Consider the following 60,948-nt stretch of genomic DNA (forward strand, 5'->3'; position numbering starts at 1 on the left):
TCAGAACCAAGGAGTGATACTGCAAGAGGCCAGCACAGACGCAGATGAGGCTGTGCTGGCCGCACAACAGAAGGCCGTCCCTCCCCTACCCTCTCCACACCCCGGCTCCCCATTTTGAAGGGCCCCAGGCCCTGCCCAGACCCAGCCTTTGGGCTCTTCCTCCTCCTCAGGCCACCTCCAGGAGCTTGGGTACCTTCTCGAGGCTACGGCGATGCCCCACACTGATGAACGTCATGCCCAGCTGCTGGCCGACACGGTAGAGCTCACCCTCCACCTCCTCGGTCAGAGCACTGGTGGCTTCATCAAGCACTGAGGGCAGAATCCGGCAGGAAGAGATCAGCCCTTGGCCCACCTCTGCTGCTTCTCCCACCCCGCTCACCTCCGGCTGGGACCCAGGGCGAGGCTGGCTGAAAGCTGCTCTGGCTCCCAGGAGCCCTGGCACGGCAAGAGAGTGGGGCGGAAGAGCAGAGGGCGAGGCCCCATCCCCTTCCCAGGGGACGAAACCCCCCAGCTTCCCAGGGTCCGCGCCGGCATAGCCTAGAACCTCGCAGGCCAGCGCTTCTCAGCTCCCCCAAGGACAAGGACATCAGCCCCTGAAGAAGTTCACACCTGTCGCCCCTCTGCCAGGCACAGCTGGGGGTGCTGCCCACTTATTACGGCAGAGGCTGAGGAGCGTAAGAACGCAAGCCTTCCAGGCCGGCTCCAGCTGCTGCCATGGCAGAATGCTCGAGAACTGGTGGTGTGACCCATCCACAGCTGCACTGGGGACGCCAACCTTGCCGCCACAGGGGCAGAGCCCTGCCACCCTCCCATGCAGGGACAGAGGTGGCTGGCCATGCACAGGGGGCTCTCCAACACGTCTGAATGCCCCGGCAGTGACACACATACACACACACAGAGGCACACAATACTGGGCGTGTGCTTTTCCCGGGCACACCTCACCTGCATACTTGGGCTGTAGGTAGAAGAGCCGGGCAAAGGAGAGCCTCTGCATCTCTCCTGGGGACAGAACGTCGTACCTGAGGAACAGGAAGAAGACCCCAGAGGAAGGAGGCCAGACCTGGCTCTTGCACAGAATGGGTCTAAGTAAGAAGAGGTTCTTGGGCAGAGAGGCTGGCCCCGGGACAGACGGACATCCCCCTCCCCTTTCAACCACAGGCCAGCCGCGCCGCCCGCGGGAGGTGAGGCCAAAACACTGCTCCCGAAGGCGTGAACATGCCCCTAACGGGCCAAGAAATACCCAGAACCCACTGTGCTGGGGGAGCTGGCTCTGGAGCACCCCGACTCCCTTCTTACCAGTTCCAATCGACCTGCTGGTCCAGACCCTCTGTCCTCGTCACCAGACTGGACTGTAACACACCCAGACGGAACGCTGCCCGTGAGAGGGTCCACCCCTGCTCCGTCATCCCACCACACACGCCCCTGAGACAGCGAGGGCCCTGTGGCGCACACGCCGTGGCAGGGGCTGTGGGAGCAAGCAGCCCCCCAGAGAGAGGACGATCCCATCAACTACACTGTCTACATCTGCTGGAGCAGGATGACAAGAGAAAGCAGACTTCATCTTATTAACATTTTAAACCTCAATACAGGGTCGCCTGGGTGGCTCAGTCATTAAGCGTCTGCTTCGGCTTAGGTCATGATCCCAGGGTCCTGGGATCAAGCCCGCATCCGGCTCCTACTCAATGGGAAGCCTGCTTCTCCCTTTCCCACTCCCCTTGCTTGTGTTCGCTCTCCCCCTGTTTCTCTGTCAAATAAAATCTTTTAATAAATAAATAAAAAATTAAACTCAATATAGACAACGCACCCCCCGTTGCCTGTCCCTGGCCGACTGCTCCTATCACCACTTTCTACTCCCACGGTCCAGGCTCAAACTGTCAGTGCTGGGCCCCGGGCACTACGCCGGCTCTGCTGGACCAGCTCTTGTGGTCAGTGCTACCAGGTGGGTCTGGCCTCGAGGTCCCTGCCTGCACTCACCAGGCCTGCCAACTCCAAGAACCTCAGGATCCGCTCATCATCAGTAGAACCTGCCAAACAGAGAAGCTTCTTCAAGAAGTCGGCTCCCTCTGGGTAGCCAGAAGAGACATCACGGAAGGGGGCAGGGGTGGGGACACCAGAATCTGGGCTAAGGCTCCGCAGGGTGAGGGTTACAGCCCCTAATACATAAGGGAAGGGCCAGGCGAAGGAAGAAGTCCCTTCCCTTCCTCCAGTGCGTGTCTCTCCTCAAGGAGGGGAAGACAGAACAAGACGAGGTCAGGGTACAGCTCCCAAACAGTAAACACTTGAAGGAGGAGAAAACAACCTGAAACCAGCAGCCTTGCTGGAGCCTCTGCCAAAAGGCATCGGCGAGGCCCCAGCCACGCAGAGCAGGGACGATTTAGATGGGAGAAGGCGCCCAGGGAGGGCCGGCTCACCCGAGTCTGGGTAGATTTCCTTCAGCGGGTAGATCACCTGATAAAACAAAACCGCACAGGCCTAAGATGGGGGCCCATGAGAGGTGGGTGCTGTACACAGCCTATCCTCCCCCGGCAACAGCCTCAGGAACTGCCAGGGGCCAGGCGCCTCTCCACCTAAGGATGGGGAGCGACACCCACGCCAAGGGCCAGTGGGGGAGTCTGGGGCAGCAGACAGCGGGGCAGGATCACTGCGACCTTCAGATGTGTGTCTGAGGGGAAAGAGTCTGTGAGCCTCCGAAGGCCACGGCCTCCAGAATCCAACATGGGGGTCAATAAATGTATGTGATATTTGGTTTCGGCCCCCACAGACTAACCTGTCCCCAGGAGCTGCTCTAACTACGGAGGCCCAATCCTCAGAGGGGAATAAAGCGTTCTTAGAACCAGGGAGTTCCTGGGCAGGAGCCGTTCACTGCCCCACCTTCTGCCCTATAACTTTCTAGAGCTGAGACCTGTCACACTGCCAGAAGTCTCCATTAGGGTGGAGGTAGGAGTGGCCCCAGGCTGACCTGTTCCCGAAGGGTCCCGTCAGTGAAGAATGGCTTTTGTGGCAGGAACAGCACCCCATGGGGTCCGAAGTCCGTCAGCATCTGCACCGAGCCTGCAGAACCCACAGAAACCTCCACTCTGAGATCTCCCAGAGAAAGTAACTGTCTCTCATTTCCTTTCCCTAACAAAAAGGCCTGGATTTCGGGGTGCCTGGGTGGCTCAGTTGTTAAGCATCTGTCTTCAGCTCAGGTCACGGTCCCAGGGTCCTGGGATCGAGCCCCACATCAGGCTCCCTGCTCAGCGAGAAGCCTGCTTCTCCCTCTCCTACTCCCCCTGCTTGTGTTCCCTCTCTTCCTGTCTCTGTCAAATAAATAAAATCTTTAAAAAAAAAAAAAAAGAAAAAAAAAGGCCTAGAGGTCTATACACACGCAGCGCACACATACACCCGCATCCCACCAGGCCAAGGCTGGCTCTCACCCCTTGTGCTTGCCCAGAGGCCGCCGAGAACCCGGAGCAAGGAGGTCTTGCCCGTGCCCGTGTTGCCCGTGATGAGCAGGCTCTGCCCCTCGGAGATCTTCAGGCTCAGATCCTTGATTAAGGGCTTGTTAGAGGCCGGGGCGCAGATGGAGACCCGCTCAAGGAGGAAAGCTGTGTCCGCTGGCTCTGCGACTGGCCACTCCGGGGCCCTGCGGTCAGAAGACAAGGGGAGAGAAGTAGTCAGTCCTGCAGAGGGCAGGGTCTTCTCCTTGAGGGGGGGGCTTCACCTCTGGACAGAGGAGTTGTTATGGGCTAAACTGTGTTCTCAAAATCACGGGCTGAAGTCTCAACCCCCAATACCCCAGAACATAACTGCAGCTGAAGAGAAGGTATTAAACAAATGATTACGTTAAAGTGAGGCCATCAGGGTAGGGGCCTTCTAAGAAGAGACACACCAGGCATGCTCGTGCAGAGAAAGTGCCAGAAAAGGACACAGCGGGAAGACAGGAGAGAGGCCTCAGGAGAAACCAACCCGACCAGCACCTTGATCTTGGACTTGCAGCATCCAGAACTGTGAGAAAATAAATGTCTTGTGTGAGCCACCCGGCTTGGGGAATCTTGCTACGGCAGCCCGGGCACACGAACACAGAAGAAGGGCTGAGGGCGCCTAGTCTGTGCCAGGCTGCACAAAGCCCCGCCGCGACTGATCTTAATCCGCTTTAACACCCATGGATCACAAACAACATCCCCACTTGGCAGATGAAGAAACCAAGTCAGGCGGCTAAGTAACTCACTCGGGGTCACGGAGCTGAAACTCTAGCTTTAACCCTGGGGGGTTTGCACAGCGCGTGTGACCAGTGGCTACGACAGGACGGGCATGGTGGTCGTAAAGGGACCTGGAGTTTGGCTCTGCACAGACGCCCCTCTCCCCCGGAGAAGAGCACCTCCGGTGTCACTGCGCCACCTCCTCAGCCCCAGGCCCACAGCCGCAGGAAGGCTGAATTCTAAATGGGGGCAAGAGTTCAGACTTTAGTCCCTCAGAAGGCAGTTGCGTGTAGGCCCCGGAACTCAGGCTGTTTCCATTTTTGAAAGCTCACTCGGTGGCCACTGTCCAAGCACTTTCCATGGACTGTGACAGTTATGCCTCACAATCACCTGAGAGGAAGGTTCCATTACTGTTCCCCTCACAGAGATGAAGAAACTGAGACACAGAACAGCTGAGTAATTAGTGAGCAAGAAAGTGAGGACATGAAACAACCTTCAGTGCCCAGGAAGGTCAGAAACCTCACAATGCATCAAAGAGGCACAAGTAAAGGGGCGCCTGGGTGGCTCAGTCAGTTGAGCGTCTGCCTTCGGCTCGGGTCATGATCTCAGGGTCCTGGGATCGAGCCCCGCATCGGGCTCCCTGCTCACCAAGCCTGCTTCTCCCTCTGCCTCTGCCACTCCCCTCCACTCGTGTTCTCTATATATATCAAATAAATAAATAAATACAATCTTTAAAAAAAGAAAAAAAAAAGGAGACACAAGACACATGTGGAGGTGAGCGAGGCCTGGGGAACAGAGAACAGGCAGGCCTGGAGGAAAGGGGCAGGCGGCAGGGCTCAGTGGGAGGGAGACCACTCAGATTTCTGTTTTGTCATCTCGTGCCCAGGCAGGAGCGTGCGCCGGGCTTCCCGCAGCTGGAGGAAGGCATAAATGACCACAACAGATGCCAGAACAGCCCCACTGCCTGCAGACACCGCAGCGTGCCTGTCACCACACAGACACGCCTGGCAAGGGCTCCGCCGCCCGGCCAGGGAAGAGCAAGACTTTAGGCCGAAGCCAAGCTGGGCACACGCACCATGGCACCGCCCTGCCCGCCTGGCGCCCACCTGTCTGTGTCCCACTCGCTCTCGTCCGGGATCTCACCAGCCCGCGACCTCAGGGACATGTCCAGCAGGGTCTCCTGAAGCTCCCCGATCCTGGACAAGTGAAAACCCGAGGTGGGTCTGGGGGCCCAGGGGAATGCGGTCTTCCTTCCCTCACATCCTCTGGCACATGGCCTTTCTGTCCCTTCTCTCATTCAGCTCCTCCTCCCAGGGGCGCCCGCTCTGCTCAGGACGCAGCCTCACCTGTGTGTGTAACCAGCCACATCGGAGAGCGTGCTGGAGAGGTCGATGAGCCCGCTGAAGCAGCTGATGAGGTAAATGCACACGAAGGCGTTCTGCACAGCACAGCGAGCCGTGAGCGCCGGCCTGGACGCCGAGGCCCCGGGCGCTGGGCAGAGGGGACGGCGTGAGGGGTGCCCGGGAGGGAGCCTCACCTTGCTGACCAGAGTGCTGAGCTCTGTGGGGCTCAGGTCTCCGTAGACCCCACTGAAAATAGGGATGGCGATCACAACGTAACTCAGGATGCTGCCCAGATAGTCGAAGGTGTTGACGCCGACTGCAGGCAACAGAAACACCAAGGTTAGAGACCCGGGAACCACTTATGCACTCTGAGGGAAGATGCCACCAGACAGGACCAAGCTAGTCTCTGGGGCCTCGTTCTCCCGAGGACACTCCTGGCAAAGGCAGTGGCTCCCCGTGGTTAATCCCTTCATGCCAGCAAACTGCTTAGTGCAGAGAGAAAGCGGGGGAAGGGAAGGCTATCCCGTTCCTGGGGTTCCTGCCTCCCCGGGCTCCGTCCACCTACTGTACAGCCAGAGCTCCTTGGACATCAGCTCCCGCTGGGTCTGAAGGAGTCTCTGCAGCCTGCGGTCTGTCCTCATGTGCTCCACATGCCCAGCCCTGACGAGGAAGGCTGGGATGTCGATGGGGCCCGCAAAGCCTCATCCAGGCTCGGGGGGACCCTCCGGCCCTCACCACACTCTCCTCTGGGGACCAAGCCCATCCAAGTGGTCTTCATCTCAGACCCTTTCTGCCACGAGCCTCCATTCACTGCTTTACTTCCTCAGCACAGTATTGTCTGGGGAAAGAACATGAACTCTAGACTGGGCAGGCCCGGCTCAAACCCTGGCTCTGGCCAACTGCCAGCTGGGTGACACTGATTAGTGCCTTAAGCCTCGGAGTCTCAGTGTCTTGTTCTGTAAAATGGGGGTGATCATACCTACAAAATAAGTTAGAGAATTTCTTTTTTTAAGATTTTATTTATTTATTTGACAGACAGAGATCACAAGTAGGCAGAGAGGCAGGCAGGGAGAGAGAGAGGAGGAAGCAGGCTCCCTGCTGAGCAGAGAGCCCGATGCGGGGCTCGATCCCAGGACCCTGGGATCATGACCTGAGCTGAAGGCAGAGGCTTTAACCCACTGAACCACCCAGGTGCCCCAGTTAGAGAATTTCTAAGTAGAAAGTTCCAGACAGAAGAGGGGCCCTTAGTAAGTAACAGCTGTTGTTACTCAGCAGCTACACACGGTGCAGCTGCTCGGTGGCAGGCTCTGTGCTGGTTAGCCAGTGAGATAAACAAAGGGATGAAACAGTTCCTGTCCCTGAGCTACCAGGTTGGGGGACAGGCAGAAGCACTGCATTCTGTACCTGGCACCTGGAAAATGCCAGAGGGACAGAGAAGCCACAGAAGAACCCATCTGGACTCCAAGAGTCAACCTGCTTTCCCCAGAGCCCAGAACTTCATGAGAGGCTGCAAAAATCCAAAAGCACTTGGCACAGCCCCAGCCCTACGGCCACACAACCAAAGCCCACCTCAGAGTCCTAGTATGCTTGGCGCCCCCAAGTGGCGGCAGCTGCAAACTGCAGCAAAGACAGACCAGGGCAAAGGTCCCAGGGCTATTAGCTCCAGGTGATCCAACAGCCGCTTCCACTCCTTCAACACACACCTCTGGGGCCTGAGCTCTCTCTCTGGGGCCTAACGATGACTCCAGAGGCCTCACAGAAGGCAGGGCCCTGGGACCTACCCTGACACCCTGAGGGAAGGAATGAGATTTCACAAGGCTGCTGTTAGATCAGATACTTCGTTCTGCTTGGACAGTGTTAGTGGGGAGCGAGTCTCCTGATCTCCTGAGGCCTCCTTTCCCTCCCATCCTGCAGAGACAAAGGAGCAGTCTTTGAGACTCTGACTGGCCATCAGGCACTGGCAGAAAGCCGTTTTACAGAAGGAAAAGTGAGGCAGAGGCAATGCCTTATAGTCATCACCAAGACAGGAAGCATTCACTCGTTTCATTCTTGGAACAAATTTACGCCCCCTCCTGGGCCACTAGAAGGAACAAGCAGCTTCAGAAGCAAATCCCTGGATCTAAGGATGAGGCAGCAAGGACAGGGAGAGACACGGGGTGGGGGTCACAGCCAAGTGCAAGGATGCTCAGCTCCACGGCTCTGGGACGGTGGGAGGGCCGGACAACGGGTCCTTCCTTTCCTGTCATCTCCACTATCAGCTCCGATGCGGCAGAAGGAAACCCGACTCACCTGAAAAAGGCAGCAGGCTCAGCGTTCACCCGGATCTGCATGTGCTTGAACCTGGGCAGGCCAAAGGGAAACGTGTGCTGGTGACGGGCAGTGCTGGCCCCTCTCCTTTCGGAGGCCTGGACCACGACCTCCAGACCTGACTCCACCTCGAAAAGGCCCAGCCCTTCCCCGAGCTGTCGCAGGGCTGGAATCCCAGGGCCTGGGTGGGGTGGCAGGAGCTGTGCAGACAGGGGAACGCCTCACCTCCCCCGAGGACAGGTGCATTCCTGCCCACACCACCTCCTCCCAGGGCCCAACCTGAAGCAGGAGGCCAACAAGCACAGCGCAGGCGCTGGATCTATTGGCTGAGCCATGACAGGGAGATTGAAACAGAAGCACAGGAGAAGGCCAAGGGACGATAATGGCCAACCAGACACAGTTCTTGGTGCTTCTCACCTAGAATCTCAGTAATGCTCCTCACAATCCCCATTTTAAAGACGGGAAAACTAAAGTTAGTGAGGTTCAAGACCTCACCCAAGAGCACATGCCTAGCGACGAGCGCGGGCTGGGATTCGAATGAGGCAATTTTACTCCAGACCCCCATTCCTTAACCATGATGCTCAACCCAGAAACCTCAAGCAAGGGGAACATACCTAAAATCCCCCTCCAGCTTCTCCTGCTGCACCAGCTGTGCCACGATGGGCCCCATCAACATTTTGTTCACCAGGGTTCCCAGGATGAAATACCCGAAGATGCTCACAGGCCCGAGCCAGCCCGTGCTGGAAGGCAGAGAGGGGAGCGTGGGGGTGTCACACACGGTCGCAGGCCTCAGCCCTGATTCCTGTTCACTTTCAAGCAGTCCTCGTCCAATTTCAGGCAGCAGTCCTGTGGGACCTCTGCTCCTGTATGGGGGCAGCTGGCACCTGGTCTAGGTTGTCAGGGTCCCAGAACCCCTGTGACACTGAAATGCCCCATGTCGAAAGGGAGGGGAGCGGCCTGAGCACAGGACAGAGGAAGCCTTCCTGGGCTGCAGGTGGGAGGAAGAGAGACCAGCCTCTTCTGGACCCTGACCTGGGGGAGGGGAGTGGGTGGGTGAGGGACCTGGGGCCGGGTGAGGGGGAGAAACATCTGGCCGGGGTGGTGCAGGGGCGAGGGGAGAGGCTTCACCTTTGGAAGCACTGGTAGGTGTAGTAGATGAGAGTGAAGGGGGAGATGATGAGCTTGCTCGCCATGCTGCTGAGCTGCCGGCAGAAGCGTTCCACGTCCTGGCTGATGCGCTGGTCCCTGCACACAACACAGAGCAACTGGACCGGCAGCGGGGCGGGGGGCGGCGAGAGCGGAGAGGTTACCTCTTACTCTGACCTTGCCTTTCGGTGCTGTTAGCTACGACCCCAGGGGGAGATGGACTCAGACAAGCACTGGTTTTCCTACAGGCACTAAGGCCTTCAGGAGCTTTAAACAACCCTGAAGAGTTGTTTCTTGGGGCGCCTCAGTTTACCCTCAGGAAAAGTAGCAAATGAAAGGGCCAGTACCCAGGGGTCCCAAGCCTGTTCTGAGTAGCACCCGAGAAAGACCGGAGTTAAAGAGCAGAGTTTCTGGATAAGCAGGAAAGCCGTCCCCTCTCTCCAGCTCCTCCCAATCTCTTCTGCGAGCCTGAGTCTGCCCCCGGTTTAGCTATCTGGCTGCAGAAGCTTCATAGGGGTTGAGTCATGGAGGAGCCCAGAAGAGAAAGATAAGAAGCAACAGGAATCCCCAGCATCTTTGCGGCAAAGCTCAGCTTAAGCTGACGAAAGGTCACGCCAGGCAAAAAAGGGCCTAGGGGTGGTGAGTGGAGAGGGAATGTCTGTGAGGAGAGACTCCCTTGTGTCCCACTGCACCACGGCACCACAGGGGCCACACTGACTCCCATTTCCAATGAGAGTCATGACCTTGGACAAGTCATTTGCATTTTCTGGCCCTCGGTTTCCTCGCCTGTAAAACACCCAGCGCTGACTGACACTGGGACACTCGCCACATGCCAGGCGCTGCGCAGGTGCACTGCGTGAATATCCTTTGAGGTATTCTTGAGATAGGAACCATCATCCCCATTTTCCAGAAAGGGAAACTGAGGCTCCATGAACGGAGGCCTATCAACCGGGAGGTGAAAGAATGAAGGTCTGAGTCTTACACTGAGCCCAGGGCAGCAATAATTTTGTACTGCTGCAAATCCAAGGGCTGGTTTGCTAGCAAGGACACTTTCTTTGGAGAGAAACCCGCAGCAGAGGTTGGGAAGCGCAGGATATAAAATGGACAAAAGGGAGCCGTCCTATCTTTTAATTCCCTATTCTCAGCCCTGCAGCTGCTCGGGGGTGCCTCCATCCGGCTGTAGGCCCCTTGAGATCATCCCCTATGGTGCTTATCAACATTTGCGGAGACCTGGGGATGATCTCAAGGGGCCTGTGGCAGGAACTCTCCAGGGCCGAACCAGACCCACAGAACCCTGCGGAGGGCCCGGAGGCCGGAGGGGGGCGCCTACGGGTTATCGACGTCATCCCGCAGCACGTTGAGGGTGTAGTACACGCGGCCTCGGAAGTAGAAGCGGTGAAGGTGCTCGGTGAGGTCCTTCCTCCAGCTCACGTACAGCAGGTTGCAGGTGAACTGGTCAAAGCTCTTCAGCTGCGCAGTGGGGGAAGCGAGAGGAAGTGAGAGAGCAGGAGGGACGGCTTCTGCTCATCTCATCTCGCTAAGAGAGCATCTGCCGGCTGGCCCCGGCCCATCCCGATTAGTCTCTGTCCACTCAGCACTTCTGCCGTGTTAAAGTGTCAAGTCAGGGGATTCTCCCCTCCCCCCTCCGGCCCATGCTCTTTCCTTCACCAAGCACAGGCCTCTGGCCCCTTTCTATTGTACGGTCTCATCCTGAGAGCCAGTGAGCTTCTGGAAATTGGGGATGATATCTTTTGTTTTTTTTTATAAGGATTTTATTTATTTATTTGACAGACAGAGATCACAAGTAGGCAGAGAGGCAGGCGGGGCAGGGGGCAAGCTCTCCCCAAGCAGTGAGCCCGATGCAGGACTCGATCCCAGGACCCTGAGATCATGACCTGAGCCGAAGGCAGAGGCTTAACCCACTGAGCCACCCAGGCGCCCCGGGGATGATATCTTCTATGCCATCTATGTTCTCACTTTTCTTTTCCCCAAAACCTGGGGAGGGAGCTCTGTATACTTAGACAGCCAGACTGTCTAAGTGTGATGAGAAGGGGCTTCCCCGAGAAAACGGGCAGCACAGGCAGACAGAGCATCAGGCTCGAGTCCAAGCGGAGACCTGACTCCTCGTTCAGCACTGATGGAGCACCGACATGCTAAGTCTGAGGCAATGACAATGAGCCCAGCCTAGCAAGGAAACAATTACAGGGTGTGAGGAGTGTTACAGCAGAGGCTAACTCCAAGTATTAGCGAAGCAGAGAAGAGGGCAGGTGGAGGAGCCAGGGAGAAGGTTAGGGAGGACTGGAAGGAGGTGACGACAGCAGAACCTGGACAAGCGAGCAGGCATTAACCGTGTGAATGAGGGTGGGGACGGAGGCCATGTTGCAGGAAAGCAGCGGGTGCCGAGGCTGGGAGGTACGACACAGCGCCAGGCTGAACCACGGCCTCGGCCCCACGGAGAAGCAATAGCCCCCCGGCTGCTGATCCTAGTTTTCAAATGCTCAGAGTTCCCTGAAGCAAGAATAATGGGACTGGAAGGGACAAGGTCATTTCTGCTAAATGCTGACCAGAACGTCATGGCCTAGTCCTGGGAGCTTGAAACATCCCAGGAATTGGGCCCAACAGCAAGATCAATGCCCTGCACAGGGTTTTGACCTTTAGTTCCCAGAAAGGGAGGGAACACACCCCACAGCCTGCTTCCTGCTTCCTGGTGGCTAAGTCCCAGTCGGCATCGTGCTCATGCTAGGCTGGAGAGGAAGACAAACCCAGGGAGAAGACCTTACCATGGAGTTGAGAACGATGAGCACCACAGCCAGGAAGGTCAGGCTCTTAAACCCATCCAAGTCTTTGTTTCCCAGGACCCCATAGTACTGACTGGGGATCAAGCCGACCTGGTAGATCACCAGTTGTTCTGGGGTGGGGAGAGGGGTTCGAAGTCAGTGATGAAGGGGGAGAAAATGAAGAGAGAGGCTTCCCCTTGAGTCCTCGCCTTATCAACTCCCCAGAAAGAAGGGATCCCAAACCAGGGCTGCCCTACCCTGATAGCCTGGGCTCGCTCACTCACTCAGTAGGGTGACGCACAACAGGGTCAGGAACATCAAGGCATTCTGTGATGACCAGGAGGGAAACAAAACCTTCTGTATTTGTAGGAACCGCTGGAGAAACTGTAGATCTAACCTGGGCCTGAAGAAGAGATGCGGGAGAAGCTGCGTGAGCCCTATGAGGGCAGTGAAGCCTTAGAGAGCAGTTAGCAGGTTGACCTACATCATTCTGGGGAGGGATCCAGCCCATGCAGGATGCATGGCCTCCCGATGCTGAAGGCGGTAGGCCTGGAACAGACCCGGGAGAGAAGGGAATTTCTCTAAGCTGGTAAATGCTGTAAACGGTCATTTACCAAAAATTGACAGCAAAGAAGCATAGTTAATGAAGAAACTTTAGCCACATCCTTTTTATGGTCACAAATAGGACGAGAAAGCCCATCAAGGATTTTAAGGTCCTGGCTGAATCAATAAAGCAAGAAAAATAAATGAGGTAAAAGAATTAAAAGGGGAGAGATTAAAATGTCTTTATTTGCAGATAATGTGATCATTTACACAGCGAACAGCAGATCAATAGACAAATGATGGGAATAAAAGGAGTTCAGCCAGATATAAGGTTAACATAACAAATATCAATAGTGTTCTATATCAACAATAACCAACTTGAAAATACAAAGAAAAAAAGATGATTAAAACAATGGTAAAATATCCAGGAATTAACTTTTAAAAATAATTTGCAAGACATTTTTTTAAGTAGGCCCCCACACCCACCATGGAGCCCAATGTGGGGCTTGAGCTCACAATCCTGAGATCAAGGGCCAGAGGCTTAACCCACTGAGCCAACCGGGTGCCCCACATTTTTTTTTTAAGATTTTATTTTTAGGAGCCTTGGATGGCTAAGTCAGCTAAGCCTCCAACTCTTGATTTCAGCTCAGGTCATGATCTCAGGGTCATGAGACCGATCGATCTATATATTTAATATATGTGTATTTTAAAGGTTTTATGTATTTATGAGAGAGAGTGAAAGAACAAGTGAATGGATGGGCAGAGGGAGAGGCAGACTCCTCGTGCCCAGCAGGGGGCCTGACACCAGGCTCTCTCCACCCATGATGCGGTTGGAACTCACAACCCCGAGATCCAGAGTTGCTAGCTCTACTGACTGAGCCAGCCAGTCGGCCCAGGATAAAACATTTTAGAAGAAAAACAAAAGCTCTATTATAAGATGCAAAAGAAGACTTAAAAAGACAGAGCTGGCATGACTTAACATTATAAAGACCTCATTTCTAACAAAAATAGTCTATAACAAAAATGCAGAGCTTCTCTGAGGAACTTTATATGAAAATATAAAGTCCCATGAGTAGCTGAGGGCAACTGTAAAGAATGGGAAAGGAGGAATCAGAAACACAAACCCTCCATTAGTAAGACAAATCAGGGGCGCCTGGTGGCTCAGTCAGTTGGGCATCCAACTCTTGATTTCAGCTCAGGTCGTGACCTCAGGGTCATGAGACTGAATCCATTGTCAGGCTCCGTGCTGAGCATGGAGCCTGCTTAAGATTCTCTCTCTCGGGGCACCTGGGTGGCTCAGTGGGTTAAAGCCTCTGCTTTCAGCTCAGGTCATGATCCCAGGGTTTGGGGATCAAGCCCCACATCAGGCTCTCTGCTTGGCAGGGAGCCTGCTTCCTCCTCTCTCTCTGCCTGCCTCTCTGCCTGCTTGTGGTCTCTATCTGTCAAATAAATGAATAAAATCTTAAAAAAAAAAAAAAGATTCTCTCTCTCCCTTTCCCTCTGCTCCCCACCTCGTGTGTGCGCACATGCCCTTCTCTCTCTCTCCCCCCCAAAAAAAAAAATCATATTGCAGAGCTGTGGTTTAAATACAGAAACAAAAAGACCAAATGGAACAGAGACCAAAAAGAAAAAACAGACCTATGTTTACATGGGCACATGAAAGAGGTTATATCACAAGATAGGTGACAGTAATAAGAATAGTTGTCAATAGTTATTAAGCACATACTATGTGCCCAGTACTGTTCAACATGTGTTTTACATGTTTTAATTCATTTGGCTGTCACAACCCTAAGAGATGGAGACTATATCCTATTTTATGGATAAGGAACTGAAGCAAAAGAGGTTAAGTAACTTGCCCTGTCACCCACCTTGTAAGTGGGAGCCTCAGGGTTTGGACAAAGGCAGCCTAGCTCCAAGGATCTGAGCTCTTAATGATGCTTCACAGGCTCTCCAATTTTTAATTATTAGTTCATTGGTTTTTGGTTGAAAATGGTGAAGGAAAATTACCTCAAATCACTTAGAAAGATAAAATTTTAAAAACCCAAATGGATTAAAAATCTAAATGTGAAATTCTATTTAGTTAATAGAAGGACATGCAGGAGCGCCTGGGTGGCTCAGTGGGTTAAGCCTCTGCCTTTGGCTCAGGTCATGATCTCAGGATCCTGGGATTGAGCCCCGCATCAGGCTCTCTGCTCGGCAGGGAGCCTGCTTCCCTCTCCGTCTCTCTGCCTGCCTCTCTGCCTACTTGTGATCTCACTCTGTCAAATAAATAAATAAAATCTTTAAAATCTAGGGCATATGAAGAATTCCTGCAAATCAGGAAGACAAGAAATCCACGGAGAGTGGTAAAAGAATACAAACAGGTAATTCAGAAAAGGGGAAACCCAAATGCTTAATACATGAAAACACAACGGGATGCCATCTTACAACTCATCAGACTGATAAAACAGCAGAAAACCGAACAATACCAAACATTCCTGGAATGTGGGGAAGCCAGAACCTTTATGCAATGCTGTTGGGAAGTATAAACTCAAGATGACCTTTCCAGAAAACAATTCCGCAGAATTAGGTACGACCTAGCATCCTACCTTGGGGTGGATAATCCAGAAAAATATTACCCATATTCACAAGGAGACAAGCGCCAGCATATTTGTGGTGGTTAAAAACTGGAAGCAACCTCAGTGTCCATCACTAGGGGAATGTATAAGTAAGTGCGATCCAAAGTACATAGGGTAGTACCAAGCAGCCCTCAGAAACAGAAACTAGATTACTACTGAATGCATGCTCTCAAAAACACAACGTTGAGTAATAAGGTTTTTTTTTTTTTTTTAAATCACAGCATACTATCATTTATAGGTATTCAAAACCCACAATCTATCTCTCAAGGTAACAGACACGCAAACTTATGTAAACTGGGCTGTACACTCGTGGGAGTCTGAGAACGGGGGAGCAACGGGTTGAGAATAAGGAACGAAGAGAGGGAGACAATGATGTAGAGCACAAGAGGGGCCCTGCGCTGGATCAAAGCGTGCCAAATGAGGACGATTAACTCAATTCTGTGCACTTGGAGGTTCTCCGGGGGGGGGGGGGGGATGGAAAAGCCAGTTCCAAGGGAGAGGATCCCACAGCCAGAGTGCTGGGGGCGGCCTCGGGTCGCGCGGGAGGCTGGGCGCCCCTTCCCGAGCTCCTCTTTTCGCGGGGGCGGGGGCTCTTCAGCCCCAGGGAAGGCACCCAGGGACCCGGCTCGCCTCCCCAGCCGCCCTGCTCACCTGGCGCCAGCCCCGGTCGCCGTTCCCGGGACCGCCATGGGACAACTTCCACCCTCCTCCGGAGCACCGCTGCCCCGGACTCCGCTGCGGGAAGAGTCCAAAGAGCACTGGATTGGCCGAAGAGGGGCGGGCCCACGACGACCACAGAGACGGGCGGCTAGAGAGGAAGGCGCCGGTCTACGAAGCCACTCCCGGAAGCGACCCACCCCTCGAAAAGAACCAGAGAGTGCTGAGTGTTACATTCTGTCGACCCTGCGCCTACAGCGCCCACTGCTGGATCGAGGAGGTTTCCTTTTTGACAAGAACAGCGGAGAAAAATGGGATTATTTTAGGACAAGTATTTCAGACGCGGAATGTAGATGTTTTATACATTCTCCCACAGAAGCCACCGTGATCTTTTACCAACATAAATCAGGCTTCCGGATTGCAGGTAGAATAAAGTCCAAATGTTTCCATGGCATAAGTGATGGCGCCTTTCCCTTAAATTTTCATGGAGTGGCCATTGTTTCCGTCTCAGGGTCTTTGCAAGTGCAGTAGTCTTGGCCGGGAGCTCTTCCCCGGATGGCTTGTTCTCAAAATTAGTCCCAATGTCACCTGGTCGCCCAACCTAGAATATGCCATCCTGCCCGCATCATTCCCGATTGTATTACACTTTGTTTAAAAATAATCTGCACCCAGCGTGAAGCTCGAACTCAGGAACCCAAGATCAAGAGTTGCATGCTGGGGCACCTGGGTGCCTCGTTCGGTTAAGTGTCTGCCTTCGGCCCAGGTTATTATCCCAGGGCCCTGGGATGGAGTCTAGCATCTGGCTCCCTGCTCATCTGGGAGTTGCTTCTCCCTCTCCCTCTGTCCTCCCCCCTGCTCACGCGCCCTGGTGCTCTCTCTCCCTGTCTCAAATAAATAAATAAAATCTTAAAAAAAAAAAAAAAGAAAAAAAAAGAGTTGCATGCTCTACCAACCGAGCCAGCCAGGTGTCCCACTTTTATTTTCTCCATGATAATTATCACTGTCTGAATACATCTTGTTTCCTTGCGTATTGTTTGTCTTCCCCTCTGAGAATAAAATTTGAGCAGGGACTCTCTGTCTTGCTCATAGCTGTATTCCCAGTACCTAGAACACTGCAGTATTTCGTAAGTGCTTAGTAAATATTTGTTAAATGTTGGAGAATGCAATGCTTATCATCTGATTACTGTGCCCAAAGGGAGATGGGAAATAATTCGGAGAACAAGCAGCTTGCGAGAAATACCATGTGATTTCACTCATATGTGTAATTTAAGAAACAAAACAAAAGAGCAAAGAAAAAAAAAGAGAGAGGCAAACCAAGAAACAGGTTCTTAACAATAGTGAACAAACTGATGGTTACTAGAGGGGAGGTGGGTGGGGGTTTGGATTAAACAGGTGATGGGGATTGATTAAGGTGTGCACTTATCTGTCTGATGAGCAGTAGGTGATGTAGGGAATTGTTGGATCACTGTATTGTACACCTGAAACTAGTATAACATTGTAAACAGGGATGCCTGAGTGACTCAGTTGATTAAGCGTCTGCCTTCTGCTCGGGTCATGATCCCAGAGTTATGGGATGGAGTTCCATATCAGGCTCCCTGCCCATCAGGGAGCCTGCTTCTCTCCCTCTGCCTGCCTTTCCTTGTGCTTGTGCTTGCTTGCTCTCTCTCTCCAACAAACAAATAAAATCTTTTAAAGAAAAATAACATTGTAAATAAATGCACACAAAGAAAGAAATCAAGCAGCATGTTCCCCCCGGGGCCCTAAGTTTGAATCTGGATGTACCTCTTCGCCTTCCTTTGATCCTTTTTTTTTTTTTTTTAAGATTTTATTTATTTAATTGACAGAGATCACAAGTAGGCAGAGAGGCAGGCAGAGAGGAAGGAAAGCAGGCTCCCTGCTGAGCAGAGAGCCCGATGCGGAGCTCAATCCCAGGACCCTGAGATCATGACCTGAGCCGAACCCACTGACCTAACCCACTGAGCCACCCAGGCATCCCTTTTTTTAAAGATTTTAAAAATTTATTTGAGAGAGAGAGCACAAGCAGGGGGCAGGGAGAAGGAGAAGCAGACTCCCCACTGAGCAAGGAGCCTGATGTAGTGCTCAGTCCCACGACCCTGGGATCATGACTTGGGCCAAAGGCAGAGGCTTAACTGACTGAGCCACCCAGGCGCCCCTCTTCCTTCAATTCTTATTAAGTGTCAACTATATGCCAAACACCGAACAAGACAGATGTATCACCTGTCTTCATGGAGCTACCCTCTAGCTGGGAAGGCCAACCTGTTGACAATTACAGTTGTCTTCATGAAGACAAAGGTACCTACATCAAGTTTTCACAACCATGACAGCATTGACTTTTGGGGCCTGATAATTCTTTGTTGGGGACTCGAGTAGGGAGGCTATTGTGTATTGTAGGATACCGAGTGGAATCCCCAGCTTCCATCCACTGGCTTCCAGCAGCACTCTCCCCGATCCAGCTGTGCAACCACTAATGTCTCCGGACATTGCCAAATATCCCTTGGTGGGTGGGTGTGGGGAGGAACAAATTCCCAGCGTTGCCCAGCCCCCACATTTTGAGAACCCCTGCCCCAGAGCCTCAGTGGGTGCCATCCAACTCAGGATGGGGGAGGGGAGTCCAAACTGTGCAGGAGATAACTGAACATTTCTCAGCGATGGCATGAGCTTAACTTACTCCCAAGTGTGACTTCCAGAGTATGTCTTTGTCACTCTGCAAATCAAATAAACATGTCAGGATGCAATCTCTGAAAAATTAATAAGTCAACCAAAATATTAAGGCAAGCAACCTCACCTGGCTAGGGCAATTCCGGTTTCCAGCTCTTGCCACCTTTTACACTCAGAAGTGTCTTGCTTTTTGGGATGCCTGGGTGGCTCAGTTGGTTAAGCAGCTGCCTTCGGCTCAGGTCATGATCCCAGCGTCTTGGGATCGAGTCCCACATCTGGCTCCTTGCTCGGCAGGGAGCCTGCTTCTCCCTCTGACTCTGCCTGCCACTCTGTCTGCCTGTGCTTGCTCTCCCTCTCTCTCTCTGTCAAATAAATAAATAAAATCTTAAAAAAAAAAAAGTGTCTTGCTTTGGAGTATGATGGCATTACTGTCCCAGGGTCCCTCAACACTATGTGTTACTTTAAACTTTTAAAAAGTATTGTTACAATACCTACTGGATTTAAATATGATCTCAACTATGATCTATAGATACAGGTATTTTTATATCTATATGATATAAATATCTGCATAGGAAAAACTATAATGAAACATAACAAAATGCTATGTGAATCATGTCATTCATTAATATATTAGTTTACATTTCTGGGGCACTTGGGTGGCTCAGTGGGTTAAAGCCTCTGCCTTCGGCTCAGGTCATGGTCTCAGGGTCCTGGGATCGAGCCCTGCATCGGGCTCTCTGCTCGGCGGGGAGCCTGCTTCCCTCCTCTCTCTCTTTGCCTGCCTCTTTGCCTCCTTGTGATCTCTGTCTGTCAAATAAATAAATAAAATCTTTAAAAATATATATATTAGTTTACATTTCTAAATTATGTACCAGATAATTTCCAACTCTTTAAGCCGGCAGTGGGGATAGTGGAAAACCTGCCAGAATACAAAAAAACAGGGTCCAGGGCCGCATGGCTGGCACAGTCTGTTGAGTCTCCGACTCTTGGTTTCCGCTCAGGTCGCGATCTCAGGGTCATGGGCATGGCACCGCGTGGGGCTCTGTGCTCAGCCCGGAGTCTGCTTGGGATTCTTTCCCTCTGCCTCTCCCCCTCTTCTGCCCCTCCACCCTTAATGTGAGCACACGCACCCTCTCTCTATCTCAAATAAATAAATAAATAAATAAATAAATAAATAAAATCTTTAAAAAAAAAAATCAGGATCCAAATGAAGTCCACACCTGGCATCTTGGGAGACTCTTTTAGTCCACAGGCTCCTCTCCGCCACCTTAGGCAAGCCTCCTAGCCCCTTTCCCTACTTAAATTCTTGTTCCTGCTCTGATCCAGTCCCTACATGGAGATGAGAATCTGCAAAAATGTCAACGAGATCAACACCTCACTGAACCCTTCAGTACTTCAAAAGGCTCTAGGGCCCCCACCCCCCCCACACCCCCAAAAAGGCTCTCGGGCCTTGGCCCCACCTGCCACTCCAACTTCTTTAGGGGCCGGGAAACAGCCTTGCTCCCTTCAACTCTTCTGTTAATTTCGACTCTTCCTTCCGTCCCCAGTGCAATGTCTCTTCCCCAGAAGGACCTCCCCTGACCACCCTCTCGAAAGAAAGCCTCCATTATTCCCTCCCGCAGCACTCCATTTTCTCCCCCATAGCATTTCTTGCACATTGTTGTTATATTTTCACCCTGTGTTTACTTCATTACCATCTCTCTCCATAGACTGTCTGTCCCATGAAAGCATAGACCATGTCGGTGTGTGCCATGACTCTGTCTCCATTGTCCCAAAGCACTCAGGAAGGGCACAATAACTATTCGTTGAACAAAGATGAGCTAGTTGACCTCACAGAGCACACAGGTCAGTGTCTCTGCTCATTCTCTCTTCATCTAGGACCGAGCTTCCCCTTTTCTAGCTACTGGACTTCCGGGCTACTTCCTCATTCTCATACACAGACAAGGGGAGAACACATTAGTGAAATAAAACAATGGGATGTAATTTGGCAATAACTACCAAATTTTAGACAATGCAGTGGTTTCATTTCCCAGCGTCTTGGGACTTCTCTTATAAATGTATTTACCCAAGAGCACAAAAGGTTAATCACAAGGGTGTTTCTGCAGCCTGGTAGGTAATAGTCGAGTCCGAGAAGCAACCAGAATGCATATCAAAGGAGGAGTGGTTAGATAAAGACTATGACTTGGTTGAAGACTTAACCTGGAGGAGAGCAGTGTCCTCACAGATGGTTAAGAGCAGGGACTTCAGACCCAGGTCCCATGGATTTAAATGCATGTTCCAGGGGCACCTGGGTGGCTCAGTGGGTTAAAGCCTCTGCCTTTGGCTCAGGTCATGATCCCAGGATCCTGGGATCAAGCCCCACATCGGGCTCTCTGCTCAGCAGGGAGCCTGCTTCCTCCTCTCTCTCTGCCTGCCTCTCTGCCTACTTGTGATCTCTGTCTGCCAAATAAATAAATAAAATCTTTTAAATAAATAAATAAATAAATAAATAAATAAATGCATGTTCCACCACCTAATATCTATGTGACCTTGGGAAAGTTGCCTCAGTTTCCTTATCTGTGAAATGGAATGATTGAGGGTTGTTGTGGGGCATAGTAAGTTAGTACATGTGAACTATCTAAACAATACGTGGCAATCAGAGTTATACACAGGAAAACTGTGTATGCACAGGAGAAATGCCCATGCTATGTTGTGTAGTTTATTTTTAATTAACTAGGTTTTTTTCTTTAAGTTTGTTTTTGTTAGTCATCTCTACACTCAGTGTGGGGCCCAAACTCACAACACTGAGATCAGGAGTCATATTCTCTACTGACTGAGCCAGCCAGGTGCCCCAATTAACTATATTTATATATATATTTTTTATTTTTTTGACAGAAAGAGAGATCATAGGCAGGCAGAGAGAGAGAGGGAAGCAGGCTCCCTGCCGAGCAGAGAGCCCGATTCGGGGCTTGATCCCAGGACCCCAGGATCATGACCTGAGCCGAAGGCAGAGGCTTAACCCACTGAGCCACCCAGGTGCCCCACTGATTAACTATATATATATTTTTAAAGATTTTATTTATTTATTTGACAGAGAAAGATATGAGAGAGATCACAAATAGGCAGAGAGACAGACAGAGAGAGAGATGAGGAGAAGCAGGCTCCCCGCTGAGCAGAGAGCCCAATGCGGGACTCGATCCCAGGCCCCTGGGATCATGACCTGAGCCGAAGGCAGAGGCTCAACCCACTGAGCCACCCAGGCGCCCCTGATTAATATATTTTTAACTGAAAAATTTAAACTGAACACCTCTATGTGCCACGCACTAGTTAATAGGGGCACCTGGCTGGCTCATTCAGAAAAGCATGTGACTCCTGATCTCAGTGTTGTGAGTTCAAGCTCCACACTGAGTGCAGAGATTATTAAAAGGAAAAAAAAAAAAAAAAAGAAAAAAATTTTTAAACACCAGCAAAAAAAAAAAAAAAATTCACACAGGATGACACGGTAACTAATGAAAAGTAAGTCTGTCTCCCATCCCAGAGACAGCCACTGTTCATGGTTTCTTAGGAATTTTTCCAGAAATGTTTTATATATATATATATAAACTTATATGTGTGATTATTATTCTCTCTCTCACACACACATATACATATACCCATCTTTTCCTTTTAAAAACTCTGTCTTACAGCTTGCTTTTTACACTTTTAAAAAAGATTTTGTTTATTTATTGAGAGAGAGAGAGCACACACATGAACAGGTGGAGGGGGAAAAGGAGAAAGAGAATCCCAGGGGCGCCTGGATGGCTCAGTGTGTTCAGCCTCTGCCTTCGGCTCAGGTCATGATCTCAGGGTCCTGAGATCAAGCTCCTCATCGGGCTCTCTGCTCATTGGGGAGTCTGCTTCCCCCCACCCCCCACCTGCTGCTCTGCCTACTTCTGATCTCTGTCAAATAAATAAGATCTTAAAAAAAAGAGAGAGAGAGAGAGAGAAATAGTATTCATTATTTTTTCACCACACCCAGTGCTCCATGCAGTCTGTGCCCTCTATAATACCCACCACCTGGTACCCCAACCTCCCACCACCCCCCCCCCGCCACTTCAAACCCCTCAGATTGTTTTTCAGAGTCCATAGTCTCTCGTGATTCACCTCCCCTTCCAATTTACCCCAACTCCCTTCTCCTCTCTAACACCCCTTGTCCTCCATGATATTTGTTAGGCTCCACAAATAAGTGAAACCATATGATAATTGATTCTCTCTGCTTGACTTATTTCATTCAGCATAATCTCTTCCAGTCCCATCCATGTTGCTACAAAAGTTGGGTACTCATACTTTCTGATGGAGGCATAATACTCCATAGTGTATATGGACCACATCTTCCTTACCCATTCGTCCGTTGAAGGGCATCTTGGTTCTTTCCATGGTTTGGAAAAAACTATGTTTCCATAGTTTGCTGCTATAAACATTGGGGTACAGATGGCCCTTCTTTTCATGACATCTGTATCCTTAGGGTAAATACCCAGGAGTGCAATTGCAGGGTCATAGGGAAGCTCTATTTTTAATTTCTTGAGGAATCTCCACACTGTTCTCCAAAGAGGCTGCACTAACTTGCATTCCCACCAACAGTGTAAGAGGGTTCCCCTTTCTCCACATCCTCTCCAACACATGTTGTTTCCTATTTTGTTAATTTTGGCCATTCTAACTGGTGTGAGGTGATATCTCAATGTGGTTTTAATTTGAATCTCCCTGAGGGCTAATGATGATGAACATTTTTTCATGTGTCTGATAGCCATTTGTATGTCTTGATTGGAGAAGTGTCTGTTCATATCTTCTGCCCATTTTTTTATATGTTTGCCTGTTTCGTGTGGGTTGAGTTTGAGGAGTTCATTATAGATCCTGGATATCAACCTTTTGTCTGTACTGTCATTTGCAAATATCTTCTCCCATTCCGTGGGTTGCTGCTAGAGATGCTGTGGCAGAGGGTGGGCCACACAGACCACAGTCCCAGGGCTCTGTTGTGCTGCCTGGCTGTGCAGGGGTCCTTAATCTCTCGGAGCGCAAGCATGGAATGGGACTTGCTTTGCTTAAAGGCTTTGGTAAGGAGAGCTCCGGGTATGGAGCCCTCATCCAGTGCTTTAGTGTGCTTCTTGAAGTCTTCTCATTACGCTCCAGTGAGCATCCTAGCTCATGTTTAAAAACAGAGCATATACTTGTCCTGGGGAACTCTAAGTTTCAAAACAGATAGGGACAGAAGACCACTGAGTGTGCTCCAAGACTCATTTCAGTGTTTCTTCCTTTTCATGCCTGTGAATGATGCATATTCCATTTCCTTTGCTTATAATCTATTTAAAATTCAGTATTACTCTTGTGATTTAAGCATTTCTTCTGTGCTTAAATCCAATAAACATTTTTTTTTAAAGATTTTATTTATTTATTTGACAGAGAGAAATCACAAGTAGTCGGAGAGGCAGGCAGAGAGAGAGAGAGGGAAGCAGGCTCCCTGCTGAGCAGAGAGCCCGATGCGGGACTCGATCCCAGGACCCTGAGATCATGACCTGAGCCGAAGGCAGCGGCTTAACCCACTGAGCCACCCAGGCGCCCCAACATTTTTTTTTTTTAAAGATTTTATTTATTTATTTGACAGAGAGAAATCACAAGTAGGTGGAGAGGCAGGCAGAGAGAGAGAGGGAAGCAGGCTCCCTGCTGAGCAGAGAGCCCAATGCGGGACTCGATCCCAGGACCCTGAGATCATGACCTGAGCCGAAGGCAGCGGCTTAACCCACTGAGCCACCCAGGCGCCCTCCAATAAACATTTTTTAATGGCTGTGAAAAAAAAGAGAGAGAGAGAATCCCAAGGAGACTCCCCGCTGAGCATGGACCTCAACACAGGGCTCCACCTCACGACCCTGAGATCCTGACCTGAGCCAAAATCAAGAGTCCCCCGATTAACTGACTGAGCCACCCAGGCACCTTAACTTTTTATGCTTTACAGTGTAGCTTGGAGACTGTTCCATACCATACATACCTATCTCATTTTTTCCCCCTGTAAAATACACCACCTAAAGAGAACTATTTATTCAGTTCCCTACTGGTGGATATTTTAGTGGGCTTTAGGTCTTGTTAATCCACAGACTCCAGCAATGAATATCCTTGGATATAGCCAAAATATGGTTAAGTTTAAAAGAAGTCAGAATCCATATTTTATTTTATTTTAAGATTTTAATTATTTGACAGACGGAGATCACATGTAGGCAGAAAGGCAGGAAGAGCGAGAGGAGGAAGCAGGTTCCCCACTGAGCAGAGAGCCCGACGCGGGGCTCGATCCCAGAACCCTAGGATCACGACCCGAGCCAAAGGCAGAGGCTTTAACCCACTGAGCCACCCAGGCACCCCCATATTTTATTTTTATAATGCATGTTTGTGTGTGTCTAAGTATACACCCATTGAAAATAATTAGAATCTGTAGGAATTAGGAATAAAGAATAAAAAGAACAAAAGAGCCAGCATGTTTAAAGTGGGTTTAAAAAAAAGTGTCACCCACACAATAAAACCTTCCCAAAAGTTGTCTCCCAATATTGAAACAATCTCATCACCTTCTCTCAACTCTTGATTCACACCTCGGTTATAGACAGAATATTCCTGCCTCTCGCTCCTGCATGCCTGCCTAGTGATCCTCCTGTCCAGGATGACCCAGCCCAGCACCTGGCACATAGAAGGTGTTCAGTAAACATTTTTGGAATGAAGTTAACCCTCTAACCTCCAGTTTCCCTGTATATTTGGGAAAGCGGAGCTGCAGTTCACAGCCATCACGAGAAATTACCGAGTGGTGTGAATGTTCTCGAAAAAGACAAAACAGGTGCCTGGGCGGCTCAGTGGGTTAAGTATCTGCCTTAAGCTCAGTTCATGATCTGAGTCCATGGGCCTCCCTGCTCCACGGGGGATCTGCTTTTCCCTTTCCCTCTGCTTCTGCCTGCTGCTCCCACTGCTTATGTGGGTTCACTCTCTGTCAAATAAATAAATAAAATCCTAAAAAAGACAAAGATGAAACAGTGTATAAAAATACTCAAGAATAATCACTTAATCTGAAATGTATCCTATGGGCTGACAAGGTCAAAATACCTGCAGTGTAGCCGGTTCAAAGGCCTGACGCAGCTTCCCCGTATGACACCAGCATGTTCAATTTGCTTCCAGACAAAAGAGGACAGAGCAGGAGGAATAGAGTTGTTAGCTGAGCAGAGTCCTGCTGTCATGTCTTCTAGATTCGAAACCATCTGGGCTTGTTCCCAATCCAGAAGTAAATCATTTTTGAAAGGTTCTGCCCCCTGAGTTCCACGTCTGTTAAAAAGTTGGAGCCTTGGGGTGCCTGAGTGGCTCAATCCTTAAGGGTCTGCTTTCAGCTCAGGTCATGATCCCAGGGTCCTGGGATCAAGCCCCACATCGGGCTCTTTGCTCAACAGGGAAGCCTGCTTCTGTCTCTGCCTCTGCCCCCTGCTCATGTGCTCTCTCTTGCTCACTCTGTGTCTCTCAAATAAATACATAAAATCTTAAAAAAAAAAAAAAAAAGAGTTAAAGGATAATTCATTCAGGGGTGCCTGGCTAACTCAGTCAGTAAAACATGCAACGCTTGGTCTCAGGATTATGAGATCAAGTCCCACACTGGGCATGGAGCCTATTTTGAGTAAATTGAAAAAAAAAAAAAAAAAGATTACTCTGGTTGCTGCTATATGGAGAATGAGGAGCTAGAATGGAGGTAGGGAAATCAGCGAGGAGGTTATCTGGTAGGAGGAAATAATGGTTGAAACTAGGGAATGGTAGCTGTGGAGACATGGTTCTCAACCATGGTGATTTTGTCCCTCCCTGTCCTTCCCCTACTACCCAGGCCAGGGACATTTGGTGACAGCTGGAGACATTTTTGGTTGTCACAACCAGGAAGATGCTACTAGCATCTATTGGGGAAAGACCACAGATGCAGCTGAGCATCCAGCAGCAAAGCACTGGCCAGCTCTCAGAACAGAGTTGCCTAATCCAGAATGTCCAAAGTATGGCAGCTAAAAAACCTTGCTTTGGAGGAAGTGAGAAGTATCCGATGTGGGATGCCCTTTGAAACTGGAATGCATAGGGCGCCTGGGTGGCTCAGTCGGTTGGGCGACTGCCTTCAGCTCTGGTCATGATCCTGGAGTCCCAGGATCGAGTCCCACCTCTGCTTCTCCCTCTGACTTTCTCCCCTCTCATGTTCTCTCTCTCACTCTCAAATAAATAAATAAAATATTAAAAAAAACCCCACAAAACAAAAAAAGAAAAGAAACTAGAATGGAAATAATTTGAGTTTGGGTGTGGGGAATGAGAGAAAGAGGAATCAAGAGTGATTCTAAGCCTTTTGGCCTGGACAACCGAGTGAATGAGGGTACTATTTACTGGGATGGGAAACTCTGAAGGAAGAACAGATTCTGGGTAGGGACAGGTGGTAAGTCATGAGTCTGTTTACGGATGGGCTGAATCAAAGATGCCTACCGGACACCCAGTGGTGATGTTACACAGGCAATTGGCTGTTTAGGCTTGAGTTCAGGAGAGATATGAGTGGGTGCTATCAACGTGGGAATCATCAGAAAAAAGGTGGGATTTTAAATCAGTAGATTGCAAGAGATCACCTAAGAAGTGACTATAGACAGAGAAGGACTGAGCCCTGTGGACTTTCACATCTAGGAGTACGACCAGGACAGGAGGAGGAAGAGGCAGCCAAGGAGATGGGGAAGCAGCAGCAGGGAAGGAGGGGGAGAAAACCAGGTGAGGGTGGTGCCTGGGAGCCGAGGGAAGCAGGCACTACCAGCTGCATCAAATACTGCTATAGGGTTACGGAGACAGAAACAGAATTGCCCACTGGAACTGCACGGCGAAGGTTAGCAGCAGCTTTGCCAAAGGCAGGTTCCATGGAGAGAGTTTAGGAGAGAGGAGGTGAGCAGTAGAAATAGGCAATTAGGAAAAGATAATTCTGAGTTGTGCCATTAAAAAAAAAAAGCAACAGACTATGTACCAGGGTGCCTGGGTGGCTCAGTGGGTTAAGCCACTGCCTTCGGCTCAGGTCATGATCTCAGAGTCCTGAGATCGAGTCCCACATCGGGCTCCCTGCTCAGCGGGGAGCCTGCTTCCCTCTCTCTCTCTCTGCCTGCCTCTCCATCTACTTGTGATTTCTCTCTGTCAAATAAATAAATAAAATCTTAAAAAAAAAAAAAACAGACTATGTACCAATAGTCAGAGGAGGATCAGAGGTCAAGGATGGAAAAATACAAGGCATTTGTAGGCTGAAGGAAAGATCTAGAAGAGAAAGGGGAAATTGTCAATGTGGACCTCCATTGTATCCTTACTACTTTTCAGGAGCTGTGGTAGGCATTTTATTTTTTATATGGATTCCTCAATTGTACACCAAACCAATGAGGAAGATAATGCGGTCATCCCCATTTCCCAGAAGACAAATTGAGGCACGGAGAGGATGGGTTAGTACATGGCCACGGTTTCATGACCAGTAAGTGGTGGAACTTGTCTATAACCAAGAGGTCTGACTCTGGAGCCCTTGTGTTCATTTTCTCCTTCATCTGAATTTATCTCTTATGGCAAGATATAACCACTAGCTAAAATTTATATCCGTCATCCCGTGTTATATCCCTTCAGAGGAAAACAAAACTATGGACCCTTCATAAATTGTTTTTTTTTTAAAGATTATATTTATTTAGTTGACACAGAGAAATGCAGCTAGAGAGGGAATACTAGTAGGGGGAGTGGGAGAGGGAGAAGAAGGCTTTCTGCCGAGCAGGGAACCCAATGAGGGCCTTGATCCCAGGATCCTGGGATCATGACCTGAGCCTCCCATGTGCCCCACTATGGACCCTTCAAGACTTGGCTGAAGCGAATCTTCTGGAATTTGTATCTGACTTCTCCCACCCCGACCACCTCTGTTTTGGACCAAATATCTATCACCCACCACCCACCTAATGCGTCTGTTTACTTACCTGTCTGTGCTCCTCAAGGGCAGGGGCTGCGTCTAATTCATCTTTTTATCTCTGGCTGGCAGGACAGGCCCTCCAGCTATAAATACCTGTCAAGGAGTTGAATCGATGAATGACTGAAGGAATGTAAAGTTACTAGGAATGTTGGCAACAGTAAGACCGCAGAATATGGGCATCTAAATTTGAAAGCTGGGTACATACCGAAGTGCTCTCAAAAATCAGAGCACAGGGGTGCCTGGGTGGCTCAGTGGGTTAAGCCTTTGCCTTCAGCTCAGGTCATGATCTCAGGGTCTTGGGATGGAGCCCGGCATCCATCGGGCTCTCTGCTCAGCAGGGAGCCTGCTTCCTCCTCTCTTTCTGCCTGCCTCTCTGCCTACTTGTGATCTCTGTCAAATAAATAAATAAATAATCTTAAAAAAAAAAAAAAAGATTTCTTAAAAAAAAAAAAAAATTCAGAGTGCAGAGGACTCCCTGAGGAGTGGAGGCTTGTGGCTGAGGTGCTTGCTAGGGATGTAACTGCCCCCAGACCCTTTACTCAGCATGTCTGAGGTGGAGCCCAAAACTTAGTTTAAGAAGGTGCTTCCCTTTTCAAAGAATCCCATGCGTGTACTCTGTGGTCTTACCACTGGAAGGCACCAGGCAATCAGGAGACTTGGATTCCAGTTCACATTCCCCACTTAACGTGCGTGTGGATAGAGTTGCCAGATAAAATACTGCATATGCAATCTCTGAGGTCTGCTATATTAAAAAAAATTACTCGTTTATATGAAATTCAAATTTCACTGGGCCCCTACACGTTTATTTGCCAATCTGGCAACATTCCAACTGGGTGACCTTGGCCAAGCTACCTAATAACCTCTTCGATCTTCAGGATCCTTATTTATAAAATGGAGACATTTTTGAGCTTTCCTCATGGTCATGAGTATTAAATAAGGTCTTTAAAGTGCTTCGTCAGCGGATGGCACATGCTAAGCGCTCAATAAATGAGTTAGAATTTACAACATTTAGGGCGCCAGGTGGCTCAGTGGTTAAGCCGCTGCCTTCGGCTCAGGTCATGATCTCAGGGTCCTGGGATCGAGTCCCCCATCAGGCTCTCTGCTCAGCAGGGAGCCTGCTTCCTCCTCTCTCTCTCTCTCTGCCTGCCTCTCTGCCTACTTGTGATTTCTCTCTGTCAAATAAATAAATAAAATCTTTAAAAAAAAAAAAGAATTTACAACATTTATTTTAATTTCCTTTTCTCCCAGAGCATTAAAATACAATCTATCAAATTAGATTTACACACAACTTCTCAGAAACGCATCAGGTAAAAATGGTCAGTTAATATGAGTCTGGGCAAATGGCGGGATGGGAACTATGGAGAGATCTAGTCACCCCTGAGCCCCAAAGAGAGGGTTAATGGAGGACCTCCACAGTCTCATTCAGCTGCTAATTTCTCAGTCAGATCTTGGAGTTTTCCCAAATCAGCCAGCCAGTAAAAGAAAGATGTGATCCTTCCAGAAACCAGTAGGTGGGAGTGTGTACATTTGGGGACAGAAGTAGGATTCGGCAGGATAGGTCAAAAGATACCGCAGCTTTTTCCCATTTGTTTATAGAACAATGTTAGGTTTGAGAAAGCTCTGGGCCGGGCACTGGTCAAGGGGAGAGTCACTGCGGCCCACAAAACTGCCAACTACATCACCCTATAGAGGACCCCGCCCTTATAGGCAGATTTGGGCGTACACTGTGTAGAAAGAAAAACAGACTCTATACGTTGAAAGACAGCAAAAAGCCCAAAGCGGGGCACCTGGCCGGCTTAGTCAGTAGAAGACTCCCTCTTGGTCTCTGGGTTGTTGTGAGTTCAAGCCCCACGTGGGGTGTGGAGAGGACTTAAAAATAAAATCTTAAAAAAAAAAAAAAATTAAAAAAAAAAAAAGAATTAAAAAAAAAAAAAAGCCAAAGCAAGTAACAGGCCAAAAGAAAAAAATCTGCAGACTGTATTAACAAAGAGCTTCAGAATGTATAAAGGTGTTCCACCAATCATTAAACCAAAGACCCATAAAAAGCCCATAAAACCTTAAAAGAAAAGTGGGTGCCCCGGATGCGTGGGTGGCTCAGTCGCTAAGCATCTGTCTTTGGCTCAGTTCATGATCCCAAGGTCCTGGGATCGAGCCCCGCATAGGGCTCCTTGCTTTTCCCTCTCGCACTCCCTCTGCTTGTGTTCCCTCTCTAGCTGCATTTCTCTCTGTCAACTAAATAAATACAATCTTAAAAAAAGAAGAAGAAGAAGAAAAGAGAAAGACAGGTGGCAGATATGAAGAGACAACTCACATAAGATATGCAAATGGCCAATATACATACAAAAAAAGATTAATCTGTCTAGCAACAGGGAAATAGAAATCGAAACAAGACTGTAGGGAGGTTCCGCCTTATTTTCCTAGGACTATTATGGGGAATAACTTAGTATTCATTGAGCATCTATTCTGTGCCAAGAATTGTGCTAAGAGCTTTCTAAACATTAACTTAGCGTTTAATTTGTACAAGAACCTTGAGAGGGAAGAACAAAGGGAATTTCCATTCTACCTACAGAGCACTCAGGCTTGGGAAGGTTTGAGACTTGCCTTGAACACACTCAGCTGGGACGGTCAGAGCAGGGTTCGGACTCAGGTTTGTGTGGCTCCCAGTCCTTCCTCTCCCCACACTGCTTTTTCTAAGACTTCGGTCCAAGCAACATCTAAATGCTTGCATGTGGTGTTTTGGAGAAGGTGCTGGAAGCCAGAGAGGAGCAGACAAAGAAAAACAAACAAAAACCTCCAAAAATCAAACGGGCTTGGGAGGAGGCCTGGCGAAGCAGCGTTCTTTGGCAGAGCGAGCAAAGCTGGGATTTGGGACCAGGCGAGAGGGAGAGGGGCGGCTGGAGGCCCACTGGGGGGCGGGGAACCAGTTCACGGCCGCATTCAAAGCAGGATGGAGTCTGGCTGGCCTGAAGGTTCACAGCCTTAGAGGGAGAACCTGAGGAATCTGTTTGTCAGTCCACTGCATGCTGAGTTGCAATTCTTATTTCTAAACCTTCCAGGCCAGAGTCCGCATCTCCCTCCCCCACCCTCGCACCTGCTGGCAGCAGGGGGGCTCCGATGAATGGACAAGTTCCGCGGATTCTTGCCCCTTCCCCCACCTTTTACATAGCCAAGACCAGGGACAAAAGGCGCCCGGGGTCTGGGCTCCCTCCTTGGGCTCTTGCCAGCTCCGGAGAGTGCTAGACAGCTGGAGCCATGCTCCGCGCGCGCCGCACCATTTACAGTTCTTACAGCTTCCCCGCTGTCAACGCCACTCCCCTCTTTCCCACCGGGCCCTGGACCCTCGTCCACGAGACCCCCGGACCCTCGTCACAGTTGAGGGTACTTGTCTGGAGGTTCAGGGTACTTGCCGGGGAAACGGGGCCAAGGCAGGAATAGCAACAGGGACACCAGGCTCAAGTCCCCAGGCTAGAATGCAGCGGCGGCGGAAGGAGCAGGCCCTTTGTCCAAGGACAGAACGTCCCACCCAGCAGCCGCCGTGCTAGTAGCCTCCAGCATCTCGGTTCCAGGCCCCACGTGGGGACTGTCCTGGAGGATGTTGGTCCCTATCTTTTTGCTACGCTTCCTAATCTGCTCATAAATGCAGCCACTATTTATTAAGAACTGAGAACGGCGCCGAGTACCTTTATATCTGGTCCCTTAGGTGAATCTCAAAACAACCCAGGTGAGTATGAACCACATTTTCCAGGTTAGGCAAGGGCTCAGAGGCGAGGCTTGCCCCAAGCCTCCACGCAGTCAAGGTCAGTCAGCTACCAGCAGCAGCGCAAGATATGAGCCCAGGTCTTTCCACTCACTCCCTACTCCCTACTCCCTACCCCCTACCCCATACCTTGAGTGTAAGTCTGAGGACGCTCCCGGCAACCCCTACCTCACGTTCTCCTGCACAACTCCTCAGACTCTATTGTTTACATGTTTACCAACTAGCTCCAAAATCAGGCCATCACCCTGACCCTTCCTGGGGCGTCAGGACTGACCCCACCTGAGCACCCCTTGCCCTCCTAAGATGGCCTCCTGAAGAGCCCACATTTTGTTTCAAACACTAGGTCCGCAGGGCAGGCCAGGAAAAGGGACAGTTCTTCCTCACCTCTGTGAGAAGCCCTGTCAAGATTCGTCGATGGCTCTCGGATTTGCTGCCCCCTGACCCTCTTTCATTTCTTTCAGGCCCTGCCTCTGTGGATAGGGCCTAGCTTCAGTCAAAATGAGTGCTGGTTGATTCTCACTGGCATGTTCCACCTCTTCTGATAGTTCACAAAGTGCCTCCAACTTCCTAGGTCACGGGCCAACACATCAAAAGGCACCCTGCGGGGAGAGGAAGGATGACTCTGCACCTTGGCCCCCTCCTGCCTCCCACGGAAGAGCTGAAGTCTAGTCCCGGATGTCGTGGCCGCAGCAGCCCTGCCAGTCCTCAGGATCCTCAAGGATCCCGTCCTCAGAAGCCACTTCGTCACAATAAGTCCACGTATGCACAGAGCAAAAGACAACATGAGGTGCTTCCTTTGTTCATTGATCGAAACCCAGAAATAAATACGTAAGTGTATACTTACCTATATATTATGTTCTTTGACTAAGCAATTTCACCTCATGAATCTTATAGAAATGTTTGCACAATATGTGCAAATATGTCTCCTGCACATTGTGTATAATACAAAACTACTGGAAACAACCTAAATGTCCAGTTCCAAGGGATTGCTTAAATACATGAATATAATCCCTACGATGAAATATTCTGTAGCTGGCGCGCCTGCGTGGCTCAGATGGTTAAGAGCCTGACTCTTGGTTTGGACTCGGGTCAGGACCTCAGCGTCGTGGGACTGAGCCCTGCCTCCTCCTCTGGCTTGGGATCCTTTCCTTCTTCTTCTTCTTCCCCTTCTGCCTCTCCCTGACGCATGCTCGCGCTTGTGTGCACTCTCCCTCTCAAAAACAAACAAACAAAATGTATGTACACACACACACACACACACACACACACACACACACACACACATATATATATATTCTGCAGTTATTAAATGTGTGAAGTAATTGGGACACCTGGCCGGCTCAGTCAGTAGAGCATGTGTCTTTTTTTTTTTTTTTTTTTAAAGAGTCCATTTATTTATTTGAGAGAGAGAGAGAGAGAGTGGGCATGAGAAGGGGGAGGGTCAGAGGGAGAAGCAGAAGCAGACTCCCTACCAAACAGGGAGAGACTCGATCCCGGGATTCCAGGATCATGATCTGAGCCAAAGGCAGTCGCTCAACCAACAGAGCCACCCAGGTGCCCGAGCATGTGACTCTTGATCTCAGGGTGGTCAATTCGAGCCCCAAACTGGGTACAGAGATTACTAAATAAATAAAGTCTTTATATATATACACACACACACATACACGTATGTGTGTGTGTGTGTGTGTGTGTATGGAATACCTGGGAATTAAAAAAAAAAAATCCAGAGGCCCAGGTTGTACTCCAGATTACATCACAATTTCTTGGGGTGGGAGGGTGGCACTTCTTTTTTTAACCTCTTCAGGTGATTCCTACCAGTGGCCAACTTGGGAAATACCACCTTAAAGAAACAGACGATAGGGGGCGCCTGGGTGGCTCAGCCTGGGTGGCTCAGCAGGTTAAAGCCTCTGGGTTCTGGAATGGAGCCCAGCATTGGGCTCTCTGCTCAGCAGGGAGCCTGCTTCCTCCCCTCTCTCTCTCTCTGCCTGCCTCTCTGCCTACTTGTGATCTCTGTCTGTCAAATAAATAAATAAAATCTTAAAAAAAAAAAAAAAATCCAGAAGGAAGGAAAGATTGACAAAGGAAAATGAGGTTGTAAATGCTTCACATGGAATTGAAACCGATACTACCTGCCCTTCTTCTGGAAAAAGAAAGGGTCTGGGTCACCTGGAATTATTCCTGCACTTCTGTCAGCATAGCCCTTAGCGATACCAAACTTTCTGATGGCACCTGAAGTATTCTAGAAGTTGATCGCTTCACTTCTGGAGATCAAGTCGCCAGGGCAGAAATGAAAGAAAAAGTCCATGTTGCTGCGGTATTCCAGAGGCCAAGAGCTGCCCCCTTGTTAGCACACTGGGAGCACAGATAAAGCGCTTTGCACAGGGCCTGACGCGGTAGAGGCACTCAGAAACCGGTAGCTTATTCATTTTCAGGAACGGAAGGAGAGATGAGCCCTGAGCGCCCCGCAGTTGGACATTCTACCGCACAATCCACCCAAAGGAGCCCCAGCAGCAAACATCGACATCTCTCTCTCTCTCTTTTTTCAAGTAATCGCTCTACCCAACGAAGGGCTTGAACACAAGACCCTGAGATCAAGAGTCAGAGGCTCTACTAACTGAGCCAGCCAGGTGCCCCCACACCATCACTTCTTAGGGACATTTGGGGCTGGACGATAACTGTGATGAGCCCTCCCTGTCCCACCGGAGGAAGGGTCTGCGGGACCAAAGTCATCCAGGATCACTCTGCTTGGAGGTGATAGAACACGTTAAGAGATTGTGCCAAAATGTGGTTCTGGAAGACCTGAAGTGGAGCCCACACCATGAAGGAAAAGGAAACTTTACTTCTGAGCCCAAGGGAAGTGTCAGAGGCTTTGGGCGTTTGCTGGGCACTGCAGAGGATCGGGGATGCTGGCAGAGGACCCCTCCCATTTTCCACTCCCAAACCTTCCCTTCCCTCCTCCCTCACAACAAGTGCTGCTTAACCTGGTGTTCACAGCGTTTCCCAGCCTGGCAGCCAAGTGGATCTTCCCACCTCACAGGATTGGGTTCGGGTCTTACTCTTTTTCCCTTCTCTTGAAAAAGGAAGGTGCCCTTGGGCATTGTCTGTTGTCTCTTCTTACCCTTTTCACACCCCTTGAATTGAACTGGCAAAAAACAGGGATTTACTGACCCCACCCCCCCCCACCCTACCCCCCCCCACCCCCACCCCCCCGCACCGTGAGATCTAGCAGCGAGGGGGGATCACATCAGTCCTGGAGGGTCTGTCTTGGGTCATCCATGGCTCCTTCCACTTGGAATCCCTGCTCTGTCATCCGTGTCTCCTGGGCAGGGTGGCTCCCATGACACCTTCTCAGGAAGCCTCCACAGGTCTCAGCTTCTGGGTCCTCCTGGCGGTTGCACACCTTTACTGCACGGCTTACCGGCTTACCGTAGTCTGTACTTGGGTTATAGCCGTGGGTGTGTGTGTCTCCCCGACTAGACCGAGCATTTCCTTGAAGACAGAAACAATCTTTTGCTTATCTTTGTATTCTTCAAGCACTGAACACAGTGACTGACATATTAAAAATATATTTATGTAGTTGTTTGCTTGTACTCTTTCCAAAAAAAGATTTGAGGTCTCTTATTTAAAATACCTATACAGGGGCGCCTGGGTGGCTCAGTGGTTAAGCCGCTGCCTTCGGCTCAGGTCATGATCTCAGGGTCCTGGGATCGAGTCCCGCATCGGGCTCTCTGCTCAGCAGGGAGCCTGCTTCCTCCTCTCTCTCTCTCTCTCTGCCTGCCTCTCTGCCTACTTGTGATTTCTCTCTGTCAAATAAATAAATAAAAATTAAAAAAAAAATCTTTAAAAAAAAATACCTATACAATTGCAGAAATGGGGCTGAAGAAATATGAGGGTAAGGAAATCCTAGAATGAGAGCCAATAATAATCATAAAAATAATGACAATACCAGGGCACCTGGTTTGGTTGGTTGACTGAGTGTCCGACTCCTGATTTTGGCTCAGGTCATGATCTCAGGGTCGTGGGCTCTGCACTCTGCAGGGAGTCTGCTGCTTTCTCTCCACTCCCCCTCTGCCCCTCCCCTCACTCATGCTCTCTTAAAAAAAAAAAAAAAAACTAAAAAAAAAAAAGAAATAATATTTGAGTGCTTAGTAGAAGCTGAGTACTGTTCTAATTGATTTATTATTTTTAATTTTTTTAAAAGATTTTATTTTATTTGACAGAGATCACAAGTAGGCAGAGAAGTAGGCAGAGAAAGGAGGAAGCAGGCTCCCTGCCAAGCAGAGAGCCAGATGGGGTCTGGATCCCAGGACCCTGGGATCATGACCTGAGCTGAAGGCAGAGGCTTAACCCACTGAGCCACCCAGGTGCCCTTGTAATAACTATTTTAAGGGCCAACTAGAACTGACTGAGCTTTTTCTCTGCGCTCACTGCTGTACTAAATGCTTTCTTTGCATTTCCTTATTTAATCCTTATCACAATCTGTGAGGTAATTATCATCATAATCACCATTTTACGGGTGAGGAAACTGAGCTTTGGAGAGGTGAATTTATTCCTGGGGGTAGAGCTGGTTTTAAGCTCAGGCTTATTAGATTCTGAAGTCAGTACCTTTTTTTTTTTTAAGATTTATTTCTTTATTTTATTTTATTATTATTATTTTTAAATATTTTATTCATTTATTTGACAGACAGAGATAACAAGTAGGCAGAGAAGCAGGCAGAGAGAGAGGAAGGGAAGCAGGCTCCTTGCTGAGGGGCTTGATCCAGGACCCTGGGATCATGACCTGAGCTGAAGGCAGGGGCTTTAACGCACTGAGCCATCCAGGTGCCCCAAGATTTATTGATTTATTTATTTGAGAGAGAGAGAGAGAGAGAGAAAGAGAAAATGCGGGGGGGGGGGGGGAGCAGAGGGAGAGGGAGAGAAGCAGACTCCCCGCTGAGCAGGGAGCTGGCCCAGGGCTGGATCTCAGGAACCTGAGATCATTACCTGACCCAACATGAAGAGTCAGAGACTCAACAACTGAGCCACCCACTAGCCCCTAAAGCCAGAACTTTTAATCTAAATCTCTACAGCCTCAGAAATTCTGAATACAGTGGCATCTGGCTGATTTGGTAGAGCATGAGACACTTGATCTTGGGTCATGAGTTGGAACCCCACAGTGGGCATGGAGTTTACTTAAATAAGAAAAAAAGAAAAATTCTTTAAAAAATTATTTATTTAGGGACGCCTGGGGTGGCTCAGTTGGTTAAGCGGCTGCCTTCGGCTCAGGTCATGATCCCAGCGTTCTGGGATCGAGTCCTGCATCCGGCTCCTTGCTCGGCAGGGAACCTGCTTCTCCCTCTGCCTCTGCCTGCCATTCTGTCTGCCTGTGCTTGCTCTCTCGCCCTCTCTCTCTGATAAATAAATTTTTTTAAAAAATTTATTTATTTATTTGAGAGAGACACACAGCAAGAGAGGGAACACAAGTGGGGAGAGCAAGAGAGGGAGAAGCAACCTTCCCACTGAGCAAGGAGCCCAATGTGGGGCTCATCCTGGGATCATGACCGAGCCAAAGGCAGATGCCCAATGACTGAGCAGAAATTCAGTCGCCCCAGAAATTCTGAATACAGATGGCTCTAACCAGTAGTTCTCTTCTTTTCCAAATCTTTTTATTTACAAAAAGAATGTGCTCTTGAGATGCCTGGGTGGCTCAGTGGGTTAAGCATCTGCCTTCAGCTCAGGTCATGATCCCAGGGTCCTGGAATCGAGTCCCACATCAGGCTCCTTGCTCAGCGGGGAGCCTGCTTCTCCCTCTGCCTGCCGCTCCTCTTGCTTGTGTTCTCTCTCTGACAAATAAATAAATAAAGTCTTTTTTTTTTTTTTTTTTTTTAAATTTGACAGATCACAAGTAGGCAGAGAGGCAGGCAGAGAGAGAGAGAGGAGGAAGCAGGCTTCCCGCTGAGCAGAGAGCCTGATGTGGGGCTCGATCCCAGGACCCCGAGACCATGACCTGAGCCGAAAGCAGAGGCTTTTAACCCACTGAGCCACCCAGGTGCCCCTAAATAAATAAAGTCTTAAAAAAATAAAGGGATTGTGGTAAACAGTGCTTACTGAACTGAAGTGAGCAAATTAAAAAAGGCACCTCTTCCCACAAATATGCTCACCAGAATTTCTCCCTATTAGTTTCTCTGTAATGTTTTCCAGACTTTTTTTTGTCCCTAAGACGTATAGACGCATATCGATTAGATAGATTTTTGCAAAAATGGGATCAGAAAATACATTTACTCTGGACTCCCTCTTTAACTTAGCTATCTTCCCAGGTGGGTTTATGCAGCTCTATTTACACATTAGAAGAAAGTATCACAACTGATAACTTACTCCTTTCTTCTTAAAATATTCTCTCTTGAGGGACACCTGGGGTGGCTCAGTAGGTTAAGCACCTGCCTTTGGTTCAGGTTATGATCCCAGGGTTTGGGGATCGAGCCCCCCATTCAGGCTCCCTGCTCAGCACAGAGCCTGCATCCGCCTCTCCTAATGCCGTTCCCCCTGCTAGTACTCTCTGTCAAATAAATAAATAAAATCTTTAAAAATTTTTTTTTCTCTCTTGATTTTTCCTTTGCGTCTTTGTTTCTCCGCTCCAGCAGACGCTGTGGGGGTGGTGCCTTTTCTTTCCTTCCTCCTGTTCCTCCTGTCTTCCTCCATTATCCGTTATCCCTTCCACTCCCTCGGCTTTAGATCTTATCTGAAAGCCAACAACTCCCAGACTGCGCTCTTTACCTGGAACTTGGCAATTTTCCGTATTTTCAGTTTGCTTTGTTGTTAGTTTTAAGCCTGTTCAAAACACACTCGGAGGATGTGTGTTTGTATTTGCTTGCACTTACGAAAAGAAACTCAGGAAGGAAACTAATGAAAGTGCTTACCTGAGTGGCGGGTGGGTGGTGGGAGTGGAGGGAATTGGAAATAAGCTAACCAAAACCAAGGGCATGGGGTTTGAGATTAAGAACAGACTGATTGGGTGACCTTGGGTTCATCCTCTTTTCAGTTGAAACGGAGGCGATAGAAGAAATGCGTTGAACTCCTCTGGTAGAGGACCGCGGGGCCAGGCTGTTCTAGTTGGAAACCTGAGCTTTTCCCTTTGGAGTCAGGGGGAGGGGCTGTTATATACCAGGCTTCTGTGCTCTCCTGGTAAATTCGTAAATTCGCTAAGGACCAGCTGCTGTGTGAAGCCTGTCACCAAGGGCACCTAGCAAAAGCCCTGCAAACGAAGTAAGTGTCAACCCCTGTGACCAGTGACCTTGCCCACCAGTCACCTTTCCAACACTGTTCTGTCTGCCCCATGCCTAAATGGGAATGCTGCTTGTGGCTAAGTTTCCTTCCTCTCTGCTCCTATAAAGTGATGCTCCCACTTCCCAACTCTTAAATATTTCACTTTTTCTATTATAAAACTTGTGAAATACACCAAAATTGAGAGTATAGCATAATGAATCACCCAGAATGAATGGTAAAACAAACCCGATTCAGTAATAATTATCAGTACTTTGACATTTGTAGCTCACCTTTTCTCTTCTTTCCCTCCAGTTTTTAAAAAGCAAATACCCGAGGTCCTATCATTTCCTGCCTCAGTTCTCACACATCTATCTGAAAATTTAGGACATATTTTACTCATCACTTTGTAAAAATTAACATTAATTCCTTCATATATGCTAAGCCACAGTCTATATTCAAACTTACTACCAAAATAAATGACCTTATTAATTAATTTTTAAAAAGATTTTATTTATTTCCCAGAAAGAGAGAACACAAGCAGGTAGAGTAGCAGGGTGAGGGAGAGGGAGAAGCAGGGGTAGCCTGACGCAGAGCTCGAACCCAGGACCCTGCGGTCATGACTTGAACCAAAGGCAGACACTTAACCAACTGAACCACCCAGGAGCCCCAGTAAATGTGACTTTAAAGCTACAGATAATTCCAGATTGGAGCTGCAAATGAAACTAGAGAAGCCAGCAACAACCTCACAGCCTGCTTGGCACAGGTCTCTGAGCAAGTCCAGTGTCCAGGAGTGAGGGGCTCAAAAAACACTTGTTCCTTTCCTTGGTAATAGCAATTAAGGGCCACTCTTCTGGAGCACTCTGTGTGTCCCCACCTGGGCTGGGGCTTCTGACTGCAAGAGACCATCTTAGCCCTTTCTGTGTCTTCCACAGCACTGAGCATAATGTCCAAGAGCGTAGATGCTCTATCCGTTGTGATTTGAATTGATAATTGTATCTCCCTGGTATTAAATGTTTCTTCACAGCCAAGAAGTGACATGACTGTTTAATTCAGTCATTGGACTAAAGTGGATGTCGTCCCCATTTCACAGATGAGGAGACTGGGGGTCAGCCCTTAACTAGGAAGTAGAGGAGCTCAGAGTCAACTCAGGTTGGCCAGACTCCAGAGTCGGAGTTGTTATGTGAGTTTGGTAATGCCAAGGGACTCTGGGCAGAGGCAGAGAGGGGGTAGAAGGGAAGAGTGGTAGGGAGGAAGGGGGGAGAAGAGAAGGAACATAGAGAAAAAAGAAAGGACACCAGGAGATTATGATGTCATAGAGTAACTGTCAGCAGTTGGATGTAAGGTCTTCGTGTATGTACATATGAGTAAATGTACATATGTACATATGAGTAAATGAACAACGGAATAAAGAAATGATTGAATGAATGATGGACTAATATATAAGTTATTTAGTAAGGCACCAAGCGGATAAATTAATTGAATGGAGAAGGATGAATTCTTTAAATCTCTGTAGAGAATGAGTACTACAGCTAAATGGAATAAGAGGGTTGTTGGCTGAGCCTTTATCATTGGACCTGTGCTAAGGATTTCATAAGCCGTTTTTCATGTAATCCTCGTAGTAAGCTCTCCAGTATTATTCTCATCATTTTTTAAGTGAGGAATTAGGCCTGGAGAGAGGAGAAAACTTGTTCAGCTGCGCACAAGGCAGCGCTGGAATTTCAACCGAACCGTCACACCACACAGCTCAGGCTGCTCACGGCCCAGCCAGCGCTCAATAGATGCTCAAATATTTTTTGTAAATGATGCAAATACAGGTGACACCCCCCCAAACACACTTATACAAGCCCTGGACAGCTATACATTTAAACCCAGTTAATTACTTATCTCAGTTCATTATTTAAAGGAAGCTTTTCTATTGTATGTCCCTTTATAAGTGAAGGATTACTCCCGACTCATCTACTTCCTAAATCAGTCTTCAGATTTTTGTTCCAAGCAAGGTACATATTAACTAAAGATGTCTACTTGTAGGCTTTGGTTTAATTATTGCTGGGAATCTGGGATTTTTGGTGTTCGGACATCTGATGACTAAGATTTCAATTCTGTAATACCTAATTTTAACAGTTTATTTTATTTATTTATTTTTTAAGATTTTAGTTATTTATTTGACAGACAGAGATCACAAGTAGGCAGAGAGGCAGGCAGAGAGAGAGAGAGATAGAGAGAGAGAGAGAGAGGAAGGGAAATAGGCTCCCTGCTGAGCAGAGCTGGGGCTGCTGATGGAGCGGGCTCCATCCCAGGACCCTGAGACCATGACCTGAGCCCAAGGCAGGGTCTTAACCCACTGAGCCACCCAGGCGCCCTAATTTTAACAGTTTAAATAAAGGTAAATTAAACTTTACCAAATCTAGAATCTGTTAAAGAAAAGCAGGTATGGTCAGTATATGTAAACATAAAAAGATTTCTTCAGGATAAAAACCACCATAAGCAAAATCCAATTATGAACCACAAAATCAGAAGTAACATTAAAAAAATAATAATTTTATTTATTTATTTCACAGAGAGAAAGAGGGAGAGAGAGAGAACAAGCAGGGGGGAGTTGCAGGCAAAGGGAAAGGGAGAATCAGGCTATCTGCTGAGCAGAGAGCCCAACATAGGGCTCAAACCCAGGATGCTGGGACCATGACCTAGGCCGAAGGCAGACGTTTAACTGACTGAGCCATCCAGCTGTCCCTATTTTTTTTTTGTTTTTAAATATTTTATTTTTAAGTCTCCCTAAATCCAATTTGGGGCTTGAACTCACAACCCCAAGATCAAGAGTCAAGTGCTTTACTGACTGAAGAAATCAGGTGCTCCCAAAAAAGGCATTTTTTGTAATTCCTACCATGGACCAAAGGTGATCTTTATACAAAACTCTCATAAACAGTAAAAGAAAAAAAGGTTTGTAATCAATAGCAAAATGGGCAAAGGATAGTCATGGGGAACAAAACGTAAATTGTCCAAAAATATATGAAAAATGCCCTCTCTTACTCATAATGGAAAAATGTAAATTAAAAGCACATGGAGGAAGTAATTTTTCATCTATTAAAGTGGTAAAGATAAAAAAGTGCTAATGCATTGAGCTGGCTAAGCGGTAGGGAGACTGCCTCTTACACTTCGTTCTGGGGGCAATAAATTGGTATAACTTCTAGGGAGGGAATTTTTAAATAATTTTTTATTAACATATAATGTATTTTTATCCCCAGGGGTACAAGTCTGTGAATCGCCAGGTTTACACACTTCACAGCACTCACCATAGCACATACCCTCCCCAATGTCCATAACCCCACCACCCTCTCCCTATGCACCCCCAACCCTCAGTTTGTCTTGTGAGATTAAGAGTCTCTTAATGGTTTGTCTCCTTCCCGATCCCATCTTGTTTCATTTATTCTTTTCCTACCCCCAAACCCCCCACATTGCCTCTCAATTTCCTCATATCAGGGAGATCATATGATAGTTGTCTTTCTCTGATTGACTTATTTTACTCAGCATAATACCCTCTAGTTCCATCCACGTCATCACAATTGGCAAGACTGCATATCTTTTGATGGCTGCATAGTATTTAGGGAGGGAAATTCGGAAAATCTATACAGATTACGACAGTACACTTTGGAAGGATAGCTATACCCACATACATGCAACATTTCCCATTGTAGCTTGGTTTAAGAGCAAAAGATAGAAATGACCTTAAGGTTCAATGGTAGAGGACTGGATAGGACATTATATTAATTCATAAAATGTAGTTCCTGCTCCATCTGCATATGTACTAGTGCATTTACTACTGGCCACACGTGGTTACAGAACATTTGAAATGTGGCCAGTCCTACATGAGATTTGCTTCAAGTGGAAAACACACTGACTTTTGAAGACTTGGTACAAAGAAAGAATGCAAAGTATTTCATTAATAAATCTTTATATCAAAAATAATTTTTATGTTGATTTCCTATCAAAATGGCAATATTTCAGATATGCTGGTTTAAATAAAATATATTGTTAAAATTAATTTCACCTGTCCAGTTCAATGATCCCTCTGTCCATTCAATTAAAGTCTTCTATCTTTAATGTGGCTACTAAAAAATGTAAAAGTATTATATGCACCTCTCATTACATTTTATTGGACATTGGGGACTCTCTCGATGAAAAAAAAGGGAGAAAAGCAAGGTGTGTAAGAGGGTTTAGCATACAAACATTTGTGCTTCAGAGAAAGGAAAAAAGCACTGTCTCAGAGATTTGCTTGTTTATGCATATTTCTGGAATGATACCCTAGAAACAACATTGGCTGCTTCTGGAGAGGGAAACTGTAGATAGGGCTGAAATTTGAATCCTGAATCCTTTTGTAAATTTCTGAACCAAAATTTACATGCACTTTGAATAATATGTTATTTTTTATGTATATAAAATAGAATATATATTAGTCAAAAGTAGTTTAAAAATGTTGAACATAGAACAAAAATATGCATCGAAAGATCAGAAATTTATGTGTTGTAAATGCACAGAAAAAGAACTGGCAGATAAGCATAGTGAAGAGAATGTGTTAGGGACTGAAAGGGAAGACTTGCTCAATTTACTCTATTTTTTACTCTGTACCATTTGGATCTTTTGGAAAGAGAATATTTAATTTGTCTAAGTCTAAGGAAAAAAAAAAACTAGAAAGAAATATACCAAGACGTTCACAATGACTGTGTTTAGATAATGAGCTTATAGGTAACTTTTTCTTCTTTCTACTTTAAAAAGTCTCCCAATTATTCTAAATTTTCCCAATTAGTCTATAAAAAAAGACTCGTACCTTGGTGATGGAAGCACCAACAAACCTTTAGTTTCTTTATAAAAAAAATACTTTTAAAGATTCCATTAGCCTTTTAAAGGATTTAAAATTACTTTCATTGCTTTTTGAAATGATAGCAAGTAAGTTAGACTCCTTATAAAATGTCATCACAGAAGGATAATTTGGAAAAGTATCCAACTCCTTCTAAAAGATAACCATTATTCTCTGAAACTTTTAAAATGCTACATTTATCTTAAGAACTTAAAAATGATTTCAAATTAGCTGGAGAGGCTGAGGACTGCAAGAGACTTGCTCGGTGCCAAGCACCGTCCTGAATGCTTTAAATTGATCACCCCGTTGATCCATGCCACCGCTCTGCGGGAAAGGTTGTGCCCCAGTAACCTTTAAATCAGGGTTCCAAGGGTTGAAACAATTCGCCTAAGGCCATACTCTAGTAAAGGGGCAGGGTTGGCATTCAAATCCAAGTCCAGGGCACATCTAAGCCGCTGCCTCAGGCGGCTGCCATCACGATGGGTGGGGCTGGTGTGATTTTGATCCAGGGACTGGCCTTGAGCTCACATCGGGTGGCCCCCTCCTCCTCCTCCGGTGCTCCTGGGAACGGGGCGTTCAATAAAGGATTTTTGATCTAGGTGGTAAGTGTAGGGCTCATGATTGGCAGAGGAGGAAATGATCCTTGTGAGCCGGGGCATAAGCGACCCTGGGGACAAGGGGTCTGTGGGTGGTGGGTCTGCGGGTCCACTTGACAGCGGTAGCCAGGGGTCAGGCCACAGGAGGGAGGTGGGTGGAATGTAGCTCGGGAGGGCAGCAGCTAGCCCCAGCACTGCAAAGGGTTAAAGCCGGGCAGGAAAGCCCCTGGGGGGAGCTACCACCAAAGGCTGCAATCCCGCGGCCTTCACCTCCCCCACCAGCCCGGACTAGACGGGCGGATAGGACTGGTTCCTTTGGGATTATCTGAGGCCCCTGGGCTGAGATGAGCCGCAGGAGGGACGGAAGCCCAGGTATCGCACGCCCCCGCCTTCCTGTGGGGCTCCGTAAACTAGGTGTCTCGGGATATAGGCGCACTGGCCCGGGACAGAAGCAGTTTTGGCCCGGGCAGACTTGCAGAGTAAGAGGTGTTGAGTCCGGGCCTGGGGGATGCTCAGAGAAAGGTGGGAATGGAGCCCTTGGAGAAAAGTGGGGCCTTTCTGGAAGGAAAAGGGGCCTGCAGCAAGGTGGGGGAAGTGAGCTCTCCAGCCTCCCCGTCCAGCAGGACCCCCCTCCCCCCGCGGGATGGGGAGCTGCCCCAGGAAGAGAAGCATCTTGGAGGCTCATTAAGCCCCAAAGTCTACCCAGTCACCCAAGGCCAGTTTCTGGGCTCCAGCTCTGCTCCCCCACCTCTACCCTCAAGCCAGGCCATTGACTTTCTTTCCCCCGGTCTTTCTATCGGAACCTCCCCAACCCCTCCCCCCCAACTCTTGGGAAATCTTTCCGTTTTCTTTCAAGTTTTCCCAGGGCAGTTTGGGGTCTGATTCGGAGCTAGGTCTGGGCGCTTTAACGCCCCCAGCTGGGTAGAGTGGACCAGACAATAGCCGCTATCACTTTACCATTGGAAGTGACCCCCGAATTTGCACTTCTTTCATCTTGGGACCAGAGCACTTGAGGGTGGGCGATTTCCTGGGGGGAGTGGCTTCAGCAGCTTCTCCACCGGCCAGTTGGCTGTAGACGGTCCATGCTCCATGGTCCACTACAGATACGAAGCCAGTTCTGGAGTGAGAGTGGCGCTCGGCTGGGGACGCTGACGCAGGGTCACTTAAATGTCCCAAGCTGGAAGCTGGAGAAAGAAGTGGACGCCCCCAGGGCTCTGGGCCACCCTCGAGGTCAGTAAACTAGGAAGTTTCCACCAAATTAGGAACGGTGGGTGCCCTGTGCGGCTTGGAGGCTCCAGGGGAGTGAGGACTAGCCTTGGGACAGTAAAGGGCCCAAGGGTCAAGGAGTGACTCCGCGAGGATGCTGCAGGCCTGTGTGTCTCCCGACCTCTGGGTGTGGGTGGGTGGGTGTGTGTGTGTGTGTGTGGAAGGGGGAAGTGAGGCATTGTTTCGAGTTCTTTCTCCCCACCCCCACCTCCAGCCCCATCCCCACCCCCACCCGCCTGCCTATCTCCCCTCCCCACCCTACTCAATTGTCCGTCCTCGGCCCCTCCCCAGCCTCTCTGCGCTTTGGGGGTTGGGTCCCTCGACTCAGAAGCCCCGGGCTGGCCAGCTCTCTTCTTCCCAGCCACCCGCTGGCCTTCCTGGCATCCTGAGGGGCGACCATTGGCCTGTGCTGCATCCCCTCGTGGGCCAGACTCACCCTTCTCCTACCCCTCCAGACACGTGGTCCACAAGAGCAACTAAACTTGGGAACTCCCGAACTCCCCAGGCGTGGTTGACCTGGTGGCTTCAGGCCCCACCCGGGATCCCCCAGGCATTCCTGTTACCCTTCCTTGGGAATTCACAGCTGATGGACTCGCCTGCCACCCGTCAGCCCCCATGGCCGCCCCTGCCCTGCCGGGTCTCCTGGAAACCAGGGAGGGAGCCAAGATGGCTGGCGCTCCCTCGAGCCAGGGACCTAGCGTGGGCAGCTGGGAGGGCAGAACGGAGAGGCGCCGAGCCAGGCCAGGTGAGATACCAGCCGGTTTACCGTGGACTTACTGGGTCTTGCTGAGGGTTGAGGCCCATGTGGCACCATGTCCTACTTGTTGGGCCTAGTTGAGAGATGGCAGAGCCTACCTAATGAGGGATGGGGAGAAGAGGGGGCATGGGGAGGACACGGGGTCCTTGGTGAGCAAATCCAGAGCCCTGGAGGAGGCTGGCAGAGAAGGAGTTTGTTCTAGAGGCCAGAGGAGACTTAAAGCAGTATTGTATTAGCAGGTTCATTGGCCTGCCCTTCCCTTGTCCTGCCTAGAACCCTGGCTGACCCCTTCTAAAATGGAAGGGCCAGAGTCCAGACCTGGGCTCGAGACCCCATCTGCTTGAAATAAGGAGACGGAGGAAGGAGGAAAGCTGGCTTTGGTGAAGGCAAGGCTTGGCGTCTTTTGGCAGAGTTGCCCTGTCCCTTCATTTATTCTTGGCTCCAGGGCCCTTCCTAAGTGCTAAGATAGTTGCTGGCTGGCTGCTTTTTGGATGCCCTGTTTCACCTCCTTCCAACCTCAAGCCAGGAGATCCTGTATAATCGGGGGTGGAGGTCTTGTCTCCTTGGTTTCTTGCCTTTTCCAATCCCTTTTAAGAGCTGTGGGGCCAGGGAGGCCAGCTGAACAAAGCCCATAGATGAGCTCTCGCTTTTTTGCACTTCTGCTATGAATGCACCTGGCAGTTGCCAGCTCTGCTTTGCATTGCACTTCCGGAGAGCTGCTGTTGAAAAAGACTGTTGCACCTGAACCGCATCAACCACTTGTCTACTTAAGGATGATTGGCTTCCCCGCACAGCCCCTGGCCTTTCCCCCACTGTCTGTTCTCCGGTAGTCCAGACCTCCTTGGATGGATGTGGGGTGTGGGGCTCCAGGGAGCTGCTTTTTCTCCGTAAGCTTTCGAGAAAAGCAGAAGTGGGGTATTACTGCTCTTTGGGGGGAGATCTTGAAAGAATGAGATAAGGTAGAGTGGAGCCGGGTGGGACTGGGACGAGGACCAGGAGCGGACCCGGAACGGACGGGAAGAGTAGGTAGGGTGAGACAGGGGAGGGCAGGGTGGGGTGGGGTTTGTGCAGAAGGAAGTGCGGTATATCTGGACGTTTTGTTGGAAGATACCTGGATACTCCTGCTGGAAGTCAGGCAAGTCCTTTCTGGACCTCAATATTCCTTATCTTTGAAATGGCCAGGTTTGTTTCAGTGCTCCAAGAATCCGTGTGTTTCTGGATCCTTCAGCTGATAAGCATTTTGGGTGATGTATTCCCTGGGGTGGGGGAATTACAGTGTTTAGGAGGGGCAGTCTGGAGTCACAGTGCTTGATTTTACAGCTTTAATAGCTGTGTGGTCTTGGGAAAGTTATGTAATTTAACCCCCCAGCCTCCATTTCTCCAGGTGTGAACTCAGAATAGCCATCCTAGCCATGGTGCAGGTGTGATGGAGTTGTAGTTCACGTGGAGGGGAGATGAGAACCACATACAAACAAAATCACCTCTAAAAAGCCTGAAATCCAAGCACTCGACGATCCTGGGCTTGCCATCACCCGAGGGAACATGATGCTTTCTTTGCTCTCAGGAAAGAGATGGGAGTGGCAGGGCAGGAGGAATCACCCAACAGTTTAAATTCATTGTCCCCTTTTTTTTTTTTTCCCTGAGATTTTGGTTGAATTACCTAATTAAATGCACAGAGTAAACAGTGAGTAAGGGGTGACTGTTTTCATAATTTTGTTGGTGAAGTATCTAGCAGTGGTACAGGTGATCTGCTGGTGACATGGACGGAAAACCATCATCTTTGTTGGCTGCTAGAATGAAAAGGCTGTTCTGTGAGCTTGGTGTGTTTTTCAGGGCTCAACTTTTTTTTTTTTTTTTAAGATTTTATTTATTTTTTTGACCCTGTTTAGAAAGATGGAGGGAGAGATCAGAAGCAGAGGGAGTGGCAGAGGGAGAAGGAGCTCCCAGATCATGACCCAAGCTGAAGGCAGACACGCTACTGACTGAGCCACCCAGACGCCCCAGGGCTCTATGTTTAAATCGAATGTGGAAGCGTGCTCTCTTCACCAAGGACTGCTGTGACGCTGTTTATCTCCTGAGTCCATTGAAGTTGAATCGTTTTTTGTTTTTTTTTTTAAGTGAACATAAACATTCAAGAAGAATAGATTAAAAGCCCAACTCCAGGGTCAAATGATCTGGTAAAAATAGAAAAATCAGGGCGAGGTAAGATCAGATTTGTCACAGCATGTGAGTTAAAAAATCTGCAGCCAAGAAGTTTTACCCAAAGGTGATTCTAGTTTTTAAGAAATTTATTTATTTATTTACAAGGTTTTATTTATTTGAGAGAGAGTGAGAGAGTTGAGAGGGGAGAAGGTCAGAGAGAGGAGGTCAGAGGGAGAAGCAGACTCGCCGCAGAGATGGGAGCCCACTGTGGGACTCGATCCTGGGACTTCAGGATCACAACCCAAGCCGAAAGCAGTGGTTTAACCAATTGAGCCGCCCAGGTGCCCAAGAAATTATTATTATTATTTTAAGATTTTATTTATTTATTTGACAGAGAGATCACAAGTAGGCAGAGAGAGAACTCGAGGGAGCAGCCTCCCTGCCAAGCAGAGTACCCAATGCGGGGCTCGATCCCAGGACCTGAGATCATGACCTGAGCCGCAGGCAGAGGCTTTATAAACCACCGAGCCACCCAGGCCCCCCAAAATAATTTTTTTAAAGTAGTCTCTCTGACCAGCATGGGGGCTCAGGTTCACCACTCCTGAGATCACGAGTCTCCAGCTCTACTGATTGAGCCAGCCAGGTGCCCCTGATTACTAATTTTTGAAAAGCTTTCTTTTTTGTAATTATCAGGTAAAATTCTGGTGGTTCTCTTAGTGCTTTATAAACCTTTTTTTCAAAACTTTACTGAACCCTGATTTATACTTCAGCATGTCCCCTGTAAGTGTGCAGTTAGGTTGTTGAGCTGACAAATACCTACACCCAAACACAGTATTTAAACCTCAGGCTCATCTCAAACAATTTATTGAATCCTGAAAACAAAGGTCTGAGAGAGGACAACGGTCTTCTTTTTAATTTCTGCTTTGCAGTGCAACACTGAAAATGTACCAGTAATTAGGATCATTCATTTATGTTGGTTTAAACAGGAGGTAAATCACAGATCCTAAAGTGACTGGGTTCAGGCATTGGTACTGGCCCCACCACTTGTGTGACCTGGGTCAAATTAGCCTACAATGGCTTTTTCTCAGTTTTCTTACCTTTCAACTGGGGATGAGGGTGGTGCCTACTTTATTGGCTGTCAGGCTTAAGACCGTGTCTAGCAAATACTGAATGCTCAGTACATCTACTTACTAGATCTATGTTAGCTCAGGGACTAGTCTTCTGCCACCCCCTTTGAAAGGACCCTTTGTACTAGAGCATTGGGGACGCCTGGGTGGCTCAGTTGGTTAAGCAGCTGCCTTCGGCTCAGGTCATGATCCCAGCGTTCTGGGATTGAGTCCCCACATCGGGCTCCTTGCTCAGCAGGAAGCCTGCTTCTCTCTCTGCCTCTGCCTGCCTCCGCCTGCCACTCTGTCTGCCTGTGCTCATTCTCTGACCAAAAAAAAAAAAAAAGAGAGAGATGTACTAGGGCATTGGTTCTCAAACTTTTTGGTCTCAGGACCCTGGCGGAGCTTTTATTTATATGGGTTACATCTATTGTATTCAAAATTAAAATGGAGAAATTTAGAAAGTATTTTTTATTTATTTTTAAAAGATTTTATTTATTTATTTGACAGACAGAGATCACAAGTAGGCAGAGAGGCAGGCAGAGAGAGAGGAGGAAGCGGGCTCCCTGCTGAGCAGAGAGCCAGATGAAGGACTTGATCCTAGGACCCTGGGATCATGACCTGAGCCAAAGGCAGAGGCTTTAACCCCCTGAGCTACCCAGGCGCCCCTAGGAAGTATTTATTAAAAAACAAGTCAGAACAAAAAAGATGTAGTGAGAAGAATGCACTCTTATACACCGTTTAATTCTCTGCAGTATCAGTGTTTGAAAGGTATTCTCCCGTCTCTGCATTTCAGTCTGTTGTGATACATTGTTTTGATTGAAAATCCAGCTTTGTCCAGATAGGTAGGTGGGAAAAGGAAGTGTTTGCATAGCTTGTTCAGTGGCTGTCCTTTGATCAGTAAGTACACTAACACTTGACAAGTAGTTTGTTAAAGCTTAGTTACAGTGTAGAAACTGAAACAATATTCGTGATTTTTTTTGTACCGCATTATAGTCAAAGCCATTGCTTTCTTTTATACTTGAGGTGGATCTTTTACCTGTGTGTGGCTTCGCAACATCACCCATTGGTTTCTTTGGGAAACTTAGTTCATTGATTGATCTTCAGATGTCGACAGTTCCTTTAAGTGGTATAGTAAGTTACATTTGTTAGTGTCACTATTGATCCCATCAGAAAAGTCTTTAGGTATTGGAAGAAACTGTCAGGCTCCCTGTAGTAGATACAGGTTTTCCACAACTCTAGTTTTCCAGTGAAAGCTCAAAGTGTCACTGGCAGTCAATAGTCCACAATTTTCTTTGAGGTGACAGGCTCACCTTATTCCTTTTTGAGGAAATGCCCAGTATACCCCAGTCTAAATGAGTAATGTTTCAATTTTTCTTTTAAGTAAAAGTGATATTCCATAAGAGTCTAGTTCACCATAAAAAACAACTGTCATGTGAGACATTCAGAATGCAGCAGAAATGAATACTCCCTTTTGCCCCTCTCAAAACGGAAAAGTCATGTATTTAAGGGCTGTGATTAAATTAAAAAAAATAATAAAAACAAAAAACTGAAAAACTTTACTGCTTCATCGTGGACATTTTTTTTTTTAAGATTTTATTTATTTATTTGACGCAGAGAGAGACCACAAGTAGGCAGAGAGGCAGGTGTAGAGAGAGAGGGAAGCAGGCTCCCTGCTGAGCAGAGAGCCCGATGCGAGGCTCGATCCCAGGACCCTGAGACCATCCCCTGAATCTAAGGCAGAGGTTTTAACCCACTGAGCCACCCAGGCGCCCCTATCACGGACATTCCTGAGTGAAACTAGCGTTTCTCCCCACCCCCAACCGCGAGTACATGGTGGTTAAGAATATGATGACCTCCAGCATAGTTTGAGTCATGCTAAGTTACCACATTTCTACTCACACATTAATATAATGAAAAAGACAAATAATATCTTAGTGTTACATTATCTTAGTATATCTTAGAAAAATAATTTAACTTGCAGACCCCCCTGAGAAAGTCTCAGGGAACCTCCACCTCCTATGGCTCCACGGACCATACTTTGAGAATCACTGTTCTAGGGAAAGGCAGACCAGTTTTAGCTCTAGGAGTTTGTAAGTCTTTTGACAGATGCGGAGTTACAGGCTTTATGGCTGTGTTGTGGAATATGTCCTAGCTAACTAATCCTTTTTCTTTTTCTTTTCTTTTTTTTTTTTTCAAAGATTTTATTTATTTATTTGACAGAGAGAAATCACAAGTAGGCAGAGAGGCAGGCAGAGAGAGAGAGAGGAGGAAGCAGGCTCCCTGCTGAGCAGAGAGCCCGATGCGGGACTCGATCCCAGGACCCTGAGATCATGATCTGAGCCGAAGGCAGCGGCTTAACCACTGAGCCACCCAGGCGCCCCTAACTAATCCTTTTTCATTCCTTCCCTGTGCGTTAGGTACTGATGGAAGGATGAGAGTGTGTGTGTGTGTGTGTGTGTGTGTGTGTGTGTGTATACCTGTATATCTCCATGCTTTCATTTACTCATGCTCACAATAACAGTATAATGGAATACTTCCATCATCCACTTTACAGAAAAGGAACCAGAAGCCTGGAGAGCTGAGGTGACTTGTCTCAGAACCAGCATTTCAAAGCCAGGTTCCAGAGACCAGGCTCGTCCTCTCTACCCCTAAGGGGTTAAACCTGGGGAGGTCCTTAGCCAGTCTGCCCTCAGTGGGGGAATGGGAGTGAGTGGGTATTATCTTCGGGGGAGAAGGTGCGAGTCCCCGTTGCTGGGTATCTGGGTGCCTTGTCCTGACCGTGCCCTCTGCCCTTGGCCCTGGCAGGATGACCTCTCGGAGGCAGCTGGTACAGCAGGTGCTGCAGGAGCTGCAGGAGGCCGTGGAGTCCGAGGGCTTCGAGGGTCTGGTCGGCGCTGCTCTGGAGGCCAAGCGGGTGCTGTCCACCTTCACCCTCCCCACCTGCCGGGAGGGGGGCTCCAGCCCCCAGGTGCTGGAGGTGGACTCCGTGGCCTTGAGCTTGTACCCCGAGGACGCTCCCCGGAACATGCTGCCGCTGGTGTGCCGAGGCGAGGGCAGCCTGCTGTTCGAGGCGGCCAGCGTGCTGCTGTGGGGGGACGTGGGCTTCAGCCTGGAGCTGCGGGCGCGCACGGTGGTGGAGATGCTCCTGCACCGGCACTACTACCTGCAGGGCATGATCGACTCCAAGGTGATGCTGCAGGCCGTGCGCTATTCCCTGTGCTCCGAGGAGTCCCCTGAGATGACCAGCCTGCCGTCCGCCACGCTGGAGGCCATCTTCGACGCAGACGTCAAGGCCACGTGCTTCCCCAGCAGCTTCTCCAACGTGTGGCACCTGTACGCGCTCGCCTCCGTCCTTCAGCGCAACATCTACTCCATCTACCCCATGCGAAACCTCAAGATCCGGCCCTACTTCAACCGGGTCATCCGGCCTCGCCGCTGCGACCACGTTCCCGCCACGCTGCACATCATGTGGGCCGGCCAGCCCCTCACCAGCCACCTCTTCCGCCACCAGTACTTTGCCCCTGTGGTGGGGCTGGAGGAGGTGGAGGCCGAAGGTGCCCCGGCCCCTGCCCCCAGCCCCGCAGCCCCACTGCTGCCACCGGCCAAGACGCTGGAGCTGCTCAGCCAGGAGCCCGGCCTCAGCTACTCCCACCTCTGTGAGCGCTACAGCGTCACCAAGAGCACCTTCTACCGCTGGCGGCGCCAGTCGCAGGAGCACCGGCAGAAGGTGGCTGCCCGCTTCTCGGCCAAGCACTTCCTGCAGGACAGCTTCCACCGCGGGGGCGTCGTGCCGCTGCAGCAGTTCCTCCAGAGGTTCCCCGAGATCTCCCGCTCCACCTACTATGCCTGGAAGCAGGAGCTGCTGGGCTCCGGCGCCTGCCGGGCCCAGGCCCCCAAAGAGGTGCCGGTGACGGAGGGGCTGGAGAAGCTGCCGGAGGAGCAGGCGGCCAAGGGGCTGGGGTGTTCCGCGCTGGCGGCGGTCAGCCCGGGAATGGTCCTGATGCAGCGGGCCAAGCTGTACCTGGAGCACTGCATCTCCCTGAACACGCTGGTGCCCTACCGTTGCTTCAAACGCAGGTTCCCCGGCATCTCGCGGTCCACCTACTACAACTGGCGCCGCAAGGCCCTCCGGAGGAACCCCGGCTTCAAGCCGGCACCTGCCCTCCCCACCACTGTGGTTCCCCAGCCAGTGTCCGTTCTGGAAGAGGCCCTGCTCCCTTGGAAGGAAGCAGGGGGAGAGGGGACGGGCCAAGCCACGGCAGGGGGACCACCCGCTGCCCACGCGTTCCTGCCCCCCAAGGTGCCCCTGTCCCATTGGCAGAGGCGCCTGCGCAGGGCTGCCCGCAAGCAAGTGCTGAGCGGGCATCTCCCCTTCTGTCGCTTCCGCCTTCGCTACCCAAGCCTGTCGCCCTCCACCTTCTGGGTGTGGAAGAGTCTTGCCCGGGGTTGGCCCAGAGGCCTGTCCAGATTCCAGATGCAGGACCCCGCCTTGGGCAAAGGAGGGCTGCGGGAAGCTGAGGAGAAGCAGGAGAAGGAAGCTGGCAGGGACGGGCCTGCTGCGATGACCCCTCCTGGTGGGACCCCCGCGCCGGTGGGGGCTTCTGCAGGAGAGGATCCAGGAAAGGCCCGGGGGGGTCCTTCCGGAGAGGGGGCCATGGCCCAGGGCCAGCCCCACAGCCAGTCCCTGTCCAGCCGCCCCGGGGCAGAGGCAGCCGTGGGGGGCAGGGATGGCCAGGTGCTGGTGATGGACATGCTCGGCACCACGAAGTTCAAGGCCCAGGCCAAGCTGTTCTTGCAGAAGCGCTTCCAGTCTAAGAGCTTCCCCTCCTTCAAGGAGTTCAGCGCCCTGTTTCCCCTCACCGCCCGCTCTACCTACTACATGTGGAAGCGGGCGCTCTATGACGGCCTCACCCTGGTGGATGGCTGAGGGGGTGGTGTGAAGAGGGTAGGGAGGAAAGGGGACCTGCTTGGACAGGCTCAGGGACCTAAGTTGACCCCTGGCTTTGGCCAGCGTGCCCTTTGCTCTGGCTCCCACAGCGTCCACCTTGAATCCCAGGGCAGCTCCGCGCTGCTGCTTCCTGGCTCGAAGGCCGTTGGAGCCAGAGATGAGCCGTCTGGTCTTCCCAGAGAGCTGCAGGACCAGCGTTGTTCTTTTCGGTTGTTTGCCATTTTTGCTTTTTCTTGTCTTGGTTTTAATTTTTTGTTTTGATTTAAGTGGGTTGGCTGGGCCCCCTCCCTGACTGATGTTGGGAAGCAAATGCATGGGGGTTCTGAGGGGGTTTGATGGCTAAAGCTGCTTTCAACTTCTCGTGAGGACGAAGACCGTACTGCAACGTGGCTGGCTGTCCCATTAGGCGGAGTGTAGGTCTTCAGTTTATTTGGGGGTTGGTACCCTGCTTACTCAAATATGTTTCCCAAAGGAACATTAGAAATCAATTATGGAGGTGGTCCGTGGCTTCTGCCTGGTGCCCTCAAGGGAGAGGGTGCCAGGCTTAGCATGACAAGTGAAGGTATATAGGAAGGACCTCTGAGGGGGGGCCCTGAGGTGGGTCACTGAGGTGCCGGCCTGTCCCTTGCAAGGAGTGTGGTAAAGGGCTTGGGGGAGGGGGCTTCAAGCTTCTGCTGGTGCTTGGTCCATCTGCTGTAGACCTTTCAGTCCTCTCCCAGCCTGGTTGGCTCTTGGGGATCCCATCTTCTTGAGCCTCTCCTCTGAGCCTGTGCCCCATCAGCGAGGGACCTTACGGTGGCCAGAAAAGCGACTAACTGAATTCCCATTGTCCAAGAGTCAAGTTGGAAAACCAAGAAAATAAAGTGATATGGTACCCACAGCCCTTGGTCTCTGGTATTTGTTTAGCTAGGATGTGCCTGCTCACTGCTTCAGTCTTTTTGGTGTCAGGGGACGCTTGCTCCCAGGTCCAGGGCTTGGGGGAGGGCGGGGATGACTCTGGGATTCTGTTTAGCATTGGATCTAGAGGTGACCACATTGGGTGCACTTCCAGCTGGGGGTAGGGCTCTGGCGGCCTGGAAGGATCCTCCCACTATGAGAGAAAACCAGCCCACGACGGGTCCTCGCAGGCCAGGTCAGGCTTTCTTGATGCTGGTTGTGCACCCAAGCAGGCTCTGCCCAGGCCCAGGTAAGGACACACCGTCAGTGGCTAACTTGCAAACCCCCTCCAGTGGGCAGAGCTTTAAGGCCAGAACTCAGCTTATTGGGGTGTGGCATCAGCAGGGAACTGTTGGTTTCCTGCAATGGCTGTCATTTTGGGGAGTCTTTCTTGATTGTTTTTTTTTTTTTTTTCATCCCCATAGCCTATCAGCAAGTCCTGTTGGCTAACTCCAAAGTGTACCCAGAACCCTCCCCTTCATGCTGCTGGTGCCATCCCCACTGGCGCACGTCCCCACTTCCCCATCTCTCTCCCTTCTCTCCTTGCCCTGCACAATCCACGCTCCACAGAACAGCCAGAGAGCGCTTTAAGTGAAATTGTGTTCTTTCACTGTCTAACCTGTGTCTGTGGCTTCCCTTCACTCTTAGAGTTCCTCACACCGCCTGACGGTAGCCTTCATAATCTGGCCCCTGACTGGCTCTCCCTGCTTGTCCCACTCATGCCCTCACCCACCACGCTCCAGCCACACTGGCTGCCTTGGGTCTTGAACATGCTACACTTGCTTTGAGGGCATTTGTTCCTTTGGAACAGCTTTACAGGGCAGACTCCTTACCATTCAGATCTGAGTCCCTATTGCATTGTGCTTTGAAAATCTCCATGTGGTCTTTATTCCCATCTAATAATTTGCTTGCTTGTTTGCATATTTGATTACCTCCAGCCCCTAGTCCATTAGAGCACAAGCGCCATGCAAAGTGGGGCTTTTTCCTGACTTGCTTACAGCCCTGTACTCCCAGCAGGAAGATCAGTTGCTGGCACATAGTAGGTGCTTCAACTTGTTGAAAGGGGGAATGAATAATGGGGCCACTATGCTTTTCCTGCTATTGTCCTTTGGGGTTGGTGTTGTCAAATTGAATCAATCCTACTTCCTAAATATCTCTCATTGGCCATTTTTATTCGTCCCACAGCAACCCCCTTATCTAGGTCAGTGCTGCTCTCATCTCTGATACAGACTTTGCTTTCAAACTCTCCCATCCTGAGAAATGCCAGAATGATCTTGCTAAGTCTGGTCTGCGGTGACCACCTATAGCCAGCAGGTGGCGATCTGGTGCAGCAAGAGACTAGTCTGGGTTCCTGGTAGGCACCCAGACCTATTGATGATAGTCTTAGACATTGGAGAGGTAACATGCGCACATGGGTGAGCTAAACCTTGCTGGACCTCACTTTTTCTATCTGTAAAATGGGAGTACATAGTAAGTCCTGGGTGAGCATTTGCTATTGGTAATAATCACGTCCAGTTTGAGAGCCCCTGGGAATCTAATTCCTGTTTTCTAGGAGGAAGCTAATGGCCAGGGAGATTCTTACTCAAGATTGCCCTTAAAGTAAAGATACTTCTGTCTTTGAACTGAAAGGTCCTTTTGTCCAAGCCCAGCTCTAAGTCCCCAAGCCACAGGGAGATCCTTTAGCTTCTGCTGGAAAAAAAATAAGATAAAAATAATATGTCAGTATTTATTGATTTGGGAAATATTTTACCAGTATGATAAAATTATTCTGGTGTAGAAAAACCATTTACTTTATAATTGCTTAGAAAGGCAGATTATACCTAAGCAGTGAACTACCTTTGCTAAGAATGCTTCATGCTGATTTCAAGGTTGACATTTGTTGAAATTTGTTGTATGTTTTGCACCACTTTCACTTGCAGATGTAGAGAGAAATTCTAGTGACACAAACAATGGGAGTAAAGGAAGAAAACAGTGTTGTGAGGTTGATTCCATGTCCTCCAACATTCTGTGCCATTGTAGAGTAGTAACTGGGTGTACAAATTTTGAATATAAAAACTATCCTAAAAAGCAATCAGGTGAAACGTGAATAATTAAACTTTAAAAAAAAATACATGCATCCCCTGGGGGTAGGGGTCCTGTATCTCGGTGGAGAGTATCTTGTCTACCTTGGTGCATGAGGTTGCTCAAATATTTCTCTGGAGGCCAACACTCAGGCTCTTGGGGTGGCTCTTAGGCCCCGAGCAACCAGCTCACACTCCACCTGTACCCCCTTCCCAGCAGGGGGAGCAACACCTCATTCTTACTGCCAGTCTGGGCTCATCCCCCACCAATGCCTTCTCTGAGTCTTTTTTAGCCTGGTTGCCGCCAGCATCAGCTTAGCCGTTGAGCTGGCCAGAAAGCCAGAAATCCTAGAATTTTCTCTCTCACATCTCCGTCTCGGCAGGACCCTATGTACACTGCAGGTTTCATGTGGTTCCACACTGCGAGGGCATCACAGGCAAGGGAATTGGACTGGTCCAAGCCATCCTGAGCACAGCTCTCCTGCTGGTTCACCTCCGAGGCAAGTCACCGCCCAAGTCTGGTCCAGTTGTCTGGCCAAGGGGCTAGATCAGACCTGCTCACATGGGTCTGGCCTATGTGATAGGCTCCCCTGTGCCGGGAGCTGACGGTACAGAGCCAACTCTTGCCCTCGCAAAGGCCTCTGCTTAAAGGCAGCAATGTGATGGAAGCTTCTATACAGGATGCACCACAAAGTGCAGTGAGTTTCCAGGGAGGCACACATGTTGGCTTTGGCATCTTCTAGCTCATTCTGACCCCTCCCACTCCCAGGGTCAGCTTTGATCAAATGTTGGCTCCCTGGGGGTCTCTGGGAAATGCCTCAGGGGCTTCTCAGATGACTGCCGTAGCTGCTTGTAAACAACTCAGCCTAGTGTGGTGTGTCCCGGGAAGATGGGGGACAGGTATCCAGACAAGGCTGTTATCAGGATCCGGCCGGAGGGCGGAGAGGCAAAGCCCAGGAGTGGGTGTGAGTGCAGGGGGAGCCTGCACTGGCCTCCGTGCCATCTGCCCCTCTCCCTGGCCTGACTCCTAACGGAGGTTTTAGTGTGACTTCTTCCCGGCCTTGGCGAGTGACACCCCAGGACACCGTAGAGGGTCACTAGCAGGTTCCCAAATGTTCCTGTTATTGGTTTATCTCATGGAAGAGGAGGAGGAAGCTTTCAGGCAGGTGACAAGAGCAGCAGAAAGTAGGTTTTCATCGTAGAGAAAAATTTTCCATGGAAGATGACTTTGAAAATACCATGAAATCCTCTTAACTCAAGCGATTCCTCCCTGCCAGGCAGAGAGAGCTGGAGGGAGGCACAGGGGCCCTAGCTAGGAGGGCAGGCAGGAGGAGACTGGATGGGTAGCTGCTCACCTATCACCTGCCTGAGGACACCAGAGGCAGCGGAGGACAGGAGGCCTGCAGGGGACCCTCCCCACACCCACCTATTCCAGACCGCAGCCCCCACAGCGCTGGCCGGTAGGAGGCCAGAGTCTGGGAGGAGGGAGGCACAGGCTGTTGGAATATTCCGAGAGCACCTGAGGGGCTTTGCCTTCCCTCCTCACCCCAGACCAGCTCTGCTCAGAAGGGGTCCCAGTGTAGTGCTGTGTGGCTTGTGGGTGTTGCTGGCTAAGCTTAGCGTCTAGGCTCCCTGGCTCTGGGTTCGGTTATCTGTAGTCATCTCCCTGTTGTTGAACAGGACAATCACCTGGGTGTTTTTTTTTTTTTTTTTTTTTTTAAAGTACCACCACCCCCAATGTGAAACTCAAACTCACAACCTGAAGATCAAGAGTCTTAGGCCCTACCGACTGAGCTCGCCAGGTGCCCCAGCACTGGGTGCTTTTAAAACTAGGTTGATCCAAACCCAGTTGCAAACCAATTAAATAAAAAATTCTGCATGATCTCATGAACTGCCCTAGGATTTAACCTTCTAAATCTCTAAAAAAAAATCTACCCGCTCCTCCTCACTTCCATCATCGCCGACTGGGCTACGGAAACGCCAAACAGATCTTCCCCAGGTTCATGCCGCTGTCAGGGACCATGGTTGAAATGCACATCTAAATGAGTCACCTGCTTAAAATCCTTCAATGCCATCCCTTTTCTTCTTAGGAAAAGGACCAAAATAGTAACTTTTTATAGTGGAGAAACCTGACAGACACCAATGGAATCGAGAGATCGAGCTTAACAATACCGGTAACAAGGCATATAACTTCTGCTGAATTCCTGCCAGAAATGTAGAACCTCGAACCAATCCCAAGAAGACACCAGACAAGCTAAAATCGAGAGGCATCCTACGTACATTCCATATAATAAATGAGCAGGACTCTCCAGAAGTATGAAGGTCATGGAGGATAAGACTGAGGAACTGTTAGGGGTTGGAGGAGACGAAGGGGAACACTGCCAAGGAACCCAGTGTGGACCAGGATTGGATCCGGGAACAGAAAAAGGATATTAGGGGGAAATGGGTGAGATCCGGATAAGCCCTGTAGGGAGTGGCATTGTAACCATCGTGATCAGTACACATGCTCATGTGAGTTGTTAGTCTTAGGGGAAGTTGGGTGAAATGAGACACCCAGATTAGAAAGGAAGAAGTAAAACTATATTTGCAGATGACACTTTATATATAGAAAATGCTGAAGAATCCACCAGAAAACCGACCGGGGCCGTGACAAACTCTGCCAAGTTGCAGGGCACAGAAACCGGTCGTGTTCCTATATACCAACAATGAACAATCTGAAAAGGAAATTAAGAGAAACAATTCCATCTACAATAGCATCTAAAAGAATAAAATACCATGGAATGAGTTTAACCAAGAAGTGAAAGACTAGCACACTGGAAACTATAAAATATTGCTGAAAGACATTTAAAAAAGACTTAAATGGAAAGATATCTTGCATTCATGGGTGGAAAACCTTAGTATTGTTAAGATGGGAATATTCCCCAAAGCAATCTACGAATTCAATGCAATCCCTGTTAAAACCCCATAGGCCTTCCCCCGCCTCCACAGAAATGGAACAGCTGATTTTCACACTCGTATGGAATTTCAAGGGACCCTGAATAGCCAAAACAATAATTGAGAAA

The 60,948-nt window shown here is 49.3% G+C and overlaps 2 protein-coding genes across 7 annotated transcripts in view; one reads left to right on the forward strand and one right to left on the reverse strand.

The window, feature by feature from the left end:
* Nucleotides 1-15,770, reverse strand: part of ABCD4 (ATP binding cassette subfamily D member 4) — a 16,276-nt gene extending 506 nt beyond the window's left edge. The window contains exons 1-19 of one of the 4 annotated variants that reach the window (XR_014313217.1): nucleotides 15,567-15,770; nucleotides 12,039-12,157; nucleotides 11,758-11,885; nucleotides 10,308-10,447; nucleotides 8,960-9,076; nucleotides 8,446-8,571; nucleotides 7,814-7,864; nucleotides 6,090-6,184; nucleotides 5,719-5,840; nucleotides 5,528-5,619; nucleotides 5,288-5,377; nucleotides 3,417-3,625; nucleotides 2,960-3,051; nucleotides 2,412-2,448; nucleotides 1,975-2,024; nucleotides 1,297-1,349; nucleotides 943-999; nucleotides 194-309; nucleotides 1-19 (exon numbers count right to left, since the gene is read on the reverse strand). The exon at nucleotides 1-19 is cut by the window's left edge and continues 506 nt beyond it. Coding sequence is in view for 3 of the 4 variants with exons in the window: in XM_082736429.1 (XP_082592555.1) it covers nucleotides 1-19; nucleotides 194-309; nucleotides 943-1,019; nucleotides 1,297-1,349; nucleotides 1,975-2,024; nucleotides 2,412-2,448; nucleotides 2,960-3,051; nucleotides 3,417-3,625; nucleotides 5,288-5,377; nucleotides 5,528-5,619; nucleotides 5,719-5,840; nucleotides 6,090-6,184; nucleotides 7,814-7,864; nucleotides 8,446-8,571; nucleotides 8,960-9,076; nucleotides 10,308-10,447; nucleotides 11,758-11,885; nucleotides 12,039-12,157; nucleotides 15,567-15,604 (1,771 nt within the window). In the remaining variant the exon portion in view is untranslated. Of the gene's footprint in view, nucleotides 20-193; nucleotides 310-942; nucleotides 1,020-1,296; nucleotides 1,350-1,974; nucleotides 2,154-2,411; nucleotides 2,449-2,959; nucleotides 3,052-3,416; nucleotides 3,626-5,287; nucleotides 5,378-5,527; nucleotides 5,620-5,718; nucleotides 5,841-6,089; nucleotides 6,185-7,813; nucleotides 7,865-8,445; nucleotides 8,572-8,959; nucleotides 9,077-10,307; nucleotides 10,448-11,757; nucleotides 11,886-12,038; nucleotides 12,158-15,566 lie in introns of all 4 variants that reach the window. The other 3 variants (XM_082736429.1, XM_082736430.1, XM_082736431.1) reach the window with 3 other exon arrangements.
* A 15,989-nt stretch (nucleotides 15,771-31,759) lies between these two features.
* On the forward strand, nucleotides 31,760-55,710 carry VRTN (vertebrae development associated). 3 transcript variants are annotated; one of them, XM_082734891.1, is made up of 3 exons: nucleotides 31,760-31,942; nucleotides 32,550-32,806; nucleotides 52,748-55,710. In XM_082734891.1, the coding sequence occupies exons 2-3, from the start codon at nucleotides 32,595-32,597 to the stop codon at nucleotides 54,867-54,869; spliced, it is 2,334 nt and encodes a 777-aa protein (XP_082591017.1). In that variant the 5' UTR covers nucleotides 31,760-31,942; nucleotides 32,550-32,594; the 3' UTR covers nucleotides 54,870-55,710. The 3 variants fall into 3 exon arrangements, with proteins under 3 accessions (XP_082591017.1, XP_082591019.1, XP_082591018.1); XM_082734893.1 differs by lacking the exons at nucleotides 31,760-31,942; nucleotides 32,550-32,806 and adding an exon at nucleotides 45,816-45,898; XM_082734892.1 differs by lacking the exons at nucleotides 31,760-31,942; nucleotides 32,550-32,806 and adding an exon at nucleotides 46,390-46,679.
* The last annotated feature ends 5,238 nt before the right edge of the window (nucleotides 55,711-60,948 follow it).

Source organism: Mustela nivalis, assembly GCF_964662115.1.
Source record: "Mustela nivalis genome assembly, chromosome: 6".
Classification (NCBI taxonomy): domain Eukaryota; kingdom Metazoa; phylum Chordata; class Mammalia; order Carnivora; family Mustelidae; genus Mustela; species Mustela nivalis.

Coding starts and splice junctions, on each gene's coding strand:
- VRTN (XM_082734891.1), top strand. CDS start 32,595: ATGACTCTGCACCTTGGCCCCCTCCTGCCTCCCACGGAAGAGCTGAAG. Junction 32,807..52,747: donor CGAAACCCAGAAATAAATAC/GTAAGTGTATAC, acceptor TGGCCCTGGCAG/GATGACCTCTCGGAGGCAGC.